The sequence below is a fragment of the Triticum aestivum genome, chromosome 7D (assembly GCF_018294505.1).
Source record: "Triticum aestivum cultivar Chinese Spring chromosome 7D, IWGSC CS RefSeq v2.1, whole genome shotgun sequence".
Taxonomy (NCBI): domain Eukaryota; kingdom Viridiplantae; phylum Streptophyta; class Magnoliopsida; order Poales; family Poaceae; genus Triticum; species Triticum aestivum.
In genome coordinates, this window is record NC_057814.1 from 452,938,010 (window position 1) to 453,010,098 (window position 72,089).

At 46.3% G+C, this 72,089-nt stretch overlaps 2 protein-coding genes and 1 long non-coding RNA gene across 3 annotated transcripts; 2 read left to right on the forward strand and 1 right to left on the reverse strand.

Annotated features, from left to right (window-relative positions):
* Positions 1-20,715: 20,715 nt before the first annotated feature.
* Positions 20,716-22,644, forward strand: LOC123171565 (cytochrome P450 84A1-like). Its single transcript, XM_044589017.1, has 2 exons — positions 20,716-21,703; positions 21,846-22,644. The coding sequence occupies exons 1-2, from the start codon at positions 20,792-20,794 to the stop codon at positions 22,473-22,475; spliced, it is 1,542 nt and encodes a 513-aa protein (XP_044444952.1). The 5' UTR covers positions 20,716-20,791; the 3' UTR covers positions 22,476-22,644.
* Positions 22,645-24,168: 1,524 nt separating this feature from the next.
* Positions 24,169-25,041, forward strand: LOC123171567 (uncharacterized). The gene is made up of 2 exons (XR_006485298.1): positions 24,169-24,657; positions 24,735-25,041. It is a non-coding gene; the product is annotated as an uncharacterized lncRNA (long non-coding RNA).
* Positions 25,042-41,526: 16,485 nt separating this feature from the next.
* On the reverse strand, positions 41,527-44,562 carry LOC123171566 (26S proteasome regulatory subunit 8 homolog A). Its single transcript, XM_044589018.1, has 8 exons — positions 44,214-44,562; positions 43,644-43,741; positions 43,291-43,515; positions 43,155-43,217; positions 42,905-43,068; positions 42,483-42,738; positions 42,286-42,396; positions 41,527-41,885 (listed from the first exon to the last, which is right to left on the reverse strand). The coding sequence occupies exons 1-8, from the start codon at positions 44,425-44,427 to the stop codon at positions 41,745-41,747; spliced, it is 1,272 nt and encodes a 423-aa protein (XP_044444953.1). The 5' UTR covers positions 44,428-44,562; the 3' UTR covers positions 41,527-41,744.
* Between the last annotated feature and the right edge of the window lie 27,527 nt (positions 44,563-72,089).

Genomic DNA, 72,089 nt, shown 5'->3' on the forward strand with positions numbered 1-72,089 from the left:
CCGGTCGCCTGGAGCTGGTCTCCGGCTGGCTTTACTCTGACATGTCTGTTCAAGCGACGCTGAGCCAGGCCGCGGCGACCTCCGAGAAGGAGAGGCAGTCTGCCGCCCAAGCCGCGGCTGCTCGCGAAGTTGCGCTGAAGGATGCCGAGATCGCCCAGGATTGCTGCCGTGCGCTAGAGGCCGAGCTGAAGAATTTGCGCGACCTGCGCGCAGAAGAAGCTCGTGGCCGCCAGACGAAGGAGGAGAAGATGAAGGCCCGGGAGGACGCCATCAAGGATCGCGATGCTGAACTGGGAGAGTTGGCGAAGGTGCAGGCCGCGCAACGCAGCCGGCTGGAGGAGCTCGAGCGGAAGGTGGAGGCGGAGAAGGCCGATCTTGGCGCCAAGGCGAAGGTCCTGACCGAGGACGGCGCAGCCTTCGCGCTCCTCGAGAAAAGGACCCGTGCGGCGCTGAAGGCGCTTTACGAGAAGGGCTTGGAGAGGCCGCTGACCACCGACGAGGATGGTCCCACCTAGCTGCTTCCCTACTTGGTTGACGCGCTCGAGGAGGTCGTGAGCGGCATTGGTCCCATGGCAGAGGAAGAAGCTCGCGTTCTTTCCTCAGTCGCGCTGACGCGTGTCTTCAGCCACCTCCATCTTCGTGATCCCGCTGCCCGCCTTGACGAGCTGCTGGAGCCTGTGGACAACGAGCGTTGTGCGGCCGCTGCTGCTGCCGTGAAGGGCCAAGTGGAGGCCATGCTGAAGAAGTTCTGCGACTTCGCTCTTGCGCCTTCGACCAGCGGTGCTACCGATCATGCGGCTCCGGCTGGCGGTACAGGCGAGGGTGATGCGACCAAGGAAGGAACACCCCTTGCGGGCGTCGGTGGTGCCCAGGGATGATTCGCTTGCGGCTGCTTTCCTGTTTTACTCCTGTAACACGCATCATGCCTCGTGGAGGTGTTTAAACTTGCGTTTGATATTTGGGAGAACAATATGTCTTGTAATATTTGCTTTGAGATTTTGTGGTTCCTATTTGCTTTACGTTCTACGTCGGCAGAGCCCGGCCCCGCGCATACCTTAGCTGGCGTTGGATTGTTTGGAGAACAAGACGAGACCAGGGGTGAGGGGCTACGTGACCAGTTAGGCTCCTGAGTCGCGATGCTCAGGAGTCCCCCTTGACGCGCAAACAGCTTATAGGAAGGGGACGCAGGAGTAGATTTAGTGTTCTACGTCGGCAGGGCCCGGCCCCGCGCATACCTCAACCGCCATTAGGCCGACCGGAGACCAGGACGGAACCAAGGAGTGAGGGGCTACGTGACCAGTTAGGCTCCTGAGTCACGATGCTCAGGAGTCCCCCTTGACGTGCAAACAACCTTCATACCTTTGTCCTCGCCGAGGCTCAGCTCGGGAGGGCGCGCGACGACCAGGTCCGAGGGACCTGGCTGGCCGGCGTATGCCTAGGCGTGACCCAGGCGTAGCCCCTGTGCCCAACCCCCTTGCACGGCTCTCCCGAGGGGAGGCGTTGCGGTGGGGCCGAACACTGAGCTCAAGGGCTCCCTGAAGTTGATATGGCCATGGGACCGCCCTCGGTTGTTTATCACCAGCGCGGAGCATAGTGCTTCCGCACTTGCACGGGCATAGCCGCTCCTCGGCAGTGTCGACGGCCAGCGCGGAGCATGGTGCTTCCACTGGTGCGTGGGAGGGGACTCCCTACTGCGGAGAGCCCCCGGGGCATGTACAGCCCCGCCCTGACACGTGGCTTGCACGGCAGGGCTAGACGAGGTGTGTCTGGGCACTCGTGAGCCAGCGCGGGACTCACGAGGCCCTACCTCAAGGCGGGTTGCGCCTGGTCTTGATTCTTGTTTTATGTGGTGGTCCTGCGAGGTGGTTAGACAACCTGTGCCGAACGAACCTCCTGAGGTTATCGCGTGAGAAGGCCAAGCACCAACAGCCCCAGGAGGTGACGTGAACGGGACCGGCCCGCCAGACAAAGCTCGGCCGTTGGATTTTGTCGACGCTGCGGGGACGGGCCCGAGCACAGACGCCATGCCTAACCTTTCTCACGCGAAGGGTCCTAAATAAAGACGATCGGCGTGCGGCTCCCGTGGTAGGTGACAATCAAGCAGGTGATAGTCATAGATAGATTAAGCATGGAAAGCAAACTGGCTCAAGTAAACGCAAGGGAGATACATGCCACTGGGTCAGGCCCGAGCGGCTTGGGGATGATGCAGCCCGTGGGGCGCCCCTAGCAAGGTAAGCTAAATATGTAAAGGGATGCATGCCACAGGGACGGACCCACGCGGCCCGGGAAGGATGCAGCCCGAGGGGCGCTCCCAGCTAAATGAACTTGGAAAATGTCACCTGGTTCCGTCGTAGAAGGAGTGTTGGGGCAGCTGAAGATGCCTGGTGCAGGGGTTGCTCCTCACGAGCCACCGGGGTCCTGAGCCTCGGGAGGCCCTGGGGGTCCAGGTGGTTCCTTGAGGACCATCTCCATTTCCACCAGGACTGCGTGGTGTCTGGCCTCCTGAGTTGCCAAGATGCTCCGCAGGCTACGCTGGAAGGCGGACGCCACGCTCGGCAGGCCAAAAGGCAAGCGAACGTAGCTGTGAGGTGGGCCCTCGCAGCGCCCCACGCGCGAAGGCCAGAAGAGCTCCTGAGATGCGGCCCTGTTGAGCCCTGGGACGTTGATGCAGACGCGCAGCCCGGCATCCTCGCCTGGATGGGGAGCTGCGCCCGGTGAGCGGCGGTCGCCGCGCATGGCTCTCGCGTCTTACAGTTCCTGAGTGGTCTTGGCAATGAACTTCTGAGCGTTGGGCGCCCCTCGCCCTGTGTCCTCCTGAGGGAGTCGTGCCGCTAAGCACGCCTCCAAGTGGTGCTCGAGCGCCTCCCTCGTGACATTGGCAAGGTCTGAGGCCCTCCAGAAGAGAGCCCCCGAGCCCTGCCCGAGGAGGACGCCGGGCGTGCCTTCCTATGCGAGGGAGGGAGGCGCCCCAGGTGCGGGTGCCGATCCTGATGAGGTACCACTTACGGCGCCGCTCTCCTGAGGTCCAGCACGGAGTAGCTGCTTCTTCTTCTTGGGGACGACCTCGGGGGGGTACTGAGCTACATTCTTGTCGGGGTCTTCGATTGACGCTGCTTGGAAGGCGCGCTCGAGGGAGCACACCGCATCTCTTTCCTCGCAGGGGACTGTGATTATCCCGCCGCTTCCTGGCATCTTGAGGACGTTGTAGCCGTGGTGCGTCACTGCCATGAACTTGGCCAGGGCCGGGTACCCGAGGATGGCATTGTATGGCAGACGGATGTGAGCGACGTCGAAGTCGATGAGCTCGGTGCGGTAGTTGTTGCATTCTCCGAAGGTGACGGGAAGGCGGAACTGCCCCAACGGCGTGGTGGAGCCGTCGGTCACTCCTGAGAAGGGCTTGGTAGGCTGAAGCTGATCGTATGGCACTTGAAGGCTATCGAACGTCTCGAGGGACATGACGTTGAGCCCTGCGCCGCCGTCGATGAGGGTCTTGGTGACTTGTACGTTGTTGATGATGGGTGAACAAAGCATCGGGAGAGCGCCAGCGGTTGCCGCGCACTTGAGCTTATCTGTCGAACTGAAGGTGATGGCGCACTTGGACCACCTGAGCGGGCGCGTTGCCTCGAGCCTGGGGAGGACTGCGTTCACCTCGCGGGCAAACTGCTTGAAGATGCGTTGAGAGGCTGGGGCTTGAGCTCCGCCCAAGATGCAGGCGATCGCGCGCGGCTCTTGGAAGCCCCCAGCCCCCTCGTCTTGATGGTGGTCGTCGTTCCTTCTTGGTGGTGGAGGCAACGGAGGAAGATCGGCGTTGCCCTGAGGGCGGTCCTCGCGAGGCTGATCCCTCCAGGCGCCCTCGCGAGGCTGGTCCTACCAACAGTCCTCACGAGGCCGGTCGCGCCACTCCTGGCGTGGGCCACGGTCGTCCCAGCGTCCTCTGCCGCGTCCTCCTCCTCGGCCATAGCCCCGGTCGTTGCGCTCGGGGCGTCGACCGAAGCATCCGTCGTGAATGGCCCTGAGCTCTTGACAGTCGTTGGTGTTGTGGTTGTGCACGTTGTGGAAGGCGCAGAACAGTCGGCTGCTCTTGGATGACTCGGGCTGGTCTCTGCCGCACTTCGTGTCTGGCTCTGCCGCGAGCACGGCCACTCCCTTGCGCTTCACGTCCTTGGCCTTGGCTCTCTTTTCCTCTGGGTCGGTAGCTGGGAGCTCGAGGAGGGAAAGGCGCCCTTCCTCAGCCCTTGCGCACTTGGTCGCCAGGTTGAACAGCTCCAGGGATGTGCACAACTCCTCATGGATGGCGAACTCCTCCTTCATCTTGACGTCGCGGACGCCATCAGAGAACGCCGAGATGATAGCTTCGTCCGTCACCTTGGGGATCTTGAGGCGAACGTTGTTGAAGCGCTGGATGTACTTCTGGAGGGTCTCTCCTGGTTGCTGCTTGATGCGACGTAGGTCACCCACGGCGGGGGGGCGGTCGTGAGTGCCCTGGAAGTTGGCGACGTAGCGGTCGCGCATCTCGTCCCAGGAGGAGATCGAGCCCGGAGGCAGGTTTAGGAGCCAGGAACGAGCGCCGTCCTTGAGTGCCATGGGGAACCAGTTCGCCATGACTTTCTCGTCGCCGTTGGCCGCCTCGATGCTCAGCTCGTAGAGCTGCAAGAACTCTGCGGGGTCGGGGGTGTCGTCGTAGCGAGGAGGCAGATCCGGCTTGAACTTGCCCGGCCAGGCAATGCTACACAGCTCAGGGGTGAAGGCGCGACAGCCTGCCGTGGTCACCGGGGCCCGCCGTGGAGGTGGAGCCTGATCTTGGTGCCTGCGCGCTGTCACGGCAAGTGGTGCAAGGCCCTGCCATGGCTAGCGATACTGACGTGGCGGTGCGAGGAGCGGTGGAGCGTTCTCTTGCGGTCGAGGGACTTCTCGACAACTTCTTTCTTCACGTGCGGGTGCTTGGCGCGGCCGGTCGCGCCGCGGGGCCGCGTGTCTTGGCGCCAGGGCGCCATCTTGGTGCAGAGGTGGTGGAGGTGCTCCGTGAGCTACGTCGCCCGTAGTTGGCGGTGGACAAGGCAACGAGAGGGACGGTGCAGGGGAGCCCCCTGCGGCGCTGACGAGCTCGGCGATGCGGTCCAGCCAGTCCTCGTAGAGGTCGTCGATGGGGCGGTAACGCAGGAGCTCGTGCGCCATGAGTAGCGCAGCCCGCACGTCCGTGGGAGCGCGACGAGCGTGAGACGACGAACCGGCGGGGGTCAGCGATGGAGTGGCAGTGCGGCCGTCCCGCCGCACCGAGGGGTGCAGCGAGGATGCTTGCTGCTCGTTCCCCGCCGGGCCGGTGGCGGCGTTGGCGGCGGGTGACGGAGAACGACGGGAGGCCCGCCGATAGGAGCCGTCTGGGCGACGTGGGCGGCGAGGGCGGCCCGGCGTTCAGTGCGGGCGCGACGAGCGTCCGACATGGTTGCGACGAAGCGATGGGACGCGGGTCAGCGAAGGAAAAACTCCGGCGCACCCCTACCTGGCGCGTCAAATGTCGGATTTCGGGTTCCAGCAAAACCCTTAAGGTTCGAACACTGGTGGGCGCGCGAAGATCTCCCCCTCACCGATCACGCCCTCACACGCTTCGCTATCTCTAGGCTAGGCACGACGAACTCACAACACACGAGGACACAAGATTTATACTGGTTCGGGCCACCGTTGTGGTGTAATACCCTACTCCAGTGTGGTGGTGGTGGATTGCCTCTTGGGTTGAAGATGAACAGTACAAGGGGAAGAACAGCCTCCTGAGGAGAGGTGTTCTTGGGCTTGGTGTGTTGGTGTGCGGTTGAGGATCCGATCTCTCGTCTCTCTCTCTCTCTCTCTCTCTCTCTCTCTGTCCGTCCCCCCTACTGTGGTGGCTAGTCCTATTTATAGAGGCCCTGGTCCTCTTCCCAAATATTGAGCGGGAAGGGATCCCACAACGGACAAGTTTGAAGGGAGACAGCTAGTACAGCTTATCCTCACAAAAGTAGTCTTCGCCTGCCAAAGGCTCTGGTGGTGACGCCGTCTTGGGCTCCACGATGACCTCCGTCTTGCCGTCCTGCTGGTCTTGGTCTCGTTGCACTGATATGGAAACCTTTGCTTGATGCCTCGGTACTCCTCGCCTGCGCTTGCCTCCTTAGCACCAAAGAGGAAACAAGGACACTGTGCGCGCTGGCGCCCGCCTGGTCTCAATCGTCATGGCTTGCGTCATTGGAACCTCGCGAGGTTTGCCTTGCCTTGATCTCTCCGCCCCTCGCGAGCCAACCTGGCGAGGACGCTCCCGAGGAGGTCTTGTGTCGCCCGCCTTGCGAGACTTGGCCCCTCGCGAGGGTCTTGAGTGCTTGCTGGTGAAGATGGGTCGTACGGGCCCGCTTGTGGAGCCACGCTGCGGGCCGCAGGCAGGCAGGTCTGTGGACCCCCGTTCCCAGAACGCCGACACGCGGCAGCTTTACTTGGGCTACAAGCAAGGCTGACTCATCCAGCTCTGGATAAGATTTGCTCTCATTGTCTTCGCTCGAAGACATAGGATTTTGGTTGAGCATCACATCAGTCACTCTGACTTTGTTCACTTGGACCCCACTTAACAGTACGGTGGTTCCTATGACTCAACAAAGAAGAAAAGGAAACTACGAAACAACTATGTCTTCGCACTCCATAGTCTTCAAGTGAATATCTTCACATGTCATAATCTTCATCGTGAATGTCTTCACGAACCACCATTGTCTTCAATGTCTTCACACATTTTTAGGGGTCATCTCTAGTAGGTAAACCGAATCAATAAGGGACTACTACATGTGTTATCCTGCAATTCTCACAAACACATTAGTCCCTCAACCAAGTTTGTCGTCAATACTCTAAAACCAACTAGGGGTGGCACTACATGCACATACAAGTAGGTAGGTTGAAGTGATAAACACATAAAATACCCCATTTAGATGAGGGTAAATATGGGTGTAAACTCCACTCATCAACCTCCCTCTCTCCTAGGACGACTCCTCCGACGAGCTTGCGGATCTCCTCCTTTGGCTTTACTTTTATTTGAATTGAAGCACATAGATGTATGAAAACTTTCTCACCCGTATTGATAGGGAAATACTTGCATCAGGGGCTTTGGTTCACTCGGCATTAATTGATGAGGAACTAGTGGCGGATGTTCTCTTTGGAGGGGAGGAAGAAGGGCATCACGGTTCGATTCGTCTTGCTACCAAGGTCAGGGAGTAGGGAAGAGCTCAAGGTTGTTAGATGGCCTGTGAAGGCTTATGCCATGCCGAGGCAATGGCAATAAGATCGCCATGTGGTGCTCGACCGGTTGGCTTGATTAGGAGGAGGACAAGGGGAACAAGTTGTTACAATGCCACGGGGATGCAACCGGGGTTGGAGTGCTATCACTTGCGGATGCGACGATGGAGTCGAGTTGGGTCCAAAGGACATTGATGGAGAGCTAAGCATTGCGGCCGGTTTAGGGAGAAGCGGCTAAGGGGTGGGTGCGAAGCGGTACTAGTTCAAGGAGAGGATGGTTTGGCGATGTGGCGCTAGGGGGCTAGGCCGAATCAAGTTGCCTATCCTGCTTCTGATGTAAAGACACCAGAAGCTCACAGTCGTTGAGGACACGAGAACGCTTCTGAGGCCTTTGAGCAATTGTGCTAGCAGTGGCTTCAGTATTTTCACGGTGTGGCACACGCAAGTTTCCAGCCAGAGGATAAGCAGGGGTTGCAGCATTTGGCACATGAATCCCTTCAATTGGTTGTGTGAAGCTTTGGAATTCTACATTTTGAAGGTGGAGTGGCTTCTTTGCTGGCTCGAGGTAGATGGCTTCAATGGACATATCAACATCAGGCAGAAATACAATGTGGTTGCACGCTGAAGGTTGATAGTCGATGGTTGAATGAAGCTTGATCAAGCGCATCACCCATGGAGCATAAAATTTCAGGCCAAACGGATCAATTCCAGAAGCAGCAAGCTGTCGGATGAAGAAATCCTGAGTGTTGAATCTGATTCCATTGATGATATAGAACACCAAAGTCTTCATGGTGCCATCAAGTTTAGCTTCAGAAGAATTTCCTTTGATAGGCCAGAGAGTACGCTTCAGAATATGGTACACTGTGCGCGGCAAGTACTCAAGGTCCTTAACAAAGAATTCCTTGGGATATTCGGCAATGGGGCAATGGCTTCATCATGCTTAACATCTGGCTCATGTTGGGCTCTGGCTTCTGGAAAATGCTTTGCAGTTTGTTTTGATGAAGCGGACAACCAGGTTCGTACAACTCACCTGGAGTGGGAAGAGAAGTAAGCTCAATGATGTCCTGAGCTTTGGCTTTGTGATGAATATCTCCTGTCATCCACTCAAGGATCCAAGTCTTCGGATCCCTGTTGTAGCCTCGAATGTGCAATGTAGCATATAACTGGAGCAGAAGTTCTTCATTTCAGTGCTCCTTATCAGTAACAAACAGCAGCAGCCCAACATCCCGAAAACAATCAAGGGCCTCCTCGAGGCATGGCAGCCCAGCCATAGCATCACAATCCAGACGCTTATGCGGAAAAATTCGGTCCTGGTTGTATAAAATCCGGTCTTTGGCTTCGTGTATGGGTTCTTGGCGCTGTCAAAGAAGGTATTGTGCTCTCTGAAGCTGAGCACACTGAAGGAGCCCTGAGTTGTTGCAGCACTTGGAAGCCTTGGCAGTCTTGGCTTAGGCTTCTGAAGTTGAGGCCTCTGCTCCACATGATAATCATATTGCGGCCCGGGAGCAGTGGGTGGAACCATGATAGGCTATTTGACTGAGACAAGCTTGCCATCATGATTGAATGCATGTTCCATGGTATGAGGCCTTGGGGGAGGAACAACATCATCGGAAGTGATTGGTGGCACAATAGTGTTAGTGGCAGCATTGTCTTCAGGCTCCACATTGTCTTCAGCCATGACAGTGTCATTGGCTTCAGTAGTGTCGTTTGTGGCAGCCTCATTGTTGTCATCTGTTCAACAACAGGAGGGTCGGGCACGATCACATTCTCATCTTGAATGACTGGATCACTGGTGGGGGTGTGGCTTCTCTTTCTTCTCCTTTTTCTTCTTCTTTTTCTTCTTCGGCTGATGCAGCCAGAATGTCTTCAACAGCTTTGGCTGCAGACTCAGAGGCGGACGCAGAAGGGGTGGCTTCAGGGAACACTTGACGTGCTACTGAGCTGTGGTGTTGCACATCCTCTTCTGGAATGCTTGACATGGAGACCTGAGGCCTTTGCGAAGCCTGCGAAATGTTAGCGACGCCTTTGGAGAGGGAGTGGTCTATTCCATGTAGTTGTCATCATCAAGCACCGCAGTGGTGACTTGAGGTAGTGGAGTATGTGGGGTCTCGTCTTGTTGTGGGGTGTCTTGTTGTTGCTTCTCAACCCATGAGTCATCTTGAGCAATTGGCGTCAATGGACGACCAATGCTAATAAGTTCACTGCTCGTGAGAGCAGGCGATGATACCGACTGGGGTTCAAGCTGAGGAAGGACTTCATCATCATGCACATTGTCTTCACGACCAATGTCTTCAGCTGCGTTGGGGTCAACAGCTGGAATCTCTTCACTTTCTGGAGCCTCTGTGGAAGCAGGCTCATGAATCACCAGGCGGCGCTCTTGGTTGGTAGATGCAGGGAGAGCAACAGAGATTGGCTCAACATTGAGGGGCTCTGGGGCTACAGCATGCTCTGTTCTTGAAGACTTTGAAGCCTTTGTCTTCAACTTCTTCTTGGAGGGAGCACCATCATAGGTGTCTTTGAGCTTCCTCTTCCTGGCTTCGGCTTGGGTTGCAGATTCTTGTAAAGAATATCACCCCACGGGCGCTTGATAGCATTCTTTTCAGCATATTCAGGAGTGACGAAGTTGTAATTGAACCACTGTTCAGCCCAATATCTTCGGATCCAATGTATTCTGGTCTTGCGCTGATTGTAACTCTCCTCGGGATCTGACTTGTACAGTTCATAGAGATCCGGAGGCAGATCTAGAGCAGTATTTCCACAGTGCTTCCTGCCACCTTTCCTTGCAGATTTTTCAGTTGCCATAATATTCAGACAGAGAGGCTTCAAAACAGTGAAAGGTCGGCTTTCGTCTGCTTGTCAAACAAGAACTGGCTTCAGGAGAGTCAATATGACGCTGTAAGAATTCTGCAAATGAATGCAGACTGTGAGAACCAAGGGATTCTCCCACGAACATGTACTTGTGACAGCATTAGAGATGCGAGGGAAGGGGAAGAGGTCATATGCATTCTCAGAAGATTTTGAAGATAAATCAGATTGAAGACATTGACCTAATAGTGCGAAGACATTCACTTATTTGAAGTGAGTTAGTTCTAGATTTTTACGAATCCATGAATAAGTACAAGTGAGGAATCTAACTAGTTATGAAGCATAAGTGAATATTCTTTGCAAGATATGAGATTCAGAAAGAGAAAGATCTAGATTTGGAAGTGTGGAAACCACTTTTGGTTGAAGTGGATGGATTGGACAGATCGAAAAAGCTGTAAAAAGTGAGATTTCATTACCACAGAAGAACTGCTAGACGAGGCAGAACGGATGCCGAGCAGTCCAACCTCCCGCGCCCTAACTTGGTGGCGGAAGACACCTACGGCGGTGGCGGAGAAGACAAGGTCCGTGGCCGGCATGAGGACGGCGTCGAAGAGGTCGCGGCAGCTAAACGCTTCGTCTCCGGCGTCGACGCGAGCTAGCGGTGGCGCTAGGGTTTGAGCGAGATGGTGAGGTGTAAGAGGAGATAATGACCGCGCTGGATGTGTATTTATAAGGTAAAGGGCTGCGCAGCACAATTACGCAGGTGCCCCTGGCGGTTCACATCTGATGGACACGTGGCATGCATGCAACTTATTGAGAGTTGTTCCATGTTCCCACGCACGTCTGGTTTGTCGGGTGGTCGTTCCGGCTTCTCCGGTATCCAGGCAAAAGAGATATGGCATTAAAAACAGTTTTAAATGTGTGTCTCTGTATCTTCAGCTGACAAGGACGCAGTGAGGACATTCTATACGTGTCAACAGAATGCAATGACTGAATAGATAGAATTTGAGGAAGAAGCACAGAAGGGGTTAGGGTCCGATCACATTCACTTAGTTCAGAAAATGGCAAGTTTGAAGACATAGCTATAAGTGAATGTTGTAGAGGACAGAACACATATATATGTATATATCATAAAAGATCAAATCAACATTGAGAAGATAAACCTTGAGGACAAATAATTGTTGAAGACAAACCAAATATGACGATAATGCAGACATGATGTCAAATGAAAATCTTCAGGAAAGTTTGGTGGTGGCGTTACCCACCGTATAGGAAGTATTAGACCCAGACACGACGCACAATTATCGTGGCGCTCCGAAGTCAAATTCCACGTTAATGTATTCACACTTAGAGTGTATGTCTTCTTTGATTGAAGATATACGTTACTTCGTGTGTTGCACATCTAAGTCATCAACATGCATAAGCGTTAGGATGTGTGTCCATTCACAGGACATTCGAGGATTCTAAGATATTTAGCTCACACGGCAACTTGCAAAACCTTTTCTCATCCAAGGGCTTTGTGAAGATATCTGCCAATTGCTCTTCAGTGTTGACGTGAATGATATCTATGTCTTCCTTCATGACATGATCTCTGAGAAAGTGATGACGGATCTGAATGTGCTTTGTCTTCGAGTGCTGAACTGGATTGTTGGCAATCTTGATGGCGCTTTCATCGTCGCAGTAGAGTGGCACATGCTTCAGGTGGATGCCATAGTCCTTGAGAGTTTGCTTCATCCATAGAAGCTAAGCGCAGCAAGATCCAGCAGCAATGTATTCGGATTCAGCAGTGGAGAGTGATACACAGTTCTACTTCTTTGAAGACCAACAGACAAGAGATCGTCCAAGAAAGTGACATGTGCCTGATGTGGACTTGCGATCAACCTTGTCACCAGCATAATCAGCATCTGAGAATCCAACTAGATTAAACTCTGAGCCCTTTGGATACCATAATCCTAGTGTTGGGGTGTAAGCCAAATATCGAAGAATTCGCTTCACAGCTAAGTGATGCGATTCCTTTGGTGCCGCTTGGAATCGGGCACACATGCAAACGCTAAGCATTATATCAGGCCTAGATGCACATAAGTAGAGTAAAGAACCAATCATGGAGCGGTATACCTTCTGATCGAACTCTTTACCATTGTCGTCGGGGCCCAATTGGCCTTTGGTTGGCATTGGCGTCGTGTACCCTTTGCAGTCTTGCATTCCAAACTTCTTCAGGCAATCTTTGAGGTATTTTTCTTGTGATATGAAGATGCCATTTCTCTGCTGACGGCTTTGAAGACCAAGGAAGAATTTCAGCTCACCCATCATGGACATCTGATATTTCGCTTGCATCATATGCCCAAATTCATCACTGTATCTCTTGTCAGTGCAGCCGAAGATAATGTCATCCACATATATTTGGCATACAAACAGTTCACCATCATATGTCTTCGTGAAGAGAGTGGGATCTAGGGAACCGGGTTTGAAGCCTTTGCTCTTCAGGAAGTCTTTGAGTGTGTCATACCAAGCGCGAGGTGCTTGTTTGAGGCCATACAGTGCCTTGTTGAGCTTGTATACCATATCATGACGCTTTGGGTTTTCCATGCTAGGTGGTTGTGCAACATACACTTCTTCTTCAATTTTGCCATTGAGAAAGCCACAGGAGCAAAGGTTTCATCGAAGTCAATCCCTTCAACTTGTGTGTAACCTTGAGCAACGAGACGAACCTTGTTTCTGACAACTTGACCATGCTCATCTTGTTTGTTGCGATAGATCCATTTGGTGCCGATGATATTGTGCTTGCGAGGATCTGGACGCTTTACTAGCTCCCATACATTGTTCGGCTCGAACTATTGAAGCTCTTCTTTCATAGCTTGAATCCATTCAGGTTCCATGAAGGCTTCATCAACTTTCTTGGGTTCAGATATAGAGACAAATGCAAAGTGCCCACAGAAATTTGCTAGTTGTGTTGCTCTTGAATGAGTGAGTGGACCAGGTGCATTGATGCTATCAATTATCTTCTCAATCTGGACTTCATTTGCAACACGAGGATGTACTGGACAAAGATTTTGCCCTTGCTGATCATTGTCTTCATCTTCAGCATTGGCTTCAGGCTGAGCAATGTCTTCATGCTGATTAGGTGCAGAAATGATGATCTCCTCTTCAGCCTGTTCCTCTGAAGGTATGATTTCTCCAGTACCCATAAGCTTGATAGATTCACTTGGTGTAGCTTCATCTAGCACATTTGGCAGGTGCTCTCTTTGCGAGCCGTTAGTCTCATCGAACCGCACATCCATAGTTTCAACCACTTTGTAGTGAAAGAGGTTGAAGACTCTGTAGGAGTGCGAATCCTTTCCGTAGCCAAGCATAAAACCTTCATGTGCCTTCGGTGCAGTGTGATGCGGATCCTTGATCCAGCACCTAGCACCAAAGACTCCGAAATAGCTGACATTTGGCTTCTTACCAGTCAAGAGCTCATATGATGTCTTCTTTAGGAACTTGTGAAGATAAACACGGTTGATGATGTGTCATGCAGTATCAATGGCTTCAGGCCAGAATTTCCTTGGAGTCTTGTACTCATCAAGCATCGTTTGTGCCATCTCAATGAAGGTTATGTTCTTGCGCTCCACGATGCCATTTTGCTGAGGTGTGTAAGGAGCAGAGAACTCATGTGTGATGCCCAATGTATCAAGATAAGTGTCGAGGCCGGTGTTCTTGAATTCTGTGTCGTTGTCACTTCTGATGTGCTTGATCTTGATGCCATAATTGGTCATGGCACAATTGGCGAATCGTCTGAAGACATCCCGCACTTCAGTCTTGTAGAGAATTATGTGCACCCATGTATATCTTGAGTAATCATCAACAATGACAAAACCATAGAGGCATGCAGTGGTAGTAAGGGTAGAGTAGTGAGTAGCACCAAATAAGTCCATATGAAGCAGCTCAAAGGGATGTGTCGTCGTCATGATTGTCTTTGAGGGATGCTTGGCCCTTGTCATCTTTTCGGCTTCACAGGCACCACATAGATGATCCTTCTTGAACTTGACGCCCTCGATGCCTATGACATGCTTCTTCTTCGCGAGAGTGTGCAAGTTCCTCATGCCCGCATTCCCAAGCCTCCGATGCCAGAGCCAGGACTCTGAAGCTTTTGCCAGAAGACATACGGCCAGTTGTGGTCCTGCGGAGAAATCCACCATATACATATCGTCTTTTAGATATCCTTCGAAGACTAGAGATTTGTCAGATTCCATAAGCACAAGGCAACGATATTTTACAAATATCACAATCATGTTCAGATCACAAAGCATTGAGACAAACATTAAGTTGAAACCAAGGGATTCAACAAGCATCACTTTATCCATGTGCTGATCCTTTGAGATTGCAACTCTACCTAGGCCCAATACCTTGCTTTTACCAGTGCCAGCAAATGTGATGTGACTTTTGTCAGAGGGACGTAGGGTTGAATCCATAAGAAGACTTCGATCACCAGTCATGTGGTTAGTGCATCCACTGTCCATAATCCACTCAGAAGCCTTCGGTGTCGTACCCTACAGTGCAGTTTGGGGGATAGGCTTCACAAAGAGAAGTGTGAAGCATAAACATTTGTCGAACAAGCATACTATCGAAGTTGAGATCCTTGTTAGGGTAGATGGGATGATTGTTAAGAAATCCTGGGACGAAATACATAGTAAGACCATTTTGGCATTTTATCTTGCGTCCCACAAGATGTTTTAGGTCCCCAGCATAAGCGTCAGAAGCTTTTGATTTCTGGCTGGAGACCATTCCCTGGAAAAGAGAGTTAATATTTCTTAACCACCCACATCTTCAGGGGTGGCTTAGAAGCAATGATTCTAAGTGCAGCATCTGAGAACTTTTTCTTTGGAGCCCTAGCAAATAGCCTTGCAGGTAGTGAATAATACTCATAAGAATAAGCAGAAAAGTTCTTGGTCTTATGAACATAGCAGTTTGAAGAAGCACGCTCATATTCATAAGTCTGAGTATGGTTTCCCTGTAAAACATTGGCGTTAGGGTGACCCCGGTGGGTCCTCTGTCTGTATGAAGCCTTTGGACCATATGAAGCCTTTGGTCTGGGGTTTGTCTTCTTCCCAGGTGGTGTCATGATGACATTCACAGGAAGCTTCTCAAGACAACTTTTGGGCACCCAGATCTTCTTCAAAGGTGGTCCATTCCTGCAGTTAGTACCAATATACCTGGCAAACACTTCATCATTCTGATTTTTAAACAGATTATAATTTGCATCAAAGGATTCATCAATGATAATGGGGTTAGCACAAGTGAAGCCAGATAAGGTAGATGGATCCACTGAAGGTCCCTTTGCAGGAACCCATGTGGTTTTGGGGTACTGCTCAGGATTCCAGTATGAACCATCAACATTCATTTTCCTCTCGAACCCAACACCCTCTTTCCTAGGGTTTCGGTTCAGAATCTGTTTCTTGAGGACATCACATAGTGTCTGATGCCCTTTGAGGCTTTTGTACATCCCTGTTTCAAGCATGTCTTCAAACTAGCATTCTCATCAGCAATAGTAGTGGTATCCTTAGAAGATGGGTTAGTTACCACATCAACAGTTGAAGATATTGCAATAGTAGCAGCAGTAGAACATTCAACAACAGAGACAGCATTATCACGCTCAAGACATTTTAAACATGGTGGCTCAAAGTCATCCTGAGCGGAACTGATCTGTTGAGCGCGAAGTGAATCGTTCTTATTTTGAAGATCTTCATGAGACGCTCTCAGATTCTCAAGTTCTTGCTTCCTTTGAAGATACTCATAGGAAAGCTTCTCATGAGTAGCTGAGAGAGTTTCATGACGAATTTCAAGTTCCTCGTACTTAACATGAAGATTTTTAATGTCTTCAATTAAGGACTGAGTTCAATTCATTTCCGCGTCCAACAGGTCATCGCTTTTGTCTAGCAACTTTTGAATATGTTCCATAGCAGTTTGTTGTTCAGTTGCAATTTTAGCAAGTGTTTTGTAGCTAGGTTTGGATTCACATTCAGAGTCATCTTCACTGGATGTTTGAAAGTAAGCATCGCGTGAGTTTACCTTGGCACCACGTGCCATGAAGCAGTAGGTCGGAGCAGAGTCATCCTCATCATCGGCTTCAGCATCGGTGACATGGCCATTGTCTTCGGTGTTGAAGATGAACTTGGCGACGTAAGCTGAAGCTAGAGCCAAGCTTGCCATGCCTTAACCAGACTCCTCCTCAGACTCCGCCTCCGCCTCCTCAGAAGCAGACTCCTCCTCTAAATCCATCTCCTTGCCAACAAACGCATGAGCCTTGCTGGACGAGCTCTTCTTGTGAGATGAAGACTTTGATGAAGACTTTCAAGAAGACTTTGAGGATTTCTTCTTCTTCTTGTCGTCAGAATCATATTCCTTGCTCTTCTTCTTCTTCTTAGATTCCTTGCCCCATTGAGGACACTCAGAGATGTAGTGACCAGTCTTTTTGAATTTGTGGCATGTTCTCTTCTTGTGGTCACGAGTGGAAGCTTCATCATTTCTTGAGCTGGATCTTGAAGACTTTCCGAAGAGATTCTTCTTGGAGAACTTCTGGAACTTCTTCACGAGCATAGCTAGCTCCTTTCCAATGTCTTCAGGATCCCCAAAATCGCAGTCAGATTCTTCTTCAGATGAGGAAACAACATTTTCCTTCAAAGCACAGGTTCGGCCATAGTTGGGGCCATAGATGTCTCTCTTCTCAGATAACTGGAACTCATGTGTGTTGGGCCTCTCAAGTATGTCAGACGGATTGAGCTCTTTGAAGTCAGGACGTTCTTGTATCATCAGGGCCAAGGTATCGAATGAGCTGTCAAGTGATCTCAGGAGCTTCTTGACGATTTCGTGCTTGGTGATCTCAGTGGCGCCAAGTGCGCGAAGCTCATTTGTGATATCAATGAAACGACCAAATGTGAGCTGGACATTCTCATTGTAGTTTCTCTTGAAGCGGTTGAAGAGGTTGCGAAGAAGATCAATCCTTGAATCTCTCTGAGTTGAGACACCTTCGTTGACCTTGGAGAGCCAGTCCCAGACCAGCTTCGCAGTTTCCAGTGCACTCACACGGTCGTATTGTCCTTTGGTCAGATGACCACAGATGATGTTCTTGGCAGTCGAATCCAGTTGAATGAACCTCTTGACATTAGCAGTCGTGACACCTTCACCGACCATGGGAACGCCATTCTTGACGACATACCAGAGGTTGACATCAATGGCTTCAAGATGCATGCGCATCTTATTCTTCCAGTAGGGGTAATCAGTGTCATCGAAGACCGGACACGCAGCGGAGACCTTCATTATCCCTGCAGTCGACGTAGCTAAAACTCCAGGTGGTTAAACCGAATCACACAGAATAAGGGAGCACCTTGCTCTGATACCAATTGAAAGTGCTAGTTATCGACTAGAGGGGGGTGAATAGGCGATTTTTATGAAAGTCTTCAAAACACGAGGTCTTTGAAGACAAATAGTAGAAATGAACCTATTGATATGCAGCGGAAGATAGACTACACTAGACAAGCCATAGTCAAGTAAACAATGTAGTGAAAGTACGAAGACTATCAGCAGCTAGGTAGTGTGGATCAGGATGGAAGACAGTATGAAGCCAAACAGTAAATAGTCTTCACACAGTGAAGTCAATAAGATCAGACAAGCAAGCGATGACTTCATGAAGACAAACTGAAAGGTAAAGGGAAGTGGGAGATAGAATCAGTTGCTTGGTGAAGACAAGGATTTGATAGACCAGTTCCAGTTGCTGTGACAACTGTACGTCTGGCTAGGGAGGCTGAGATTTAACTCAGAAGACCGTGTCTTCACCTTATTCCCCTTGAGCTAAGGACACCCAGTCCTCGCCCAATCACCCTGGTAAGTCTTCAAGGTAGACTTCCAAACCTTCACAGACTTCGTTCACCGGTGATTCACAATGACTCTTGGATGCTTAGAACGTGATGCCTAACCGGCTGGAGGATTCACAGTCCTCAAGTGTAACAAGTCTTCAGGTCACACAGACAGAAAGACTTCAGTGATGCCTAACACTCTTTGGCTCTGGGTGTTTTGGGCTTTGTCCTCGCAAGGATCTCTCTCTCAAATGCTTCGGGGGTGGGTTGCTCTCAAACGACAAAAGTCGTGCACTAACTCTGAGCGGCCACCAATTTATGGTGTAGGGGGTGGGATATTTATAGCCAGGAGGCAACCCAACCTGATTTGTCCGAAATGACCCTGGGTCACTAAGGAACCAACACGTGTCCAACGGTCGGATTTCAAACACACGCGACAGCTTTACTTGGGCTACAAGCAAGGCTGACTCATCCAGCTCTGGATAAGATTTGCCCTCATTGTCTTCGCTCGAAGACATAGGATTTTGGTTGAGCATCACATCAGTCACTCTGACTTTGTTCACTTGAACCCCACTTAACAGTACGGTGGTTCCTATGACTCAACAAAGAAGAAAAGGAAACTACGAAACAACTATGTCTTCGCACTCCATAGTCTTCAAGTGAATGTCTTCACATGTCATAATCTTCATCATGAATGTCTTCACGAACCACCATTGTCTTCAATGTCTTCACACATTTTTAGGGGTCATCTCTGGTAGGTAAACCGAATCAATAAGGGACTACTACCTGTGCTATCCTGCAATTCTCACAAACACATTAGTCCCTCAACCAAGTTTATCGTCAATACTCCAAAACCAACTAGGGGTGGCACTAGATGCACTTACAAGTAGGTAGGTTGAAGTGATAAACGCATAAAATACCCCATTTAGATGAGGGTAAATATGGGTGTAAACTCCACTCATCAACCTCCCTCTCTCCTAGGACGACTCCTCCGACGAGCTTGCGGATCTCCTCCTTTGGCTTTACATTTATTTGAATTGAAGCACATAGATGTATGAAAACTTTCTACCTGTATTGATAGGGAAATACTTGCATCAGGGGCTTTGGTTCACTCGGCATTAATTGATGAGGAACTAGTGGCGGTTGTTCTCTTTGGAGGGGAGGAAGAAGGGCATCACGGTTCGATTCATCTTGCTACCAAGGTCAAGGAGTAGGGAAGAGCTCAAGGTTGTTAGATGGCATATGAAGGCTTATGCCATGCCGAGGCGATGGCGATAAGATCGCCATGTGGTGCTCGACCGATTGGCTTGATTAGGAGGAGGACAAGGGGAACAAGTTGTTACAATGCCACGGGGATGCAACCGGGGTTGGAGTGCTAGGCGACAGTGTGAATTACTTGCGGATGCGACGATAGAGTCGAGTTGGGTCCAAAGGACATTGATGGAGAGCTAACCATTGCGGCAGGTTTAGGAAGAAGCAGCTAAGGGGTGGATGCGAGGCAGTACTAGTTCAAGGAGAGGATGGTCTGGCGACGTGGCGCTAGGGGGCTGGGCCGACAACACCGATGAGGGCGGGACGGGGTGAGGGCACAGCCTCACATGCCATGAGAACTGCCTATGCACGCAGGGACCACTATTTACGTGTGGTTCCACACGTGCAAAGCCCCATAATGGCATTGCCGCTCGTCTTCCCACCAAATAGGAAGAACAAAGTATAGCTTTGTTGGTCCATTGCCCGGGAGTGCATGCTGCCCACCCGGGTTCGAGTCTGGACTCCTCCATGGTGCTCATGTTGCTTCTCTAAAAAAATACGAGTAAGGGCTATTCCTGGTTGATCTCATGGCCTCCCCTCCCCCCCCCCCTCCCCCCTCTCTCTCCCAGATATGAGTGTTTTAAACCGGTACCCTTTCGCCACCGTACGACAAACAACAATGTCAAGCCTAGGGTTGTACTCCCTCCATCTTATAATATAATAACGTTTTCGACACTAGCATAGTGTCAAAAAGTTTTTATATTATGGGACGTAGGGAGTACTCCCTCCATCCGGTGAAAAGTGTACATATAGAAATTTTAGGACAAATTATGGAGTAGAGTAAAAAATGCATTAGAAAGATGCAAGCCATCATTACTCTCCTCTTTAATTACCCAACCCCCAATGAGCTAAGTGCATGTAGAAATTAAGGAGACTATGTGTAGAATGTTATTGTTCTTGATTACCGTGTGATGAGAGAGAAGCATTTTTTCTACTTTAAAGTGCATTGGAAAGATAAATGTACACTCTTTTGTGCACAAATTTTAAAGCCAAACATACACTTTTCACCGGACGAAGGGAATATCACCGCCATCATACAATGCACAACAGTAATCAAAGCAAACATCCAAAACCCAAATAAAAGTAGAAGTGTTTGATTGCTGGCAGCAGGGATTCCGCTATTCATATGAGGTTAATATATACTTTTACCGATGGTAAAGATGAGGATGATCCAAATTCTGGGGAGATTCGAGATGCGTGTACGTGTATAGAATACAGAAGAAGAAGTGTCCACGGGGGGCACTGGCGCTGTGGGTCAACGAGGACGAGCCGCACCTGCGCGAGCAGTGTAGGTGCATGTGCATGTGCAGGAGGACGCGAGCGACGCCGCTGATTCTGGGCGGTGATGGCGAGGAGAGGTGGACGAGGCAGAGGCCGGGAAACGCCAGTTCGATTCGATTTGATAGTTTTACAGACGCATTTGACAGTTCGGTGATAGCGACCACATACATATGCGTGCAGAAACGCCGAACAAACAATATATTAAAGCCCCATCCTCTCCTCACTGATTAATAGCCAAGCTTCTTCTTCTACTAGTCTGAAGGCAGTAGTTTGCGCTAGTATCACTATCGTGTAACTTCGTACGTTGCCGACTACTTTCAATGGCGGCCTTTGCAAAGATCGCCATGGAGTGCCTGCACGATCCCCTCATCTGGCTACTTCTTGCGTCGGTGGCCTTGGTCATCCTGCAAAGACGGCGGCTGAAACTGAACCCGCCGCCGCTCCCTCCAGGCCCCAAGCCGCTACCGATCATCGGCAACCTGATGATGGCGGACCAGCTGACCCACCGTGGCCTGGCGGCGCTGGCCAAGCAGTACGGCGGGTTGCTGCACCTCCGCCTGGGCTCGCTCCGCGTCTTCGCGGTGTCCACCCCGGAGTACGCGCGCGAGGTGCTCCAGGCGCAGGACAGCGACTTCTGGTACCGCCCAGCCTCCATCGCCGTCCGCTACCTCACCTACGGCTGCTCCGACATGGCGTTCGCGCGCGACGGGCCCTACTGGCGCCAGATGCGCAAGCTGTGCGTCACCAAGCTCTTCAGCCGCCGGCGCGCCGAGACCTGGCTGGCCGTGCGCGACGGGTACGGGGAGCTCGCCCGGGCCGTCGGCAGGTCCAGCGGCGAGGCCGTGAACCTCGGCGAGCTCATCTTCAAGCACACCGTTAGCATCATCTTCCGGGCCGCCTTCGGCGTGCGCGACGTCCAAGGACTGGACGAGTTCATCCCCATGTTCAAGGAGTTCTCCAAGCTCTTAGAGGCGTTCCACGTCGGTGACTTCTTCCCTTGGCTAAGCTGGATGGGCCGGCGGGGCTTCGACCGGCGCCTTCGCACCGTGCGCGGCGCTCTAGGAACGTTTGTGGACAAGATCATTGACGAGCACGTGAGGAGGGGCAAGAACCCCGACGACGCCGACGCTGACATGGTAGACGGCCTACTCGCGCTCCTCGCTGATGCCAACCAAGCCAGCGGGGAGGACGACCTCCGCTTCACCCGCGACAACGTTAGGGCCATGATGATGGTAAGAGCTCAAACTTTCGCTGCAGTGTTTGTTAGTACTACAGTTCATACATACTACGATTCAAACTTTCCCAGGAATCCAAAGGTCATATGTATGTTACTGACGACGTGGTTTGCCTGCACAATGTTGTTGGTGAATGCAGGACATGTTGTTTGGCGGGCCGGACACGGTGGGGTTCACCATTGAGTGGGCGATGGCAGAGATGATGCATTGCCCTGACATCCTTCTGCGGCTGCAGCAGGAGCTCGTCGACATTGTGGGGCTTGATCGGACTGTTGACGAATCGGACCTTGGCAAGCTCCCCTTCCTCAAGTGTGTCATCAAGGAGACGCTCCGAATGCACCCACCGATCCCGATTCACCTCCACGGGAACACCAAAGATTGCGTCCTCGGTGGCTACTCCGTGCCCAGGGGCTCCCGTGTCTTTATCAACGCGTGGGCGATCAACCGCGACGGCGAGGCGTGGAAGGACCCTAACGCGTTCCGGCCATCGAGGTTCATGCCAGATGGGGAAGCCACCGGGCTGGATCTCAAGGGCGGCTGCTACGAGCTATTGTCGTTCGGTTCGGGGCGGCGCTCGTGCCCAGCACAGGGGCTTGGCCAGCACGCCGTGGAGTTTGCCATCGCGCAGCTTGTGCATGGGTTCAACTGGAAGCTACCCGGTGACATGAAACCAACGGAGCTCGACATGAGCGACATGAACGGTGTCACTGTGTCCCGCGCCACACGACTCTATGCAGTTCCCACACCCCGGCTCAATTGTCCTTTGTAATATTAATTAGAACATCGAGCTCTTTGTTGTGACGTATTGTAGGTGGAACTACTTGCCATAAGATTGCGTGTCAGGCTTTAGATACAAACACGTGGTACACAACTACACACCATGGAATATGGAGTGTGCAACCGCCTTCCTCCATTTGCTCATCGTTCCATTTAAGTGCTTCAACATCCACTGGTAATGGCAACAACGTCGCATGCAAGGTAAGTTACATAATACTTTTTCCCTTGTTGAAATACCTAGGATTTGTCTCCTCCCCTGGCGGAGGCAACAACCGAGATTTCGCTGACCCTGATCTCTCGCGTTCCCTTCCTCTCCGCTGACTTGCGTGATTCCCAGAGGCGTTCCGAAGGAAGACTGATAGGCCATGGCAGATGTAGGTGAGTCGTGTCACATGTGATTGGAGAAGGAAGATGTAGAGGACTACAAATGCTCGACCTGCATGAGTATAAAGGCGATCGATTTGCCTGAACATTTCCACACAATTACACAGAAATTGCTTTTTTTAATAATATGCAAGAATAAGTATACAATAGTGTAATTTTCACAAAGATGTAAGTTTCCTAAAAAGGAATGAATCAGTGACATTAGTATTATACTTAAACAGGAAAGAAAAATAGAATAAAAATAATGAAGTTTGGGTAATGTATTACCTTTTAAGAAGAATGAAAATAAAATAAAAAATTACAACAAAATCAAAATGATGAAGTTTTCTAGGAAAGAGTGAATTAGTGATAATGTTATTACCCTTTAAGAAGAAATAAAATGAAATGAAAGCTAAAATAAAATCAAAATAATGAAGTTTTCTAGGAAAAAATGAATTAGTGATAATCTTACTACCCTTTAAGAAAAAAAGAAAATAAACTGAAAACTAAAATAAAAACAAAATAATAAAGTTTTATATGGAAAAATGAATAGCGGTATTGGCATTGCCCTTTAAAAAATATAATGACGAAATTGGAAAATAATTTACACAGAAATTACGTCATTTTCTAATATCCAAGAATAAGCATATAATAGCGGAAAAAAATTGCAATTAGGAGTGCCCTAAGAATGAATTAGTTAGTGGGGTTGGTATTACCCATTACGAAGAAGGAAAATGAATAAAAACTAAAACAAAATCAAAATAATAAAATTATCTAACAAAGAATGAATTAGTGGCAATGGTATTATCCTTTAAGAAGAAACAAAATAAAAACTAAACATTATGACAAGATTTGCACACAATTTACAAAGAAATTGTGCTTTTGTATAACATGCAAGAACAATCATAGAATAGTGGATCTTTTATGAGAAGGAAGTTTCATTAGAAGAAAATGAATTAGTGGAGTTGGTGTTACCCATGAAGAACAAAGAAAATAAAATAAAATCAAAATAATGTTATTTTCTAAGTAAGAATGAAATAGTGACATCGGTATTTCTCTTTAAGAAGAAAGAAAATATAAATATAAAATATAAAAGTTGCACTAAAATTGCACTTTTTATAATATAGAAATAGTGATCTAAAAAGTCTTACATTTCTTTACAGAGTACAATTTTAACACTCTAATGTAGTTACACACTTATTGTTTCAGGCGGAACTACAGAAAGGCCCAATGGGCCGTGGCCCTTCAAACAACAACCCACATGTTATTTTCTAAGAAGTATAGTTTTCACTCTCAAATCCTGTCCAATGTCTCCATAGCCCCCCAAAGTCGATTTTGGTCTGATTTAGACCCCAAAAATATCAATACCGGTTTAATCTGCCCCTGAGCTGTTTAGTGTCACATCAAAAATGGTTTTGCATGTGATTTTCGTTTATTTGATGATCACTTGGCGCTGATGTGGCAAATGGTCACTCTTTTCCCGGCCAGTGTTTACAGCTCATAAATTCCCCAAATGGGCGCTTGAACCCTAAATTCCCCATTGACGCTCGCTCGCTCGATCCAAGACCTCACGCTCGAATTCAGGCCTCACTCTTGAATCGGCTGCAGTCCATGGCGTCATCCACGAGCTTCTCGGCTAGCTCCTCCACGGGACGCAGGTCCTATTCTAGTGGTACGGCGGCAGCGACACTGTCGCCGGTGCCATATCATGAGGGTCCGTTGCAGTACAAGTTAGTGTTGTGCGGATGCGGAGTGAAAGCCCGTCGGCAGAAGCCTGTTGAATCCAGGGCGAAGGTACCAGGAAATCAAAGGTGTGTTCTTGCTGTTCTTTGTGTGAGCCTATTTTCTTGGAGAAGTCCATTGTTAGCTGATTGCAATGCAATTTCAGGGTCTGGACTGTTGGTGAATCGTGGCATGATGTTGCTGAATCGTCTGAAAAAAGAGAAGATGTAATTGAAGAATCTCGCTCTAGGCTGAAGCTTGCATGGCGAAGGTAGTTGACTGGAGATGGGCATGAGGTTGTTTGTGAATGAGATGCAATTCAAGCACGCAGCAGTAGTAGAATTAGGTCCTTAAGTAGAAGACTTGCAGATAAAATTAACAAGATTTAGATCGTGAGTAGTGCCTGTTGTAATTCACATGAGTAGTGCTTCATGCTGAGAATTTATAAGAAAATGTCTGTAGGATGTTCAGAAGATTGGATTTTTCAGAAAAAAAATTCCTCAGCGTAAGCACACAATTCTGCATAACTGAGCATAAACGCCTCTGCCTCTAGTTCTCCTGTGTAGTCAGCCTGTCCATTTTTCCTCTCAAATGAGCCGGCTTAATGATATCTGGCCAACAAGTAATCAAGTGGATCTCGCGGATCCATACGAGCTGCAAAATGAATGAATTTCTTATCAGTTATACTTACAGAGTAAACAAATGCAATCATAATTCAGTCCATATTCTGTCCAAATGCACTAGTTTATTTGGGCAAACTAAAACCCTCATTATATTCCCAGATTAGTGGGGATAAACCCCGAAAGTACATCACGTTACAATAGATGGCACCAAGAAAATAAAAATGTACAACCATGCCACCAAGCATGTGTACACGTACATGAAGATAAATGACATGTACAGAACATGAAGCTGCAGTCAAAACTACTAAAACTACTGAAAATACAGTCAAAACTACTAAAACTGCAGTCAAATGCAAATGCACTATTGAAACTGCAGTCAAAACTGTACTCAAAACTACTAAAACTACTCTGAATTCAGTCCAAATTCAGACTAGTTATACTGCAGTACTAAAATTACAGTAAAAGTTCTGTACAAATGCTGTCAAAATTCAGAGTATTTATACTGTACTACTAAAACAGCAGTCAAAATTCAGAGTTAACACTCTTCAGCAATCAAATTCGGTCAAAAACGTCACGTTCTGTTTCTATAAGACAATTATCACTACAAGCACAGTGCAAATTCATCTACTTTATTTCTGAAATTAACAGGCCGGTCATCTGCAAATTAGCCCCTTTTAATATCAAAACAACAGAGCTATCACGAACACATGATGCGATCAAGCCTCGCCCTTAACACTGTTAGCAACCCAGAGATATATTGCTCGATCTAGTAACTCTTCTCACGAATTCAGGTAGCAATTTAGGTTACAACTTGGGGATACACGAATTGGGAAAGGGGAAGGGGAAGAGAGCCGCCGCCGGGTTCGCCGTGATCCACTGGATGAGCAGAGCGTTGCCTTCTCCCTCGTACTTGTAGTCTGCGGCGCTCGATGGTCTCCCGATGGGCCAGGCCCATGTACCGGTACAGGGGCAAGCCCATGTACCAGCCAGGGGAGGGCTCCTGACATCCCTCCCTTCTTGACTTCGGCTTGACCCCAAGCCGACACCATCTAGACCCGCCTGGATCCCATTTGCACTTGATGATGCTTGACTTGGTTGTCGTCATGATCGAAGCCAGAGTGGACTTCAACAAAGTAGGAACAACAGTTGCGGTCGATGGGAGCCCCGCTGAAGAAGGTGTCCAGGAAGTAGTCAGTTTCAGCACAGTCATGGTCGAAGCTGAGAAAGTAGTACTCATGGTCGACAGAGCCTTGCGCGAAGACGACAGCAATGGTGATGGTACCCCTCCCTTCTTGAAAATGCCCTTGATTGTAGGAGGTAGAAGGCACTAGGTCCCTCACGGCCAACGTTGTTGTATAAGACTTGAAAGACTCACACCACCATGATCTCGTGAAACTTGTTGTACCTTGAGTCGATTGGAATCCAGGCAGTTGATGAAGTGAAATATCGCTGGCGTGGATGAGGTAGTGGACCACCAAGATGATGACACACACCGCTCCTGAGAAGACCACTCGGTGAGCCAATTCCATTGACAACCGCAATGCCAGTCCTCCAGGATCCCAAGAACAGCCCCGCTGGTACAGGCCCAAGTCAGATTTCATCATACAAATGTTACAGGTGAGTTGAGAAACTGAACAAAGCCAAAACAGGAAGCACATATTGTTGTAGGCATCAAGCTGCGTGTTGGAAATGTCCAGCGGACAGGTCAGGAATAGTAGAAGCTCATATGACACATGCCGTATTGGAAGTTCACTCGTCAGACAACCATTGGCGCTAGATAGTTGATAATGAATCTCTGCTGCAAATTGTATAGCCTGAATCGCAAATAGTTTGAGAGTGTCGACATACCAGCCATGATTGACCTTACTTAATATTTGTTCAGAAAGGGAACGAGGCAACATAAAAATATGTTGTGAATTTTTGTCCCACCATTGATGCTCGTCCCACTGCCATTGCATCGTGATACCAGCTGGAGCAAAATACAATAATGGCCAAAATTGCACGAACTGCAGACAGACACTATTCGGAAGTGTTGTACTTAGAGCACCCAATCGCTGCTTGTTGTGAAGGAGCTTGTCATGGCCACTGAAATCTGAATCATTTTTGTCCTGTTTCAAAAACCACGAGCATGAGAGCTGCACTGGAAGTATCCTTATGCAATTCCCAAGGAGATTGGAGCACCGTTCCCATGCATTGTTAGTGTGGAAGTTGATTGAAGCACGACGACTGCCTTTAAATTCTTCTTGACTCAAAACAACCCAGCGCACTGACATACGCATAATAATGAATTATTCCCTTAGGCAGTTCTGAACGCACTTGCACTGCTCGGCAATCGCAAGAACCAGATGGCCATGGAAGCTTCAGGTGGACATTTGTTTGACCAAATCTAGACTTCAGATGCAGATTTGGAAAATACCTTGAGAAAGCGATACGAGAATTCAGATTATGGAAGAACTGGTTATAGCGCTCAGGTGATATAAGTTGCTGCGTACTAGCTTTCTCATGTTTCACAGGAGGTTGAGCAAATGGTAAGAGAAGAACCAGCAGCGATAGGGGCACTGTATGGATCCAGCAAACAACCTTCTTAGAGGAATATGTTTTCAGGTGCACAATTACTAGATACCTCCAGCTCCAGGATGCTCTCAGACAATTCAGATCACCAAATAAATTCTTCTTCACATAAATAACTTGTGGTGGCAGCCCTGCATGATTCAGAGTCATACCTTCATGAGAGCAAGCACACAACAGCCACCTCAGGGGTCGTACCTTATTTCCATCAGCGAGGTCCATCCAAAATGAGGCACCAGTAGGTGGTAGCCAAGATAATAGCAGCAGTGCCCTATGAAGATACAACAATGACTCACCGAATGTAGACAACAGAGACGAACGACACTCAATCCCAGTCCCCGAAGTTGATATGTGTAAACTAAAAACTGAATACTTATATCCATGTGCTAGCTCGCCTGTGTACAATTTGCTGAACTGCTCGAAATGGAAAGAATCATATCATGCAAGCACCCAGTGATATCACATGAGCTGAGTATGATAGTGCAGCAGAACATCCATCCTGGATCCCAAGTTCGCCAATAAAGACATATCTTATGGTACTCCGGAAACAGCCATCCTCTAGGCCAAAACTGGAGTTAATTGCACGTTGGTACCACACTTGCGCACCTACTCACGAATCAGTACCATTAGTCACTTTTTTTGCCATGCAGTGCCAACTCTAAGCCTAAGTGTTGCAAAACAGTCTGACAGCCGTATAAGCGCGTATTGACGGTGTATCTGACCGCTGGAACCCGTGCGTCAGGGCTGACGTGGCATGCTCTTTTACAAAAACAACCCTTACTTTTTATTTAATCACGCGCGGGTGCCGTAGAGGAACGGCAGGTCGCCGGCCCAGCGCGCGGCGACGGCGGGGCCGAGCGCGGCGGGGTGGCGCGCGAGCCAGGCGCCGAGCAGCTCGCCGCCGGGGAGCACGGCGGAGGGCGCGGCCGGGTGCCTGCCCATCCAGAGCTCCGCGTAGGGGCGGGCCCGGTCGCAGTCCTCCCGCACCTACCCGGCGTCGGATCCGCGCGACCCCGTCGCCACCAACCACCGGGCCATTACCCACTTCCTTCTTCTCCCCCTCAGGCCGCCGTACCTCCATGGGCCTCCCACTGCTCCCTCCCATGCCTTGCCGGAGACCGTCCATCCTCTCTGCGTCTTGCTAGTGTCCTGGCCTTCCTCCCCGTCATGGTAGCAGGCCAATAGACGATGGGAGTCCTGAGCCAGCGAGCCACCGCCGTGCGGAGGGCCCTTCCCAGCGCACCTCCCGGCGTCCGATCCAGTGCGGCCCAGGCTTGACCGTGACGAGTCCTTCCTCCAACACAAGCCCCGACAACGGATCCGGCCGTGGCACGCCTCCTCTGCTCTACTTGCCGCCGGAATCAGGCTGCCCCCTGCCACCTGCGGCCAAAGTTGAGAGCAAAGGGGACGGTGCAGCGGGCGTGTGCGCACGCGATGGCCGGGCGGAGATGCAGTCAACACCCGTGCGGCGGCTGAGAGGCGCGCGACGAGGGAGGCGGCGCCGCGCCGGCCCCACGCGTACTACTGCACGCCGCCGCACAGCCGCAGCGGCGGCGGCAGCTCCGGCGAGGAGTCCTCGGGCGGCGTCTCGTCGTTCGGCGGGGAGGCCTCGGGCGACGCCGGCGGGGAGGGGGAGGGCGCGGTGGAGGGAGCGCCCATTCTCTGTCATGCGGGGCGGAGCAGGGTGGGAGCAGGAAGAGGGGCCCAGAGCTCCGGCGAGCCAGCGACGGGGCTCCGTCGAGGGGAGGCCGGCGAGGTCGAGGCGACGGGGCTCCGGCGAGCCAGCGACGAGGCTCCGGCAAGGTCGCGGCTTTGAGCGATTAAATTTATAACAAAGGGGTTTTCTGCAAAAAAAAATATGCCAAGTTGGCTGTTGACATGCGGGCCCCGCTGGTCAGATACATCGTCAATACGTGTTTATACGTGGCTTAGTCTGTTTTGCAACACTTAGGCTTAGAATTGGCACTGCATGGCAAAAAAAGTGACTAATGGTACTGATTCGTGAGTAGGTGCGCAAGTGTGGTACCAACATGCAATTAACTCCCAAAACTGACTGTTGGCAACAAGTGGTTTTCCAGACTGGACCAAGTTCAGTATCACATAATCCGTGCTTGAAAGAGTTGCATCCCGGAGGTCAACAGACTTGGACAGTTGCATGCCTTCTATTGACCCGTCATGTAGCATCATTGATTGATTGCCAAAGAGAACTGTACAGAATACACAAATAGCAGCAGATGGCCCTGACAGCTTCAGGTGAATATTGTCTTGACTGAACCTGAACAGTGGTCGTGCCTTTGTTTGGAGCTCACGGTCCACGCCCGGTATGTCATGACCTTGTAGCTCAGTTGAAATAGATAAACTCCATTCCTGCTCAGACTGACATGGTTTCCGCTGTACAATTTGCAAATACCTCCAGGATTCCCTCGGGGGCTTTAGATCACCAGAAAAATTCTTCTCGTTTCCCTCTACAGACTCCATCCAAAACGATGGCCACGGCATCGGCCGTAGCAGCAGCCCCTGATGCCTTGTGCGCGGTAAGACGTCCAGCTCATGGTCCAGGAATGGCTGCATCGCAGCTACAGCGTTGGTAGCAGGATGAACGAGGTCGGCGACGAGCGCACATGTGGCTTTTGGGAGTAGTGATGCCGTCGTGAGTGGAGGCGGAAGCGACTTGGCTCCGACTTGGTTCGAACATTCTGTCGAACAGGTCCTGGGCGAGATGACGATGCAGTCAGGAGACCAGTCACAGAGGACCTCAACGACCTTGTGCTTCATTGCAGCTGGTGAATAGGTGTCGGGGAGGACTGCAGGCGCGGTGATGGTCGTCGCAGGGGTGGCGGAGCCGACGAACTTATCGTCACCACCAGAGAAGATCGCGTCGGTGGTCGATGATGGGGTCAGCGCCATGGCTGCGAGGCGGCTATGGGGCGCGACGGGAGTATCCAGTGGGGTTGGGGTAGTGGATGAAGAAGCCGAATCGAGTCCTTCCTCACCGAGCGGCGCCGAAGAGGGGGCGCGCTCCTGCTGCAGAGCAGTGACATTCATGCCGTCAAGCTTGGCGTTGTTGGACCTGATGGCGTCCGTGCTGTTGCGAAGCTCGACTCGGATTTCCTCCATGCGGGAGAGGATTTTCTCAAAATAATCCTTGATAGATGGATCCATGGCTTCAAGTTGATGTAGACCTTGCCGCAAGCTTCACGTCCGCGCCAGATCGAGCGAGGGGAAGGGTGGTGTCTGGCCTCTGATACCAAATGTAGCAACCCAGAGATATATTGCTCGATCTAGTAACTCTTCTCACGAATTCAGGTAGCAATTTAGGTTACAACTTGGGATGCACGAATTGGGAAAGGGGAAGGGGAAGAGAGCCGCCGTCGGGTTCGCCGTGATCCACTGAATGAGCAGAGCGTTGCCTTCTCCCTCGTACTTGTAGTCTGCGGCGCTCGATGGTCTCCCGATGGGCCAGGCCCATGTACCGGTACAGGGGCAAGCCCATGTACCAGCCAGGGGAGGGCTCCTGACAAACACGAACATTACTGATCCCATGTGCGGTAAGCATATCTGAAGCCATCGCTTGATTCCGACGAAGACGGGCTCGCGACGATCGACGGCAGCGTACCCTAACCGCGGAATACGACAGACCGAGCGCTTCCTCTATCCCATGCCAAGGCGACGTCAAGTGAGAGAGACGGTGGCCGCTGCCGGCGACGACGGCGGCAACGCAATTCCAGTAGGCGTGGACGGCGGTGCTGCGGCCTTTCCGATTTCCTGTCTGCACTAGGAAGGCGAAACAGGACGAAGACGAACGCCCACTTATTTCAGCGACCAGCTGCCACATAAGCACGCCACGTCAGTGACAAATCAGTGCCTAATCACAAAATCAAATGCAAAACCACTCTTTTTTTTCGATGAAAATGCAAAACCACTCTTGATGTGACACTAAACCACTCAGGGGGAGATTAAAACCGGTATTGACATTTTTGGGGTCTAAATCAGACCAAAATCGACTTTGAAGGGTTATAGAGACATTGGACAGGATTTGAGGATGAAAACTATACTTATATTTTCTTTAATTTGGCCCGGCCAGCTTTGGGCTGCAAGCTCCATCACTGCTTATTGTATAGCACTTGCATGAATACATTTACACTCGCCCAACATCCCAAAAAAACTCATAGGAAAAAATACTGAAAACAATAAAGGCAAAGGAGAGAGGAATGGTTGCGAATTCACTACTAATTAAGGAGTTCTCATTGAAAGGTCACTCCTGCATGTGCGCCACATGTCGTAACTGGGGAGTTTTTCTTTTTTTCGTAGATTTGGTAATTCAAAATATTTTATCTCTTAAACCGTGCGTCTAAATTCCGAATCGTTTTCATCTTTGGATTCCTTGCGTCGAGATATTTGAAACTAAATCCCATGTTGATAGGTTTCAACAAACTTGTTTTCTCACGAAAAGAATCAGACAAAAAAATTCCCAACCAGAAGCACAGTTTTTTTTCCTTTTCCGAAGAGGTGCCTCTCGCAAAAGCAAATCAGTGCCTCCACAAGAAACAAATATGTGCCTCTCAAGGAAAAAGAAAAAGAAAACACATTTCTTTTTCTTTTTTGAGCGTGGAAGCAAATCTGTGCGTCCACGAGAAGTAAATTTGTGCCTCTCACGAAATATTTTTTTTGGAAAACGTGTCATTTTACTTTTTCGAGAGGCACAATTGTGCCTTCACAAGAAGTAAATATGTGTCTCTTACAAAAAAAACTCATTTTTTCTTTTCCAAGAGGCACACCTCACGAAAGCAAATATGTGCCTTGCGGAAGCAAAATAAAATGAGCTTTTTTTTCTTTCCGAGAGGCACATCTATGGCTCCCGCGGAAAAAAAAACAAAACACATTTTTTCTCATTTCCGAGAGGCACGGCTGTGCCTCTCGCAGGAGTAAATCTGTGCCTCCACGAGAACTAAATCCGTGCCTCAGCGAAAGAAAAAAAAAGGAAACAAGTTTTTTCACACAAAAAAATGTTTTTTGTCCAAAAACCTAGGGAAACCAACCAAAAAGCCAGAAAAAGGAAAAAAATCATCTTAACCCAAAAAACGCGTACAGAAAAAATAAATAAAGGAAATTCTGGGAGAGTGCCTAGCACGTGATATGTGACGGTGGCTACCAAAGGTGACCCTTGCGGGAGCCCCACAACGAGTACTTCTCAGCTAGTTGCTTCCGGATAGCTGGGTTTTCAGATGGGCTAGATATGGCTAGCTTGGTTGCCCAGTCAATGGGCCTCAGCCAATGTAGAGATAGCAGATTCATCCAATGTAGAGATACACCTAAAAAATATCCAACATAGAAATTAGTCACAAATTCTCAGCCTAAAACAGGTCACCATACAACATGAAAATAAGATAGCAGATTCTGAAAGAAAGAGAAAAAATAGCACAAGTCTTAGAGGAGCAATCAACTGGCAGAAAAACCGACTGACCCAATTCAATTTTCAGGCAACTTACATATAGCTAAATTATATATACACTCAGCTCAACTTGTACGTGCATGTTTTAGAGCAAATATATAACTACACCGGTGGCAACACCTCATCGGACGACTGAGGCGCCTCTTCCGGCTCGGAGGCTTTCGCTGTCATCGGCGGTGGCGGCGGCGAGATCACACACCGGCACATTGGGCACGTCCTGTGCGAGTCCAGCCACATGTCTATGCACTCCACGTGGAACAGGTGCCTGCACGCCGGCAGCTGCCGCACCATTTCGCCGCCGTGGATATCCTCCAGGCAGACCGGACACATCGCGCAGCTTGGGGCCGCCAGCTCGCCGTCGCTGTCGTCTACCTCCAGAGGGCACACGTACGCGAACGCCGGCGGCGCGTCCACGACGTGCGCGCGCGCACACCGGCCGGGTGCTCGGGGCCGCCCGCCTGACCTAGCCGTGAGAGCAAGCACGGGACTCACCGGCCTCCCCGTCCGCCGGCCAACCCATGATGTCCTGGGCGCGAAGCAGCCGAGGACGACCAGCAGCGACGCGACCGCTGCCGCGAAGGCGCCGGCCTTCCAGGGGCCGACGGTGGCGGCGAGCACGCAGAAGAGGAGGATGGCCACGCAGGCGACGGCGATGCCGTAGAAGGCCCGGTACCTGAAGACGTCGTCGTTTCCGTCGTCGTCGGCGTCGGCGTCGCTGTAGCGGGAGCTCGCCGAGAGCCTCGGGTAAAGGCTGAGCATGATGAGCTGAGTTGAGCGTAGAGACCAGAGTGTGTAATCAGTTGTACTGTACGTGCTTGCTGCAAGATGATTAAACTTTGACCAGGAAGGAATGAGCTGAGGATGCAGTGCTGCCACCAACGTTTTCGCGGCAATTTGTAGTGCTCGGTCGGCTTAAGGATTTAGCGCAAGGTTTCGGCGTGTCGCTGCTGCTGCCGCAGCAATTTGATTAAGCTTTTTTCAAGTAGAAACTGATGGACTAATGGTCTCCATTTCTTACTTGGTTACTGGCTACCTCACGTACGGCAGCATAGAAAATTACGGTGTTGTATTGACGTGTTGACTCTGGTGTCCAGATGACGGGCCAATTAGCTCAAAAAAATATTTGAAATGCGCACGGCGGCGCAGAATTGGCACGGCCCTCATACATGTTTTTCAAGTTGGACCCTGATTACTTGATAAGAACCACACGTGTGCTACGAATATATGACAACTCCAAACATTTTTATGACAAGTTTAGTGAAGTGAGGATGACAATTTTAGTTGTCAAGCATAACAACTTTGTTTTTGAATGGCAAGTTTCAGTGTTTTGGGGGGTTTGTTTTCTCTTTTCAAATGGCAACTTTAGTTGTAAAAAACATTAATGACGGAGTGCTTCGTGCTACACGTATGACACTTATCATTTGGGTTCAAATTTCAGTCCATTCCCTGTGGCATCCAATATGTATGAAAACTTTCGTGTTTTCGCAAAGCAAGATATTTGTTTTGAAACAACTATCTAATTTTTCAATGAAGTAAGATGGGTTTTGTTTTGAAACAGCTATCTAATTTTCAATCAAGTAAGATGGAATTTGTTCTGAAACAGCTATCTATTTTTTCAATCAAGTAAGATGGAATAAACACATATGCTTCGGCGCGCTAGCAATATAGCACCACAACATGAATGGAGGGATGAAAAGAAACAACGACGTCAACGTTTTAAATGTTATTTCTGATAAAACTTCAAAATGATTTATCTCTCGATACGTCATTTGGGTTTATGAACTTTTTTTGAAAAGTTTGGGTTTATGACTTGTCTCTATAGTTAGCTTTGTTCCCATAAGATTTCCGAAAACAGAGTATTTAACAACAACAAAAACTACCACATTATGACCAAGCTTGACAGAAAACTACCACTTTAATAAAAAAATCCCAAAACTATCACTTTTGGACTATTTTTGGCAACAACAAAAAAACAAGCCAGAAAAGTGTCTGATTTGGCTCGTTTAAACCCGTTTATGACAGTCTGGGCCCACTCGTCAAGCCTGAAAAAGTCAACTCTATTAACTTTGACGATTAACATGTGGGGCCCACATGTCAGTTTCATCTCTTACCCACTGAAAAAAATAGCGCGCTATAGCGCCGCTAATAGCACGCTATAGCATATAGAGATTGTCTCGCTAAATAAATCCATGTACAATGTCTCGCTAATAGCACACTATAGCGTGCTATAGCACGCTAGGCCACGCTATTTTCTGTAGCGCGCTATTTTTTTCATTGCTCTTACCTCTAAATTCCCGTGGAGGGTCTAGATCAGGGTTCCCGTTAACTTTGACCGTTAACAGACATATGAATATATGAAAACTCTCCTATGGACTAGTGAAGTGTGCATCTAAGTTGCTTGCTTATGAAGACCTAGAGCATCTAAGAAGTTCCTATTTCTATCAACATAATAATTCAAATAATATTATTTCGGACACACATAATAATTCAAAGAGGCGGGTGGGCGGCTGGTGCAAAGAGGCGGGCGGAGGGGAGTGCGGCAGGGCGAGGTGAGCGGGGCGGCGAGGCGATGTAGGCAGGGTGGCGCGGCGAGGTGGGGGGCTGCAGGGCGAGCCAAGCCGGGACGCGTGGGGCCACCATAGCATTCAAATTTCACAAGATGAAAATGCAAAGGGACAACCATAGCATTCAAATTCACACCAGCAAAGTGAGCGGGCCATGCTAATACTAGCATGTAAAACTTTCAGACATCAACAAATCATGAATCGCAATTGTTTTTTAAAAGCACTTCCAAAATAAAAAATGAGTTAAGCTTTGTGAAAAATCGCATACAGGCTTGTCTACCTTAATAACTGTGACTTCTCAGAAATAACCCTTGCAGCATAACATTACGATTCAAGTGGATGATAAAAACAATCAAATTTATGAAACTCATCTTGTTACAAAATAAGGGATCCACAACTAGCACCTGACCTATGGCCATGATTTAGTCTGCTGATCAGTGATAACTGCACACTCGAATTAAACACTAAACGCCTTGTTTTTGTTGAGAGCATGCACCCATGCCTATTATAAAAACAATATTCAGGTGGCACTCATAAATCAGACATGCACTTGCATTTATATCTGGCCATCCGGCGGGCCGGGCCGGACCTAACAAAGCCCGAAACAAAAAAACCTACGCCCGGGCACCGGGCCTAGAATCTAGGCCCAAGCTTGGCCCATCAATGAAAAAGCCCGTCAGGCCTTGGGCCAGGCCTCTTCAGTAAATCTCAAATATGGCAGGCCCGGCCCGGCCTGACATTCAGGCTCAAAACCTAGGCCCAAACCCGACCCACGGGCAAGACCTGGTCGGGTTGGTCGGGCTAGGTATCCCATGGTCAGGTATACTTGCAGTCTTGACACCAGCACAATATATGTGTACAGAATAGCATGTTCTCCGTTAATATTCTTCATTTAAATAGTAAGAGAGATCATCCTGTAATTTTGCTGGTAGCACCACCGGCATCTTTTTTTTTTAGGAAATGTCATCATGGCTAGTTTTATTTCATCTCAAATAACGACAAATCATCCAAAATAAGGCTACGGATAAAAGAGGGAGGATTGTCCGTCCACACACCCGGAGGATCAACCCTAGCCCTTCTAGCCAGCTCATGAGCCACGCGATTCGAATCACGCGCACAGTGCTCAAAACTAACATGGCCAAAATTATTACAAATCTCAAAGCAATCATTAAGAATAGGGGCCGCTACTGAATTAACTGCTCCTTGATTAATCTCCTTGACCAATTCTGCACAATCTGTGTGAACTAGCAGTTTATGAATACCCAGAGAATCTGCAAGTTGCAGACCCTTCTTCATAGCCATAGCTTCGGCTGTATATGCATCAATTGTTTTACCCATATAGGAGACCTCAGCTCCAATAAAATCGCCAGCATCATCTCTCAAGATCGTGCCAATGGAAGCAGTACTCCCTTCATACTCAAATGATGCATCTATATTCAGCTTGACTGTACCCTGCGGTGGTTTAGCCCACATTATCTCTCTTGCCGGAAGTTGAACAGTGCCCGCCCGACAAAAGTTAAGAGCAAGAGCTTGTATTGATAAGGCAGAACGTTCAGGTTCAGGTATCTTTTCTCCTTTTACACACTGTCTCCTTTCCCACCATAGGAACCAACTGGCCACCGCAATCAAACATGATACAGGGATTTGAGCAAGATATAGTGGGTCATCAATCGAAGTACAAATCAGCTCCTCCAGTACAGCTGAACCGGCCCTATCAACATTCAGAGTTCTTTCAACTTTTTCCAATAAACCCAAATTTTCCCAAACCATCTACGCTCGGGCACATTCAAATAAAGCATGCCGAATGTCTTCAGTATACACCTGACACACAGGACATGCAGTATGAATTTTCATATGCTTGTTAGCAAGAATAGATTTACATGGAATAGCACCATGTAGCGTTCGCCACACATGAACCTTGACTTTCCCTGGGATTTTCAATTTCCATATTATTCTCCAAATTGGGTTAGCAGCCGAACCACCTTGTATGTTACTTCCTTCAAACTTTCTGCCATACCTACGGTTCCACTCAATGTAGTAGGCTGATTGTACAGTAAAATTATGTGACTTTGTATATTGCCAAGCAACGAAATCTTCCATATCTACGTTTGACAATGGGATTTCAAGGATTCTATCTGCATCCACTCCCCAAAAAATATCTCTAATTAATGTCTCGTCCCAATATCCAGTAGCCGGATCAATAAGCTCATGTACCATTGTGAGGAGAGAGGAACCTCGCATGGTAACTATCTTCCTGGAGCTACTAGTAGGGATCCATGGATCATCCCAAATATTTACTGTTAAACCATTCCCAATTCTCCAAATACATCCTTGATTAATAGTTTCAATACCTGAGTATATGCTTTGCCAATAAGAAGATCCCTTCTTCAACTGAACTGATAAGATATTACCGTCCGGATAATATTTGGCCCTGAGAATTCTTGCACATAAAGATTCAGTATTTTCAATCAATCACCAAACTTGTTTAGCTAGGAGTGCTTTATTAAAGCAACACAAGTCTCTAAATCCCATCCTCCTATATCCTTAGGAACACACATTTTCCATCATGCTAGCCAGTGCATTCTTCTCTGGTTCTCATCATCACCCCACCAATACTGCGCCATCGCGTCGGTAATTCCCTTGCAAATTTTATTTGGGAGCCTAAAGACGGACATTGCATATGTTGGGATTGCCTGAGCAACCGCTTTCAGAAGCACTTCCTTGCCCCCAAGGGACAATGTCTTCTCTTTCCATCCATTCACCATTTGACAAACTCGATCAATAAGATGCATAAAACAATCTGACCTGTCGAGGCCCACCATCAAGGGTAAACCAAGATACTTATCTGATAGCGACTCAGTGAGAATATTCAATATTTGACAAATTTCGTCCTTAGTTGAAACTTCAGTATTTGGACTAAAGTAAATAGAGGATTTAGCTTCACTTACTAATTGGCCGGAAGCTGCACAGTACCTATTTAGAATATCGCGAAGGGCTATTGCATTCTGCGAGTCTGCCTTCATAAGGATTAATGAATCATCAGCAAATAACAGATTTGAGACCGACAGGGAATCTCGACATACCTGCACTCCTATCAACTCATTCTTCCTTTCAGCCTCATTAATAAGTGCTGTCAATCCCTCAGTACAAAGGAGAAATAGGTATGGGGAGAGGGGATCCCCCTGCCGAAGTCCTCTTGTTGGTATGATCTCCTCCGTCTCAAAATTATTAAACCTGACATGATATCTTACTGTGCTTACACACTGCATTATCATCTCAACCCATGCCAGTGAGAATCCCATTCTAAGAAGAATGGCTCTCAGGAAACTCCATTCAACACGATCATATGCCTTGTGCATATCTAACTTTACCGCACACAAGCCAATTTTTCCTTTCTTTTTCTTCATTGTGTGGAGACACTCATAAGCCACTATAACATTATCTGTAATGACACGTCCTGGAACAAATGCACTTTGAGTGTCACTAATCAGCTCTGGGAGGAACACTTTCAGCCTGGCTGCCATCATTTTGGAAATTACCTTGTAAACAACATTACATAAGCTGATGGGGCGATACTGTGTGATGTTCTCTGGATTATCTGTTTTTGGAATGAGCACAATTGTGGTATTATTCCATCCCTCCGGTATTGTACCAGAGTTAATAGCTTCCAGAACAGCCAAGACCAACTCATTCCCTAGTAACGGCCAAAACTTTTTATAAAAGACCGCGTGAAGTCCATCGGACCAGGGGCTTTGAGATCTCCTATACTAAACAGAGCTTTTTTGACTTCTTCTGCGGTGTATGGAGCTGTTAATGACTCATTCATATACCTTGTAACCCTCGGATTCACTTTATTGATAACCTCCATATCTGGATCAGACACATCCACACTGAACAAATTAGTAAAATAAGAGGAAATGAGCCTCCCCAATTCATCATTACCTTCACGCCAGTTACCATCATCCCCCTTTAACCTTTTAATAAAGTCTCGTTTCTTCCTGGCCGAAGCAAAATTCTGAAAGAAATTAGTATTACGGTCTCCATTCTTAAGCCACTTTGCACGGCAGCGTTGCAACCAATATACTTCCTCCTGTTCTAGTATATTTTCAATTTCCATCAATATTTCTCGTAACCGAGCTGAGTTCTCATCTGTTGGTTGCTCCCTACGGGTCGCCTCAAGCCGTGCCTTCAGGTCATCCAACCTCTTCTTTGGGGCCTTCAGAATTTCTTTGTCCCACTTATGAAGCGCGGCATGCACAAGAGCTGTGCGTGTAGCGAAATTTGGCTCCCCTGCTGCATTCTCCCATGCGTTGGCGACGGTCTCCTGAACTGAATTTTCTTGTAACCACCGAGCTTCGAATTTCTTGCAACCACCTGACCGAGGGATAGGAATATCATTTGGCTCAAGATCAATTATAAGCGGACGATGGTCTGATTTACTATGTTCTCCATTTGTTACAGTAGCTGCAGGAAATAGACATTGCCACAATCCGTTCCCTACAGCACGATCAAGACGCTCCTTGATACGACCTCTGCGCCAAGTGAATAAATCTCCAGAATAACCAAGATCCTCTAAACCACAATCAGCGAGTACCTCCCTAAAGTCCTCCATCATTTTAACCGGTCTCAGGTTACCACCCTCCTTTTCATGAGAGAACAAGATCTCGTTAAAATCACCAACAACAAGCCAAGGGATAGAAGATTGATGGTGTAGATCTCTAAGAGTTCTCCATGATAGGTGCCTCCTCTCCCATTTTGGTTCTCCGTAAAAGCACGTAAATCTCCAAAAGATTCCATCATTGTTTTCTATCCGCACATCTATAAAACCGGGTTGCGTGAACTGCGGAAGAATTTTGAACGAATTCTTCTACATTAACAGCAAACCTCCGGCCAATCCATCACTTTCTGAGCATTCGAACGAATCCAAGCCCAAACGTTTTGTGAGCTTTTCTGCCTTGACTTTATTCAGGTGTGATTCTGACAGAAAATCACATCTGGCCACACTTGCTTCTGAATATCCAGGAGCGATCTCTTTGCCGCGGCACTGGCCATGCCGCGACAATTCCACCGGCATCTTCTTTGCATGTACTTTCACTTTTCCTGACTTATTTCATCATTTCACATGTCGAGCAAATTCGAATTGCTCCATTTCACACGTTCAAAATCAAATTGCTCCCACAGAAGTCCTAATCCAAGATGACAGTTTGGATCGCTGACGACTATGCCAGTTTGCACCACAAATCCAGTAGAGGTTGCAGATATAATAGTTTAGGGAGCTCAGTAAATGATACGCTGCAATCGGATCCTATCAAATTTGCAAATACACCGCCAGGAGATGATGTGAAATTGGATATTACAAAATCACAAATTGAAGCCTCACTTGGCCCCGTTTTAGCTGGCCCGGTGGTGTAATTCTAAGAGCATGTAATTCACCGTGCACTTGTATCACTAAGAGCATGTAATTCACCGTGCTTCTAGTATATTTTTTGACAATTGACACTACGATAAAGGCATCAAGAGCTGCTCCCCTTATGGTCCAGCCGTGGTGAGGAGCTGTCAGTTCCATAACTCATTATTATTGCATTTCACTCATTTGAGTTCCCTTTTCTTATTTCCCTTCGGATGGACAAAAGAGAACAAATAGCTAAGGACTGAAGAAGAGTTTCCCTAGAAATAACATTTGCCACATTCAAGTAAAACAGCACACCATTGCGGTCACCCTTCTCAGCACAGCGAGGCTACCAATCTACGTAGTCGGTAAAGCAACATTACATTACAAGCAAGCGAACGGTTCCCAACTCCCGTCTCATAATATAACCCAATAAAGAAATTTAACCCTGATAAGGCAGCTGCAGGTTACAGTTGTCGACACGGTTCAAAGAAACCCGCAGCTCATCTGGCAAATGTGCCGCTATAAGCTTAAACCACCGATACATGCCGGCGAAAGCTGAGATGCTAAAACGAGGGCCTCACTTCCATAGCTTCCGCAGCGACATGTTCTTCTCGGTATCCTTCTTCATCACCTTGGCCACGGCCATCTCGAAATCCTCCTGGGTGACGTGCACCCTTCTCTCGCGGAGGGCAAACATTCCAGCTTCTGTGCAGACCGCCTGATGATAGATCAAAGTGAGTTAGACTCATGATGTGTGGTTTGATGCACACTACTTGAAACAGAATACTGGCCAATACATTTGTGAAATCAAGACCTCAATGGGAAAAACTTAATACTTGCTACCAGGACCAGGTTCTGAGTTGGTAAAATTTTACATGTAGTATTCTAGCATGGGTAAAACTTTACATGGAGTAGTAGCATGGGTAACAATGGTAGCTGGGCCTGGATATCTACATAAGTTAAATGGGACATTATCTGCAGCAGATTATAGTTATTTTGTAGGATGTGCTTGCCTACATGCGAACTTATTAGCATTGTGAAGTTCAGAATATTTTTTCAGTTTATCAAGACAAATATATTAAAAATTGAAACTCGCCTATGATGGACACAATACATACCTTTAGCTCTGCTCCTGATGCTCCGTTCATCTTCTCGGCAATTTTTTTCAGATCAATGCCACGCATCAAGTTCATTTTCCTCGAGTGAATCTTCAAAATATCACCACGGGACTGAAAGAATAGATAATTCAGAGTCAGCACCGATATGAGCAAGCAATATTAACTTATAAGTATATGGTGAGTACTGCATCACTTACATCTGCATTAGGATTTGGAAATTCGATCTTCCTATCGATACGACCAGGCCTCAGAAGAGCTTGATCCAATATGTCTATCCTATTAGTTGCCATAAGAACCTTAATTTTGTTCGATGCTTCAAAACCATCAAGTTGGTTCAGAAGCTCAAGCATAGTACGCTGAACCTCGCTATCACCGTTGCCGGAGCCCGACTCCATTCTAGCAGATCCAATAGAGTCTATTTCATCCATAAATATAATGGATGGTGCATGCTCCCTGTCAAATTCAGACCAAATGTGTTAGCCTCTGGTACGAGTATATTATATAATGCAAAGACCTTTTACAGGGAATAATTTCAAAATCTGACAAATGATTTCCCGAAAAAGAAATCTGACAGGTAAATAGTAATAATTAGAATGCAACACAGACGGATAATGTTTACCTAGCCATCACAAAGAGTTCACGAACCATCCTGGACCCCTCTCCAATATACTTTTGAACCAACTCAGAACCTGAGACCCTGATGAAGGTGCAGTCGGTGTGATGAGCAACTGCACGAGCAAGTAATGTTTTCCCTGTACCTGGAGGCCCGTAAAGGAGCACACCCTGAAAAAGCAAGGATAATTATTTAGCACTGAATAACTGGCTGAATCAATGCCAAATAAAATGCAAATTGGTACACAAACTCAAACCTTTGGTTGGGCAATTCCGAGACTCTCAAACAGCTCAGGATGCTTAATGGGAAGCTCAATCACCTGAAAATCAAGTTGTTAAGCCAGAGTGCTAATGATACAACAAATGTACTGCGCATTGAATATATTTACGAACCTCCTTGATCTCTTTAATTTGCTGATCAAGACCACCAATCATATCATAGGTAGAGTCAGGAACCTTCTCCACCTTCATAAGATTAACCAGTGGATCGACCTTGCTGGGCAGGATAAGGTGAAGCATGTAGCTGTCGTTCCGAAGAGCAACTCTTGTTGAAGGGGTTATCTTTGTAATATCAATACTTTTATCAAGATCTACAACATATTTGCCTTCTGGATGAACCTGAGAGATTGCACTTAACCATTTAATGACAGTAAAGAAGGATGACTGGAACTCAGAGCTCCCACTTAAAGCAAAACATGATGTACACAAGCATAGCATGAAAGAAGTAACAGTGAAACAAGATGTACCTTGACTAGAACCTTTGACTTGCCCATAACCTTCACAACCTCGCCAACATATGAGCCCGGTTCTTGAAGGAGCTGCAACTCTTCCCGGAGCATTCTAACTGCAATACCAAAATTGTGGTGAGCATTTAAGTCGTCAGTATAAGAGAGATTACACATTATAATCAAAAAAAAATCAATGTCTCGGAAGCATTCCATATTCTGATTGAACAAAATTCAATACCCCAAAAACTGTTGAATTTCAATTAACAAAATACATATGAGCAGAGTTAGGACTATGCACACTAAAAAAACTGAATTTTCACCAATCACGAACATTACGCATAAGTGGGACGCGTGCACATCACCAAAACAAACCTAAAATCGGAGACACTATCTACACGCTATCGGATCAAGCATAGTTGAAGCTCGGAACTAGAGGTCCAGGCACAATTGGATCAAGCAAATCGCAATCAAACAATATGAAGCAGCAGCGGATCGTCTTTCTGGCATAACACACACACGCATGGAGGGAGCTAGGGTTGCGCGGACTAGAAACAGCGGACGGAGATTGGGGATCGGGGCGGTGCGTACCTCGCGAGTTGAGGTCGTTGCGCTGGGCCTCGAGGCGGTTGAGGTTGTGCGTCTTGGTCCGGATCTGGAGCTGCAGGTCGTGGATGTGCTGCAGGTAGTACTGGCGCAGGCCCTCCCCGCCGCCGGCCCTGCCCTTGGCCGACGCCGCCGACGGGTCGTCGACGCTCGCCGGCAGCGCCGAGGGCTTCGCGATGTCCATCGCCACCGCCGCCATCGGGATTCCCCCTCGTCTGCTCCGCCGCTCTGGGGTTGGCTCGAGTCTGCTCGGGTTCGAGGGTGAGCTTCTTTTCCGGCACGTTTGGTTCGCTTCTCGCTTCTGGTTCTCAGGGCTGGACGGGCGTGCCGTATATGACGAGTCGATCGATCGCCCACGGTCCGGTTCGGAGTAGTAGGTGCGAGAAGGGGACGGACGCGGCCACACAGATCGGAGCAGGCACGGGTTGACCCCTTCTTTCGTCTGTCCGAAAATGCCTAACCTCGAAAAAACTTCCCCGCATGTTATCCCCTTTCTCGGTATCGTATAGCATTGCGTTAGAACACCCCTAGCACCGCATATCGTCATGTCATGCACTTGTTTGTTTATCTTTACTGTTTCTTCCCCCTCTTCTCCCCGGTAGACCTCGAGACCGCTGCTGATGCCGTGGTGATCGACTACGGCGACGACGACCTCTTCTTCGCTTTCAGCGGAGCTTCCCGGCAAGCCCCCCTTTGATCATCCCGATATCATCCATTCCATTCTCTCATGCTTGCATTAGATTTTGCTATTGTTATTGTTTGCTCATATTCTGATGCATAGCTTGCTTTTGTAACTTGCTCATTGTACCTTACCTGCTTATCCTAAACTGCTTAGTATAGGTTGGTTAGTGATCCATCAGTGACCCCCACCTTGTCCTTGTTGCCCCTGCTTCATCATCGACAACTTGAGCAACGTGATCGACGACCAGAGCCCGACACCTCACATCACATCACGCCACTTTTGTTGCTCGACTCTGCAGAGTTATCATCGAGTGCCGAGGATGGTACCTCATACATCACTCCTGATGAGATCTCTGTAGTGTAGCTACTCGGTCGTGGTCATCGAGGGTGATTCCTCCTTAACCACTTTCGTACGACTTTGGCATGCAACCCCTCTAAGTGTGAACCTCGAGGGTGCTTCCTCTTACGTTCACCTTGATGATTACATCGAGTGGAATCCACCGAGGGTGATTCCTCGGGTTTTCCCCTTGATGTTTGGACACACAGTTACCTTGACTTTACTTGAGACCTTTGGGAAAGTTGGGCGGGCCCGGAGAGCACCCGCAAGATGATTACGTGGCACGGCCGGGCATTCTGGGCCCTTGCCGTAAGTCCATGAGACGGGGCGACGGGGTCACATTATCGTGAGTCTCTGCTCGTCTCCGCAAGCTAATAATACACTATGGTTTGGGTATTTGTTCTGAGTTGGCCTTTGGCCTTTACGCACTAACCACCACGCGAGAATAGTTATGGGCCTCGACGACGTAGTATCAGCCGAAGCTTTGCCAGACGTCCAGTTCAGCATTGCGGCACGGCTGGGCCGGCACCATCCTGTAGTGGTGGAGCCTGGATCTGCCCTGCTCGCAATGACCCGGAGTGCAACGGGCGATGGGCCCAGACCCCGGAGTGCTTAGGATGTAGACCGGCGGGGACCTCTCTGCTGAGCCTAGGTAGGGCTACGACGTGTTGATCTTCCGAGCCGGGCATTGACCCAGAAAAGTGTGTTCGGCCAGAGTAATCAAGCGTGTTGGAAAATGTGGTGCACCCCTGCAGGGAAGATTATCTATTAATAGTCGTGTCCACGGTAACGGACGTTCAGACTTATATCCTGATCTTTTACAACTAGAAATGGATACTTGAGATATGTGGCTCCGGGATTGCTTTCTCGCAGGGAGTCAAGGAAGGATCTCTGGGCATTAATGCTACAACATGCTTATTAATTATAAACTGCTATTCTTTACTCTTCTATATGCTGCAAGATGCTTGAAGCTGCTTGAAGATGCTAGTCTTCGATAGGCTAGGCATTCCCCTCTATTCTGGCATTCTGCAGTTCGATCCACAGATACAACCTTTCCATTTGATACCAATGCATACTTTAGTATAGATCTGATGCTTGCGAGTACTTTGGATGAGTACTCGCGGTTGCTTTGCTACCCCTTTTCCCCCTTCTTTCTTCTTTTCGGTTGGTGCAACCAGTTGGTGGAGCCCAAGAGCCAGATGCCACCGCCGACGGATGCTACTACGTGGAGACCGCTGACGACCAGGAGTAGTTAGGAGGCCCCAGGCAGGAGGCCTTGCATGTTCGATCGTTGTTGCTTTTGTGTTTGCCTTCTTAAGGCAGTCTTGTTTAACTTATGTCTGTACTCAGATATTGTTGCTTCCGCTAACTCTGGTGTATCGAGCTTGTATTCGAGCCCTCGAGGCCCCTGGCTTGTAATATTAAACTTGTATTACTTTATTTGTGTCTAGAGTTGTGTTGTGATATCTTCCCGTGAGTTCTTGATCTTGGTCGTACACATTTTGCGTGCATGATTAGTGTACGGTCGAATCGGGGGCGTTACAAGTTGGTATCAGAGCCGACTGCCTGTAGGAACCCCCTTTCCAACTCCTTGGCCAAAGTTGAGTCTAATCTTAAAAAAAACTGTTTTACTGACATGGCTATGTGGCTTACGGGCCCACGTCGCCAAATGGGTGGTGTTAGGATCTTTTATTCCTCGTCTATACTCTGGGAAATCTAATCTCCCTTCTATTCGGGTTAAATGATTTTGCTAACTCTAACTCTAGGTTCTCATAAATACTTTCTCCCGGAGAGCCACTCACTCCAGATGATTGCTTGGTGCACCAGAAGATTCTAACGATACTCTCTGATATTTTTCCGAGACCCTTGTACCCTTCGCCGTTATGATCCCTACCACCGATAAATCCTTATGGGTAACTACCTACATTGTCGTTCATACCTTCATCCCCAGTTGCTCTTGTTATTACAAGATGTCCTGAAATACTCTCTGATGTTCCGTGAATCCTTTATGCTTACTGCCCTGTAGTTCCTTGCCACATGAATACCCCTATGAATAATTCCTCACATTTTTCGAGGATTTGTTCGTTCCTAGTTGATCAAGTGATTCACAAGATACTTTGAACTACTATCCGATCTTCCGATAATCCTCTCCAACTATTGCTCTGCAATTACTTATTGCTTGCATTATGGTTACTTCCATATGTCTAGCAATACTCATTAGCATCCTTTGTCATCGTAATTTCGAGCATTTGATTCGATTTGTTTGTGGATGCTCGCGATCATCAGTCTAATTAGAATTCTTCCTTTCGGCTCAGATGTCACCCCGGACATGAGCTGGCGTTCGACAAATCAAACCTTGATTGATTATCGATCTATGTCTATTCTACTTAATTTTCTTTGATCAGTGCCTCTTCTTCTGATCCCCCGTTTTGAAAATCATAATTCCTTTTGCATTCGAGCTTTGAATTAGTCAGTTGTTTCTATAATCTGATATCCTTGCATTCTTTTTTCTTCTTCTGGTTGAGTACCGATGCTCACATCAGATCCCTTGTGAACCACCAGATCCTTTGTTGAGTTTTATCCGACGTGTCCTTCATATTCAATCACCTTGTGAGCCTTTCCTCGGATACATAATGCCTTTGGTAAATTGTATCCTCTGCTTCCTCAACCATGCTCTACCTCCGAGCTTGAGTTATTTACTCGTGAAGTTTGACTCTACAACTTCGTCGAATACGAGAAGTGAATGGAAGGTTATACATTGATGAAGTGGGAGTCGACCTTGAGCCTTTGTGTTCATGCCCATGGACCCGATGTGGAACTTATCGTGGAAGCTTCTGGTAATAATAATAATCCCCTTGTGATAAGTTCATCTTGTATCTATGCTTGGTCCTTTGCAACCGTGGTTCCGGCAATATTGTTCTTCTTTGATCCCCTTTCTCGGACATGTTAAAGTACTTGTCTTCTACAGATCTTTTCACCTGTCCAACCTCTATTCTACTCTACCCTTGAGTATTACCCTCTAGTATCTCGAGAATATCACGGAACTACATAACTTATTATGAGTTCTTCATCAACTATTATTTCTCGCCGATTCCAATTGTCCACGGATTCTGAGTTGCTGGACACTCGAGAACACCGATAACTGATTCGAGTCTACACTTTCCCTTCCATTGTATTGTTTAACCTTTGTTGTAACCTATCATATATGAGCAGTGATAATTCCCTCCTTATGTATACACCTCGGTGTACAAGCTCTGTAGTAAGACCTTGTTACTATTGTTGATGACATTCTGGTAGCCACCGATGGACGAGAACTTTGCCTATTGGTCTGCCTCGCCTTGCGAGCAGGAAAATGGTTCTCTTCGTCCCTCGCCCTTGGTACCAACGTTGTTGCCAACATAAATGACAGGCTAGCTTCTGACCTGCTGATACGTCTCCAACGTATCTATAATTTTTGATTGTTCCATGCTATTATATTATCCATCTTGGATGTTTTATATGCATTTATATGTTGTTTTATATGATTTTTGGGCCTAACCTATTAACCTAGAGCCCAGTGCCAGTTTATGTTTTTTCCTTGTTTTTGAGTTTTACAGAAAAGGAATACCAAACATAGTCCAATTGACGTGCCAATTTTTCATGATTTTTTATGGACCAAAAGAAGCCCCCGAAGTAAAAGAGTTGGGCCAGAAGAGTTCCGAGCCATCCACGAGGGTGGAGGCGCGCCCCCTATCTCGTGGATGACTCGGAGACCCCCCTTGACGTGAGACCGACGCCAAAAATTCCTATAAATAGCTCTGTTGGAAAAGGCGGTGCCTAGGAGGCGCTTAGGCACGCCTAGGCGCTAGGCAATGGCCCAACGCCTCGCCTAGGGCATAAGCAGGAGTCTAGGCACAGCAAGTAAGAAATTGTCTACCCAAGCGAGAAATCATGCCATATTGCACTGATATGCCAAAAGGGCCATATTCCAATCATAGTACCTGGTCGTTTACATACTTATATGCCCTAAATTAATAGAATACACATATAATAACCACATATACAACCCCAATAGTAAAAATTATATAATCGCCTAGGCTACGCCTAGGGCGCTTAAGCAATGCCTAGGCACTAGGCGAAGGCCAACCGCCTCGCTTACGCCTACCGCTTTTTCCAACCTCATAAACCCCCGAAAAGAAACCTAGATCGGGAGTTTCGCCCCCGCAAGCCTCTGTAGCCACCAAAAACCAATCGGGACCCTGTTCTGGCACCCTGCCGGAGGGGGGATCCCTCACCGGTGGCCATCTTCATCATCCCGGCGCTCTCCATGACGAGGAGGGAGTAGTTCACCCTCGGGGCTGAGGGTATGTACCAGTAGCTATGTGTTTGATCTCTCTCTCTCTCTCGTGTTCTTGATTCGACATGATCTTGATGTATCGTGAGCTTTGCTATTATAGTTGGATCTTATGATGTTTCTCTCCCTCTACTCTCTTGTAATGGATTGAGTTTTCCCTTTGAAGTTATCTTATCGGATTGAGTCTTTAAGGATCTGAGAACACTTGATGTATGTCTTGCATGTGCTTATCTGTGGTGACAATGGGATATTTACGTGATCTACTTGATGTATGTTTTGGTGATCAACTTGCGGGTTCAGTGACCTTGTGAACTTATGCATAGGGGTTGGCACATGTTTTCGTCTTGACTCTCCGGTAGAAACTTTGGGGCACTCTTTGAAGTTCTTTGTGTTGGTTGAATAGATGAATCTGAGATTGTGTGATGCATATCGTATAATCATACCCACGGATACTTGAGGTGACATTGGAGTATCTAGGTGACATTAGGGTTTTGGTTGATTTGTGTCTTAAGGTGTTATTCTATTACGAACTCTAGGATAGATCGAACGAAAAGAATAGCTTCGTGTTATTTTACTACGGACTCTTGAATAGATCGATCAGAAAGGATAACTTTGAGGTGGTTTCGTACCCTACAATAATCTTTTCGCTTTGTTCTTTGCTATTAGTGACTTTGGAGTGACTCTTTGTTGCATGTTGAGGGATTGCTATATGATCCAATTATGTTACTATTGTTGAGAGAACTTGCACTAGTGAAAGTATGAACCCTAGGCCTTGTTTCAAAGCATTGCAATACCGTTTGTGCTCACTTTTATTATTAGTTACCTTGCTGTTTTTATATTTTTAGATTACAAAAGCCTATATCTACCATCCATATTGCACTTGTATCACCATCTCTTAGCCGAACTAGTGCACCTATACAATTTACCATTGTATTGGGTGTGTTGGGGACACAAGAGAATCTTTGTTATTTGGTTGTAGGGTTGTTTGAGAGAGACCATCTTCATCCTACGCCTCCCACGGATTGATAAACCTAAGGTCATCCACTTGAGGGAAATTTGCTACTGTCCTACAAACCTTTGCACTTGGAGGCCCAACAACGTCTACAAGAAGAAGGTTGTGTAGTAGACATCAAGCTCTTTTCTGGCGCCGTTACCGGGGAGGCTAGGTAAGCGGCACTGATAACCCACAAGTATAGGGGATCGCAACAGTTTTCAAGGGTAGAGTATTCAACCCAAATTTATTGATTCGATACAAGGGGAGCCAAAGAATATTCTCAAGTATTAGCAACTGAGTTGTCAATTCAGCCACACCTGGATAACTTAATATCTGCAGCAAAGTATTTAGTAGCAAAGTAATATGATAGTAACGGTAACGGTAGCAAAAGCAATATTTTTGGGTTTTGTAGTGATTGTAACAATAGCAGCGGAAAAGTAAATAAGCGAAGAACAATATGTGAAAAGCTCGTAGGCATTGGATCGGTGATGGAGAATTATGTCGGATGCGGTTCATCATGTAACAATCATAACATAGGGTGACACAGAACTAGCTCCAATTCACCAATGTAATGTAGGCATGTATTCCGAATATAGTCATACGTGCTTATGGAAAAGAACTTGCATGACATCTTTTGTCCTACCCTCCCGTGGCAGCTGTGACGCCCCCGATTCAATCGTACACTAATCGTACACGCAAACGTGTACGATCAAGATCAGGGACTCACGGGAAGATATCACAACACAAGTCTAAAAATAAAATAAGTCATACAAGCATCATAATACAAGCCAGAGGCCTCGAGGGCTCGAATACAAGTGCTCGATCATAGATGAGTCAGCGGAAGCATCAATATCTGAGTACAGACATAAGTTAAACAAATTTGCCTTAAGAAGGCTAGCACAAACTGGGATACAGATCGAAAGAGGCGCAGGCCTCCTGCCTGGGATCCTCCTAAACTACTCATGGTCGTCGTCTGCAGCCTGCACATAGTAGTAGGCACCTCCGGTGTAGTAGGAGTCGTCGTCAACGGTGGCGTCTGGCTCCTGGGCTCCAGCATCTGGTTGCAACAACCAGGTAGAAGGGAAAGGGGGAAAAGAGGGAGAAAGCAACCGTGAGTACTCATCCAAAGTACTCGCAAGCAAGGATCTACACTACATATGCATGGGTATATGTGTAAAGAGGCAATATCGATGGACTGAACTACAAAATGCTAGAATAAGAGGGGGATAGCTAGTCCTGTCGAAGACTACGCTTCTGGCAGCCTCCATCTTGTAGCATGTAGAAGAGAGTAGATGGTAAGTTCACCAAGTATCATCGCATAGCATAATCCTACCCGGCGATCCTCCCCTCGTCGCCCTGTGTGAGAGCGATCACCGGGTTATATCTGGCACTTGGAAGGGTGTGTTTTATTAAGTATCCGGTTCTAGTTGTCATAAGGTCAAGGTACAACTCCGGGTCGTCCTGTTACCGAAGATCACGGCTATTCGAATAGATAAACTTCCCTGCAGGGGTGCACCACATAACCCAACACGCTCGATCCCATTTGGCCGGACACACTTTCCTGGGTCATGCCCGGCCTCGGAAGATCAACACGTCGCAGCCCTACCTAGGCACAACAGAGAGGTCAGCACACCGGTCTAAATCCAATGGTGCAGGGGTCTGGGCGCATCGCCCATTGCACACCTGCACGTTGCGAACGCGGCCGGAAGTAGACCTAGCCCCCTTAATACAAGCGCGAGCTTACGGTCCAATGCGGCGCGCGCCGCTCAGTCGCTGATGTCACGAAGGCTTCGGCTGATACCACGACGTCGAGTGCCCATAATTGTTCCTGCGTAGTTGGTTAGTGCGTATAGGCCAGTGGCCAGACTCAGATCAAATACCAAGAACTCGTTAAGCGTGTTAATTGAAGTATCCGCGAACGTCGACCAGGGCCAGGCCCACCTCTCTCCTAGGTGGTCTCAACCTGCCTTGTCGTTCCGCCACAAAGTAACAGTCGGGGGCCATCGGGAACCCAGGCCCACCTCTACCGGGATGGAGCCACCTGCCCCTTCAGCCCCCATCTCCGAACAGTATCATAAGTAATGTAACAGTATAAAGTATATAGCATATGCCCGTGATCACCTCCCGAAGTGATCACGACCCAGTAGTATAGCATGGCAGACGGACAAGAGTGTAGGGCCACTGATGGAACACTAGCATCCTATTCTAAGCATTAGGATAGCAGGTAAAGGTATCAACAATTATAGCAACAATGACAGGCTATGCAGCAGAATAGGATTAACCGAAAGCAGTAACATGCTATACTACTCTAATGCAAGCAGTAGAGAGAAGGAATAGGCGATATCTGGTGATCAAGGGGGGGGGCTTGCCTGATTGCTCTGACAAGAAGGAGGGGTCGTCAACACCGTAGTCGTACTGGGTAGCAGCGGCGTCGGTCTCGGTGTCTAGCGAGAGAAGAGGGGGAAGAAACAATAAATACAATGCAAACAAATGCATGACGATGCATGACATGACAAAGCGTGATGCTAGGTGTGCCCAATCGTGGTAGTAGGTGATACCGGCGAAGGGGGGAAACATCCGGGAAAGTATTCCCGGTGTTTCGCGTTTTCAGACAGATGAACCGGAGGGGGAAAGTTCCATGTTCTCTATGCTAGGGATGTGCGGCGGACGAACGGGCCGCGCATCCGGATTCGTCTCGTCGTTCTGAGCAACTTTCATGTACAAAGTTTTTCCATTCGAGCTACGGTTTATTTTCTATCAATTTTTAAAGTTTTAAATCATTTTTTACATTAACAGAATTAGTTTAAATCAAAAATACGTTTACTGCATCAGCATGATGTCAGCGGTCAACATTGACCGTTCACGGGGTCAACTGACGCGTGGGGTCCGTTAGTCATTGACTGTTATCCTAATTAACAGTTTTAATTAGTTTAGTTAGCTAATTAGATTAACTAACACAGGCTAATTAAGTTAATTGTTTAATTATTATTTCAGACTTCATTTTTTTTGTTCCTGGGGCTGGGGCCCAATTGTCATTGGCCTATAGGCCATAGTGGGCAAGTGGGCATGCGGGTGCGGGCGAAGCCGCAGCCCGCCTGGTAGCAAGGCGAGGCCGGAGCGGGGCCTGCTCGGCGCGGCCGAGCCATGGTCAGCGGCAGGAGGCAGGTGGAGGCCAGTGCGGGGGGGCGAGGCAACGGCGGGTCGGCGGCGTGAGGCGCGCAACGGCGCCGGCAAATGACGGGACGGCGAGCGGCACGGCCGCAGCTCGAGGAGCCAGCGGGGCGCGGGCGGAGGGTGCGACGCGGCAGGGCTAGGTGGGGCAGCGCGGTGGAGCACACGCGCGGGACGAGCGGGCGGCAGAGGAGCAGCATCAGGGGCGCCGGGGCGCGACGGCGGGTGCGGGCAAGCGCGGCCTCGCGGGGAGGAGGCCGCAGCCGTGTGCGCGAGCGGGGGGGGGGAGGAGAGGGAGGCCGTGGCCTCACCGTGCGGAGCAGGGGTCGGGGCAATGGGCTTGACGGAGGTCGGGGACGACGGCGACGTTGGGGAGGAAGTCCGGCGAGGCGGCGTTCCGGGCGGCGAGGGCGCGGTCGGTGGCGAAGCTGTGGCCAGCACGGGGCCATTAGAGGCAGCGGCGCGGGGCACGGACGGGGCGCCGAGGCCCAGGATGACGACGTCGAGGTGGCGGGGTGCCGGTTCGATGTCGGGGGGGCGTCGGTCGTTGGCGAGCGTCGGGGCGGCGGCGGGATTTGCTGCCCCAATCCAGAAGGGGATCGAGGGAAGAGGAGGGGCGAGAGAGAGACGTGGGGAGTGGGGGGAGGGTGCGGTCGTGGGAGGGTTAGGGTTTCGGTCGCCCAGGGGTTATGGGGAGTGGGGGGGGGGCGGCCTAGTGGTCTGGATGGCCAGTTGGGCCATTCGGCCCAGGGAGAGGGGGGAGGGGGTCTTTTCTTCTTTCTTTTAATTTTGTTTTATTTTCTGTTTTGCCTTTATCCTTTTATTTATATTACCTTTTCTGTTTTAGTTTTGTTCCCTACTAATTTTAGTTTTAGTAAAATATACTCGTAGCATCTAAATTAGTATTTCAACTTAGTCCATAGCCACAAATAGTCTAGTCCTCAAATAATTTAGTTTGACATTTTATTAATTACAAAAGGTATTTAATTAATTGTTTTTATTGCTATTTTATTCATCTTATAGTATTTAAGAATTTTATAAAGGTGTGGTTTCTCCACCATAATTACCTATGCAATATTTGGTTCACTCCGAACATTTTAGTTTTAATATTTGAAAACTTTTATTGTTTGCTTTTATTTAAATTTTGAATTTGTTTCGGTTCTGAACTATCAAGAGTTTATCAACAGTAACCGTGGTGACATGGCATCATTAGCGGGGGATCACTGTAGCTTAATTATCCGGGCGTCACAGCAGCGGGGTCCTAGCGGAAACTAAGGGATATTAAGGCCTCCTTTTAATAGAGTACCGGACCAAAGCATTAACACATAGTGAATACATGAACTCCTCAAACTACGGTCATCACCGGGAGTGGTCCCGATTATTGTCACTTCGGGGTTGCCGGATCATAACGCATAGTAGGTGACTATAGACTTGCAAGATAGGATCAAGAACTCACATATATTCATGAAAACATAATAGGTTCAGATCTGAAATCATGGCACTCGGGCCCTAGTGACAAGCATAGCAAAGTCATAGCAACATCAATCTCAGAACATAGTGGATACTAGGGATCAAACCCTAACAAAACTAACTCGATTACATGATAAATCTCATCGAACCCATCACCGTCCAGCAAGCCTACGATGGAATTACTCACGCACGGCGGTGAGCATCATGAAATTGGTGATGGAGGATGGTTGATGATGACGATGGCGATGGATTCCCCTCTCCGGAGCCCGAACGGACTCCAGAGCAGCCCTCCCGAGAGATTTTAGGGCTTGGCGGCGGCTCCGTATCGTAAAACGCGATGAATCTTTCTCTCTGATTTTTTTTCTCTCCGAACACGAATATATGGAGTTGGAGTTGAGGTCGGTGGAGCACTAGGGGGCCCACAAGGCAAGGGGACGCGCCCATGGGGGGCAAGCGCGCCCCCCACCCTCGTGGCAAGGGTGTGGGCCCCCTGGCCTTGATTCTTTCGCCAGTATTTTTTATTATTTCCAAAAATAATCTCCGTGGAGTTTCAGGTCATTCCGAGAACTTTTGTTTCTGCACATAAATAACACCATGGCAATTCTGCTGAAAACAGCGTCAGTCCGGGTTAGTTCCATTCAAATCATGCAAGTTAGAGTCCAAAACAAGGGCAAAAGTGTTTGGAAAAATAGATACGACGGAGACGTATCAACTCCCCCAAGCTTAAACCTTTGCTTGTCCTCAAACAATTTAGTTGATAAACTGAAAGTGATAAAGAAAAACTTTTACAAACTCTGTTTGCTCTTGTTGTTGTAAATATGTAAAGCCAGCATTCAAGTTTTCAGCAAAGATTATGACTAACCACATTCACAATAACATTTAGGTCTCATGTTTACTCATATCAATGGCATAATCAACTAGCGAGCAATAATAATAAATCTCGGATGACAACACTTTCTCAAAACAATCATGATATGATATAACAAGATGGTATCTCGCTAGCCCTTTATGAGACCGCAAAACATAAATGCAGAGCACCTTTAAAGATCAAGGACTGACTAAACATTGTAATTCATGGTAAAAGAGATCCAGCCATAGTCATACCCAATATAAATTAATAGTAATGGATGCAAATGACAGCAGTGCTCTCCAGCTGGTGCTTTTTAATAAGAGGGTGATGACTCAACATAAAAGTAAATATATAGGCCCTTCGCAGAGGGAAGCAGGGATTTGTAGAGGTGCCAGAGCTCGATTTTAAAGTAGAGATAAATAATATTTTGAGCGGCATACTTTCATTGTCAACATAACAACCAAGAGATGGTGATATCTTCCATGCTACACACATTATAGGCGGTTCCAAATAGAATGGTAAAGTTTATACTCCCCCTCCACTAACAAGCATCAATCCATGGCTTGCTCGAAACAACGAGTGCCTCCAACTAACAACAGTCCTGGGGGAGTTTTGTTTGCAATTATTTTGATTTGATTTTCATAAAGCATGGGACTGGGCATCCTGGTGACCAGCCATTTTCTCGTGAGTGAGGAGTGGAGTCCACTCCTCTTGAGAATAACCCGCCTAACATGGAAGATACGGACAACCCTAGTTGATACATGAGCTATTCGAGCATACAAAACAGAATTTCATTTGAAGGTTTAGAGTTTGGCACATACAAATTTACTTGGAACGGCAGGTAGATACCGCATATAGGAAGGTATAGTGGACTCATATGGCATAACTTTGGGGTTTAAGGGATTGGATGCACAAGCAGTATTCCCGCTTAGTACAAGTGAAGGCTAGAAAAAGACTGGGAAGCGACCAACTAGAGAGCGACAACAGTCATGAACATGCATTAAAATTAATAAATATTAAGTGCAAGCATGAGTAGGATATAATCCACCATGAACATAAATATCGTGAAGGCTATGTTGGTTTGTTTCAACTGCATGTGTGAACATGTGCCAAGTCAAGTCACTCGAATCATTCAAAGGAGGATACCACCCTATCATACCACATCACAACCATTTTAATAGCATGTTGGCACGCAAGGTAAACCATTATAAACTCCTAGCTAATTAAGCATGGCATAAGCAACTATAATCTCTAATTGTCATTGCAAACATGTTTATTCATAACAGGCTGAATCAGGAACGATGAACTAATCATATTTACAAAAACAAGAGAGGTCGAGTTCATACCAGCTTCTCTCATCTCAATCAGTCCATCATATATCGTCATAATTGCCTTTCACTTGCACGACCGAACGATGTGAATAATAATAATAGTGCACGTGCATTGGACTAAGCTGGAATCTGCGAGCATTCAATAAACAGGAGAAGACAAGTCAATATGGGCTCTTGGTTAAATCAACAATAATGCATATAAGAGCCACTCCAACAATTTAATCATGGTCTTCACCTATCGACCCCCAAAGAAAAGAAAAGAAAAGAAATAAAACTATTTACATGGGAAAGCTCCCAACAAGCAAAAGAAGAACAGGAAATATTTTTGGGTTTTCTTTTAATTAATACTACTACAGCAAGAAAGGTAAACTAGCTAAACGCTACAACTATTTTTTTGGTTTTCTTAAGATTTGTCAAACACACAAGAAGAAAGCGAGAAAAAGAAAGTAAACTAGCATGGATATTACAATGAAAGAGTATGAGCACCGACATCTAGCAATGAGTGTGTGAACATGAATGTAATGTGGGTGAGAAATATGTACTCCCCCAAGCTTAGGCTTTTGGCCTAAGTTGGTTTATTGCCACGGATGGCCTGGCGGGTATCCAAAGTTGTAGCTGGGGTCGTACTGAGATGCAGCAGTCATTGCATCATGGGCTGCAGCTTGGAGGCGAGCTATCTCAGCTCTCCTCTTATACTCTTCCGCCTCCTCTCTGGTTATAAAATATCTCCATTTTGCCTGAAAGTCAAAGAAAGTAGAAGCAGGGAGAGCGACTGATAGGTGCGTCGTCTGTCAAAGATTAGTCGGTACTGGAGGAACTGATCGTTCCTCTCAACAAAATGATGACAAACCATAGCCTCATAATCCAAATAAGCAGGAGGCAACTCAATATCATCCTCATGTATGGTTACACCAAAAAAATTAGCTATACGGGTTGTATAAATTCCACCAAAGAAATCTCCATTAAATCTATTATGATGCAACCTACGTGCAACAATGGCTCCCAAATTATAATGTTTATCTCCTAACACAACACTCATGAGAACACTGAGGTCAGGGACACACATGTGACATGCTTCATCCTTACCATTTATGTACCTACGTATGAAGAGAGCAAAATAATGTATAGCAGGAAAATGAATGCTCCCTATGGTAGCTTGTGCTATATCTCTAGATTCCCCCACAGTTATACTAGCAAGAAAATCTCTAAATTCTGATTTGCGAGGTTCGCTAGTACTACCCCATTGTGGAAGTTTGCAAGTAGTGGTAAAATCCTCTAAGTCCATAGTATAAGAATTTTCATAAAGATCAAACAGGACAGTTTGAGAATTGCGTGGAGATGAAAATTTAAACCTCCTCACAAAGGAACTAGTGAGATAGTGGTACTGACGGCACTTTTCTGCCTCGAAGCTCACAAGATCAGCGTTACGCAAATATGCGTTAAATTCTTCCTTAATTCCCGCCTTATCCATGAAGTCCTCTGAAGGCCATTCACAAGGCCGCACTGGAGCGTCCCTTGGTGGTTCATCATCAGCATAACGCATTGCAAGCCTGGGTCCTTGCTTCCTTGAAGGACCACCTTGGTACATTTTCCTAAACATATTTCTTCCTCTGCAAAATTTCTGAAATTTTTAATAACTTCAAATAAAAGTGAACCAAGCTCAACAAAATTGATAGCAACTACTCCTACAAGTGCCTAGAGCCTATATCATGCATTAGAACTACTTGGAACCATATAAATTTGACATGCAAGCTCAAGAACATGGTCACCTAGGCAACACAAATTTGCAATGAATAAAGCACTAGAACAAAAACTAATTGGACCAATGGAGGAGTCACATACCAAGGAACAATCCCCCAAAGCAGTTTTGTGAGAGGTGCTTTGAGCAAGGAGATCGAAAATCGCAGCAAAATGAGCTAGAACTCGTGCTTGAGCTGGATGGTGATTTTTTTGGGAGGAAGAAGAAGTGTGTGGGTGCAGGAATAAGTGGAGGGGAGACACCATGGGCCCATGAGGCAGGGGCGCGCGCCCTGGACCCTCGTGGCCAGGTGCTTGCCCCCCTGCTGTGTTCTCAGTGCTAGATATTCTCAAATATTCCAAAAAAAATCATATTAAATTGGCAGGGCATTTGGAGAACTTTTATTTTCGGGGTATTTTTATATTGCATGGATAATTCAGAAAACTGACAGAAAAAATACTATTTTTACTTTATTTCAACTAAATAACAGAAAGTAAAAGGAGGGTACAGAAGGTTGTGCTTTCTAACTTCATCCATCTCATGCTCATCAAAAGGAATCCACTAACAAGGTTGATCAAGTCTTGTTAACAAACTCATTCCGAATAACATGGAACCGGGGAAATTTCGAATAACACTAAGTTACCTCAACGGGGATATGCACGTCCCCAATAATAATAATATCATATTTCTTCTTGACAGTAGGAAGAGGAAATTCAAAACCTCCAAAAATAATCGATGGAATTTTTCCAATAGAATTGATACTGTGGACTTGAGGTTGTTTCCTCGGAAAGTGTAGCGTATGCTCATTACCATTAACATGAAAAGTTACATTGCCTTTATTGCAACCAATAACAGCCCCTACAGTATTCAAAAAGGGTCTTCCAAGAATAATAGACATATTATCGTCCTCGGGAATATCAAGAATAACAAAGTCCATTAAAATAGTAACGTTCGCAACCACAACAGGCACATCCTCACAAATACCGACAGGTATAGCAGTTGATTTATCAGCCATTTGCAAAGATATTTCAGTAGGTGTCAACTTATTCAAATCAAGTCTACGATATAAAGAGAGAGGCATAACACTAACACCGGCTCCAAGATCACATAAAGCAGTTTTAACATAATTTCTTTTAATGGAGCATGGTATAGTTGGTACTCCTGGATCTCCAAGTTTCTTTGGTATTCCACCCTTAAAAGTATAATTAGTAAGCATGGTGGAAATTTCAGCTTCCGGTATCTTTCTTTTATTAGTAACAATTTCTTTCATATACTTAGCATAATGATTCATTTTGAGCATATCAGTTAATCGCATACGCAAAAAGATAGGTCTAATCATTTCAGCAAAGCGCTCAAAATCCTCATCATCCTTTTTCTTGGACAGTTTCGGAGGAAAAGGCATGGGTTTCTGAACCCATGGTTCCCTTTCTTTACCGTGTTTCCTAGCAACAAAGTCTCTCTTATCATAACGTTGATTCTTTGATTGTGGGTTATCAAGATCAACAGCAGGTTCAGTTTCTGTATCATTATCATTACTAGGTTGAGCATCATCATGAACATCATCATTAACATTATCACTAGGTTCATGTTCATAACCAGATTGTGTTTCAGCATCAAAAATGGAAATACCATTGGGATTCTCAAGTGTGTCTACAACAGGTTCACTAGAAGCATGCAAAGTCCTATCATTTTTCTTTTTCTTCTTTTTAGAAGGACTAGGTGCATCTATGTTATTTCTCTGAGAATCTTGCTCAATTCTCTTAGGATGGCCTTCAGGATACAAAGGTTCCTGAGTCATTTTACCAGTTCTAGTAGCCACTCTAACAGCAAAATTATTATTCTTACTATTCAATTCATTGAGCAAATCATTTTGAGCTTTAAGTACTTGTTCTACTTGAGTGGTAACCATAGAAGCATGTTTACTAATGAGTTTAAGTTCACATTTGACTCTAGACATATAATCACCCAAGTGTTCAATCATATAAGCATTTTGTTTTAATTGTCTACCAAAATAAGCATTAAAATCTTCTTGCTTAACCATAAAGTTATCAAACTCATCTAAGCATTGGCTAGCAAACTTAGTAGGAGGGATTTCAGCTTTATCATATTTATAGAGAGAATTTACCTTTACTACCTGTGTCGGGTTATCAAGACCATGAGTTTCTTCAATAGGTGATGAATTAAGATCATATATTTCTTCCACAGGCGGTAAATTAAGACCATGTATTTCTTCAATAGGAGGTAAATTCTTAACATCTTCAGCTTTAATACCCTTTTCTTTCATAGATTTCTTTGCCTCTTGCATATCTTCAGGACTGAGAAATAGAACACCCCTCTTCTTCGGAGTTGGCTCAGGAAGTGTCCAATTATTTTCATTAGTCAACATATTATTCAATAAAATTTCAGCCTCATCTGGTGTTCTTTCCCTAAAAACAGAACCAGCACAACTATCCAGGTGGTCTCTGGAAGCATCGGTTAGTCCATTATAGAAGATATCAAGTATTTCATTTTTCTTAAGAGGATGATCAGGCAAAGCATTAAGTAATTGGAGAAGCCCCCCCCCCCCAAGCTTGTGGGAGACTCTCTTCTTCAATTTGCACAAAATTATATATTTCCCTTAAAGCAGCTTGTTTCTTATGAGCGGGGAAATATTTAGCAGAGAAGTAATAAATCATATCCTGGGGACTACGCACACAACCAGGATCAAGAGAATTAAACCATATCTTAGCATCACCCTTTAATGAGAACGGAAATATTTTAAGGATATAAAAGTAGCGAGTTCTCTCATCATTAGTGAACAGGGTGGCTATATCATTTAATTTAGTAAGATGTGCCACAATAGTTTCAGATTCATAGCCATAAAAAGGATCAGATTCAACCAAAGTAATTATATCAGGATCAACAGAGAATTCATAGTCCTTATCAGTAACAAAGATAGGTGAAGTAGCATAAGCAGGATCATATTTCATTCTAGCATTCAGAGTTTTTTGTTTAAGCTTAGCTAATAATTTCTTAAGATCACTCCTATCATTGCAAGCAAGAAAGTCTCTAGCAGTTTCTTCATCCATAACATAGCCCTCAGGCACAACAGGTAATTCATATTTATTGGGAGAGCCTTCATCATCACTTTCATCAATATTATCAGTTTCAATAATTTCATTTTCTCTAGCCCTAGCAAGTTGTCCATCAAGAAATTCACCAAGTGGCACAGTAGTATCAAGCATAGAAGTAGTTTCATCATAAGTATCATGCATAGCAGAAGTGGCATCATCAATAACATGCGACATATCAGAATTAATAGCAGAAGCAGATTTAGGTGTCGCAAGCTTACTCAAAACAGAAGGTGAATCAAGTGCAGAGCTAGATGGCAGTTCCTTACCTCCCCTCGTAGTTGAGGGATAAATTTTTGTTTTCTCGTCTTTCAAGTTCCTCATAGTGACCAGCAGATATAAATCCCAAGTGACTCAAAGAATAGAGCTATGCTCCCCGGCAACGGCGCCAGAAAATAGTCTTGATAACCCACAAGTATAGGGGATCGCAACAGTTTTCGAGGGTAGAGTATTCAACCCAAATTTATTGATTCGACACAAGGGGAGCCAAAGAATATTCTCAAGTATTAGCAACTGAGTTGTCAATTCAACCACACCTGGATAAATTAATATCTGCAGCAAAGTATTTAGTAGCAAAGTAATATGATAGTAACGGTAACGGTAGCAAAAGTAATATTTTTGGGTCTTGTAGTGATTGTAACAATAGCAGCGGAAAAGTAAATAAGCGAAGAACAATATGTGAAAAGCTCGTAGGCATTGGATCGGTGATGGAGAATTATGTCGGATGCGGTTCATCATGTAACAATCATAACATAGGGTGACACAGAACTAGCTCCAATTCATCAATGTAATGTAGGCATGTATTCCGAATATAGTCATACGTGCTTATGGAAAAGAACTTGCATGACATCTTTTGTCCTACCCTCCCGTGACAGCGGGGTCCTAGCGGAAACTAAGGGATATTAAGGCCTCCTTTTAATAGAGTACCGGACCAAAGCATTAACACATAGTGAATACATGAACTCCTCAAACTACGGTCATCACCGGGAGTGGTCCCGATTATTGTCACTTCGGGGTTGCCGGATCATAACGCATAGTAGGTGACTATAGACTTGCAAGATAGGACAATAACTCACATGTATTCATGAAAACATAATAGGTTCAGATCTGAAATCATGGCACTCGGGCCCTAGTGACAAGCATAGCAAAGTCATAGCAACATCAATCTCAGAACATAGTGGATACTAGGGATCAAACCCTAACAAAACTAACTCGATTACATGATAAATCTCATCCAACCCATCACCGTCCAGCAAGCCTACGATGGAATTACTCACGCACGGCGGTGAGCATCATGAAATTGGTGATGGAGGATGGTTGATGATGACGATGGCGACGGATTCCCCTCTCCGGAGCCTCGAACGGACTCTAGATCAGCCCTCCCGAGAGAGTTTAGGGCTTGGCGGTGGCTCCGTATCGTAAAACGCGATGAATCTTTCTCTCTGATTTTTTCTCTCCGAACACGAATATATGGAGTTGGAGTTGAGGTCGGTGGAGCACCAGGGGGCCCACGAGGCAGGGGGCGCGCCCAGGGGGTCAGGCGCGCCCCCACCCTCGTGGCAAGGGTGTGGGCCCCCTGGCCTTGATTCTTTCGCCAGTATTTTTTATTATTTCCAAAAATAATCTCCGTGGAGTTTCAGGTCATTCCGAGAACTTTTGTTTCTGCACATAAATAACACCATGGCAATTCTGCTGAAAACAGCGTCAGTCCGGGTTAGTTCCATTCAAATCATGCAAGTTAGAGTCCAAAACAAGGTCAAAAGTGTTTGGAAAATTAGATACGACGGAGACGTATCAGGCACTCACACCCCGTCAACTAAGCTCTTTTCTGGCGCCGTTGCCGGGGAGGTTAGTGCTTGAAGGTATATCTTTAGATCTTGCAATTGAATCTTTTAGTTTCTTGTTTTATCACTAGTTTAGTCTATAAAAGAAAACTACAAAAAAATTGGAATTGAGGTTGCCTCATATGCTTCATGTTTTTAATATCTTTCGTGAAAATGATGGAAAGGAAAATTGTGCCCAAGTGCTAGAAGAAGAATGCATTAAAATGTTTGGCACTAAATCTTTCAATGATGAGCATGATTGCAATGTTGTTAGTATGAAATCTTTGAATATCCATAGTACTAATGATGCTTGCACTAGTCATGATGAAAATGTCTCTTATAAGCATGTCAACTTTTGTGGAGTACATTGAGTTTGCAAGTACACACCAAATAGGGAAGATAGATTTTGCAAGAGGCATAAGTATTTAGAAACTAAATGGTTGCAGGAAAGGCTAGATGTTTGTGCTGAAAATTTAAATTCTCTTAGCCATCCCTGTGAACTTTGCAATGAACGTGGTGATTTAAATATCCAATGCAAATTGTTTCATGATCGAATCGTGTCCAAAAATTGTGATGACTTGATTTCCCTTGCGCATCATAATGAACTTAGTTTGCTTCTGGGTTATGAAGAAATGAAACGTATAACTAAGGATATTCCATAATTTTCCCTTGAGACAGTTCTTGATTTTGATCTAGAGGAAATTTATATGTATTGTGCGGTGAATTGCATTGAAAATCCTTATATTGCCAATTACATAAAGACAAGAAAACAAATAGAAGATGAAGAGAATACTAATGAAAGCGAAGAGACTTCCCAATATCCTCCTATTATTTCTTATGATGAATCAGGTAACGAGGAGGAGCCTTCTATTCAACCAATCTCATTAATAAGGAGCTCCGAAAAGAGGATTAAACCCACACATGATCCGAAGAAGAAAAAGAAAAGACGGAGAAGCAAAGGTAAAAAGGCATCCCTCCCAAATGATGTTGCTCCTACTACTCATTGTGATGATAATAGTTGCTATACTATTGGTGCTATCCATACTATTAATGATGAGAGTGATTATGCTTATGATATGAAAAGGCCCAAGCTTGGGGATGCTATGTTTGATGAGAATGACATGTTTGAGAATTTATTTGCTGCAATTAATGTTTGTCCCAAGCTTGGGGATGCTATGTTTAATGAAGATGATATTTTTAGTTCCCCAAGTTTTGATATGCAAATTTATTATGATGATAGCATGCCTCCTACTTATGATGATTATATTGATGAAAGTGGGTTTGGAAGAGTGTCAACTTTAGGAAGTAATGATCCCACTATTTTGGAGGGTGTTGAATCTTATTGTGACAATTATGAAAGTGGATTTGGAGAGGTCATGACTTTATTTAGTAATGATTCCACTATCTTGGAAGAGGTTTCAATTAAGTATGATGAGAACAAAGTTGCTACTTATGATGATTATTGTGATGATACTTATGTTATAAAAAGTAGTGATGATTATATTTACAAAAATTGTCATGATTATGATTACCCTTTTTCTGAACATTATTCTTTTAATGTGGAAACAATTTATAGTATTCGAGTTTTTTATGATATTCCCACTATTCCGAATGAGAAGAAATTTGCTTATGTGGAGAGTAATAAAAATTATATGCTTGTGCATCATGTAAAGAATGCTTTATGTGATGGTTATATTGTTGAATTCATTCATGATGCTACTGAAAATTATTATGAGGGAGGAACATATGCTTGTAGGAATTGCAATAATATCAAGTTTCCTCTCTATGTGTTGAAAATCTTGAAGTTATGCTTGTTTTGCCTTCCTATCCTAGTTGATTATTGTTCCCATAAGTTGTTTGCTCACAAAAACCCTATGCATAGGAAGTGGGTTAGACTTAAATGTGTTAGTCATATGCTTCGTGATGCTCTCTTTGTGTTTCAATTCTTATCTTTCGTGTGAGCATCATTGAAATCATCATGCCTAGCTAAAAAGGCAGTAAAGAAGTGGGAGACAACCCAATATTTACCCCTACTGTTTTTGTGTGTTAACATGATTAAGCTACTGTAGTAATCATGTTTTATAGCTTTTGTTTAAATAAAGTGCCAAGTAAGACCTTTAGGATAGCTTACGGTGATAGTTGTGTTGATCCTGCTGAAAATCAGAAACTTTTGCGCCAAGTAAATTAGTTTTGATAATTCACAGAAACGTGATTTTGATATGATTATTTTTTCTCTGGATTGGTACACAAATTGCTCAGGTTTTCCTAATTTATCAGGATTTGTGGAGTTACAGAAGTATTCAAGAGTTACAGATTACTACAGACTGTTCTGTTTTTGACAGATTCTGTTTTCTATGTGTTGTTTGCTTATTTTGATGAATCTATGAGTAGTATCGGAGGGTATGAACCATAGAGAAGTTGGAATACAGTAGATATTACACCAATATGAATTTAGAATGAGTTCACAACAGTACCTAAGTGGTGATTTATTTTCTTATACTAACGGAGCTTACGAGTTTTCTGTTAAGTTTTGTGTTGTGAAGTTTTCAAGTTTTGGGTAAAGATTCGATGGACTATGGAATAAGGAGTGGCAAGAGCCTAAGCTTGGGGATGCCCAAGGCAACCCAAGGTAATATTCAAGGACAACCAAGAGCCTAAGCTTGGGTATGCCCCAGAAGGCATCCCCTCTTGTGTCTTCATTCATCGGTAACTTTACTTGGAGCTATATTTTTATTCACCACATGATATGTGTGTTGCTTGGAGCATCATTTTATTTTATTTTGTTTTGCTTGCTGTTTGAATAAAATATTAAGATCTGAAATTCTTAAATGTTAGAGAGTCTTAACATAGTTGCATAATTATTCGACTACTCATTGATCTTCACTTATATCTTTTGGAGTAGTTTGTCGTTTGCTCTAGTGCTTCACTTAATCTTTTTAGAGCACGGCGATGGTTTTATTTTGAAGAAATTGATGAACTCTCATGCTTCACTTATATTATTTTGAGAGTCTTAAATAGCATTGTAATTTGCTTTGGTTATGAATTTAGTCCTAATATGTTGGGCATCCAAGAGGGATATAATAAAAACTTTCATATAAAGTGCATTGAATACTATGTGAAGTTTGATTCCTTACGATTGTTTTGAGATATGAAGATGGTGATATTAGAGTCATGCTAGTTGAGTAGTTGTGAATTTGAGAGATACTTGTGTTAAAGTTTTTGATTCCCGTAGCATGCACGTATGGTGAACCTTTATGTGATGAAGTCGGAGCATGATTTATTTTTTGATTGTCTTCCTTATGTGTGGCAGTCGGGGACGAGCGATGGTCTTTTCCTACCAATCTATCCCCCTAGGAGCATGCGCATAGTACTTCGTTTCGATAACTAATAGATTTTTGCAATAAGTATGTGAGTTCTTTATGACTAATGTTGAGTCCATGGATTATACGCACTCTCACCCTTCCACCATTGCTAGCCTCTTTTGTGCCGCGCAAATTTCACCGGTACCATACACCCACCATATACCTTCCTCAAAACAGCCACCATACCTACCTATTATGGCATTTCCATAGCCATTCCGAGATGTATTGCCATGCAACTTTCCACCATTCCGTTTATTATGACACGCTTCATCATTGTCATATTGCTTTGCATGATCATGTAGTTTACATCGTATTGTGACAAAGCCACCTTCATAATTCTTTCATACATGTCACTCTTGAATCATTACACATCCCGGTATACCGCCGGAGGCATTCACATAGACTCATATTTTTGTTCTAATTCTTGAGTTGTAAGTAAATAAAAGTGTGACAATCTTCATTATTAGAGCATTGTCCCAGTGAGGAAAGGATGATGGAGACTATGATTCCCCCACAAGTCGGGATGAGACTCCGGACGAAAAATTAAAAAATAGAAAAAAAGAGGCCATAAAAAATGAGAAAGGCCCAAATAAAAAAATGAGAGAAAAAGAGAGAAGGGGCAATGCTACTATCCTTTTACCACACTTGTGCTTCAAAGTAGCACCATGATCTTCATGATAGAGAGTCTCCTATGTTGTCACTTTCATATACTACTGGGATTTTTTCATTATAGAACTTGGCTTGTATATTCCAATGACGGGCTTCCTCAAAATGCCCTAGGTCTTCATGAGCAAGCGAGTTGGATGCACACCCACTTAGTTTCTTTTTGAGATTTCATACACTTATAGCTCTAGTGCACCCGTTGCATGGCAATCCCTACTCACTCACATTGATATCTATTGATGGGCAACTTAATAGCCCGTTGATACGCCTAGTTGATGTGAGACTATCTTCTCCCTTTTTGTCATCTCCACAACCACCATTCTATTCCACCTATAGTGCTATGTCCATGGCCCATGCTCATGTATTGCGTGAAGATTGAAAAAGTTTGAGAACATAAAAGGTATGAAACAAGTGCTTGGCTTGTCATCGGGGTTGTGCATGATTTAAACATTTTGTGTGATGAAGATAGAGCATAGCCAGACTATATGATTTGTTTAGGGATAGCTTGCTTTGGCCATGTTATTTTGAGAAGAAATGATTGCTTTGTTAGTATGCTTGAAGTATTATTGTTTTCATGTCAATATTAAACTTTTGTTTTGAATCTTATGGATCTGAATATTCTTGCCACCATAAAGAAGATTACATTGATAAATATGTTAGGTAGCATTCCACATCAAAAATTCTGTTTTTATCATTTACCTACTCAAGGACGAGCAGGAATTAAGCTTGGGGATGCTTGATACGTCTCCAATGTATCTACAATTTTTGATTGTTCCATGCTATTATATATCCATCTTGGATGTTTTATATGCATTTATATGCTGTTTTATATGATTTTTGGGACTAACCTATTAACCTAGAGCCCAGTGCCAGTTTCTGTTTTTCCTTGTTTTTGAGTTTTATAGAAAAGGAATACCAAACGGAGTCCAATTGAAGTGCCAATTTTTGATGATTTTTTATGGACCAAAATAAGCCCCCGAAGTAAAAGAGTTGGGCCAGAAGAGTCCTGGGCCATCCACGAGGGTGGAGGGCGCGCCCTACCCCCTGGGCGCGCCACCCTATCTCGTGGATGACTCAGAGACCCCCCTGACGTGAGATCGACGCCAAAAATTCCTATAAATACAGGAAACCCCCGAAAAGAAACCTAGATCGGGAGTTCTGCCGTCGCAAGCCTCTGTAGCCACCAAACACCAATCGGGACCCTGTTCCGGCACCCTGCCGGAGGGGGGATCCCTCACCGGTGGCCATCTTCATCATCCCGGCGCTCTCCATGACGAGGAGGGAGTAGTTCACCCTCGGGGCTAAGGGTATGTACCAGTAGCTATGTGTTTGATCTCTCTCTCCCTCTCTCATGTTCTTGATTCGGCACGATCTTGATGTATCGCGAGCTTTGCCATTATAGTTGGATCTTATGATGTTTCTCTTCCACTGTATTGTTTAACCTTTGTTGTAACCTATCATATCTAAGCAGTGATAATTCCCTCCTTATGTATACACCTCGATGTACAAGCTCTGTAGTAAGACCTTGTTACTATTGTTGATGACATTCTGGTAGCCACCGATGGACGAGAACTTTGCCTATTGGTCCGCCTCGCCTTGCGAGCAGGAAAATGGTTCTCTTCGTCCCTCGCCCTTGGTACCAACGTTGTTGCCAACATAAATGGCAGGCTAGCTTCTGACTTGCTGATACGTCTCCAACGTATCTATAATTTTTGATTGTTCCATGCTATTATATTATCCATCTTGGATGTTTTATATGCATTTTTATGTTGTTTTATATGATTTTTGGGACTAACCTATTAACCTAGAGCCCAGTGCCAGTTTCTGTTTTTTTTCCTTGTTTTTGAGTTTTACAGAAAAGGAATACCAAACAGAGTCCAATTGACGTGCCAATTTTTCATGATTTTTTATGGACCAAAAGAAGCCCCGAAGTAAAAGAGTTGGGCTAGAAGAGTTCCGAGCCATCCACGAGGGTGGAGGCGCGCCCTACCCCCTGGGCGCGCCCCCTATCTCGTGGATGACTCGGAGACCCCCCTGACGTGAGACCGACGCCAAAAATTCCTATAAATACATAAACCCCCGAAAAGAAACCTAGATCGGGAGTTTCGCCCCCACAAGCCTCTGTAGCCACCAAAAACCAATCGGGACCCTGTTCTGGCACCCTGCCGGAGGGAGGATCCCTCACCGGTGGCCATCTTCATCATCCCGGCGCTCTCCATGACGAGGAGGGAGTAGTTCACCCTCGGGGCTGAGGGTATGTACCAGTAGCTATGTGTTTGATCTCTCTCTCTCTCTCTCTCTCTCTCTCTCTCTCTCGTGTTCTTGATTCGACACGATCTTGATGTATCGTGAGCTTTGCTATTATAGTTGGATCTTATGATGTTTCTCCCCCTCTACTCTCTTGTAATGGATTGAGTTTTCCCTTTGAAGTTATCTTATCTGATTGAGTCTTTAAGGATTTGAGAACACTTGATGTATGTCTTGCATGTGCTTATCTGTGGTGACAATGGGATATTCACGTGATCTACTTGATGTATGTTCTGGTGATCAACTTGCGGGTTCAGTGACCTTGTGAACTTATGCATAGGGGTTGGCACATGTTTTCATCTTCACTCTCCGGTAGAAACTTTGGGGCACTCTTTTAAGTTCTTTGTGTTGGTTGAATAGATGAATCTGAGATTGTGTGATGCATATCGTATAATCATACCCACAGATACTTGAGGTGACATTGGAGTATCTAGGTGACATTAGGGTTTTGGTTTATTTGTGTCTTAAGGTGTTATTCTATTACGAACTCTAGGATAGATCGAACGGAAAGAATAGCTTCGTGTTATTTTACTACGGACTCTTGAATAGATCGATCAGAAAGGATAACTTTGAGGTGGTTTCGTACCCTACAATAATCTCTTCGTTTGTTCTCCGCTATTAGTGACTTTGGAGTGACTCTTTGTTGCATGTTGAGGGATTGTTATATGATCCAATTATGTTATTATTATTGAGAGAACTTGCACTAGTGAAAGTATGAACCCTAGGCCTTGTTTCGAAGCATTGCAATAGCATTTGTGCTCACTTTTATCATTAGTTACCTTGCTGTTTTTATATTTTTCAGATTACAAAAACCTATATCTACCATCCATATTGCACTTGTATCACCATCTCTTCGCGGAAACTAGTGCACCTATACAATTTACCATTGTATTGGGTGTGTTGGGGACACAAGAGACTCTTTGTTATTTGGTTGCAGGGTTGTTTGAGAGAGACCATCTTCATCCTACGCCTCCCACGGATTGATAAACCTTAGGTCATCCACTAGAGGGAAATTTGCTACTGTCCTATAAACCTCTGCACTTGGAGGCCCAAGAATGTCTACAAGAAGAAGGTTGTGTAGTAGACATCACCTGCCTTGCTATCATGACCGTGCAAAATGCTAGCGCCCTTCCTGCTTTTAACCCACGGGGTGGGCCCATAACCCACAGTTCCACATGATCAAAACCTGACTCATGTACATCCCTGTTTTCCAAAGTTGTCCCTCGCGCTTGCCTTCGTATGTAAATCAAGAGCGACCTACCTAGTGATCTATTCTGGTATCACATGCAATACTTATTCCCATTGCTCTGAACCCCTTTCACCCTCTGTTTCAGGCAACGAACAATTGCCTATCCGGTTGAAGCTTCTTATTGCACCTTCTTACCTTGCTCTCGATAACTTTCTTAAATTTCAACTCGAGATATGCCTCTATTCCACGTTCACTTAAATAGTCCCTAGGTACCTATCTTATGTTGAGCTCCGTCCTTACCGAGTCTTTCCCCTTACTCCACCCCTTAAATCTCGGGACGAGATTTCTTGTAGTGGAGGAGAATTGTGGCGCCCGGATAATTAAGCTACAGTAATCCTCTGCTAATGATGCAAGGTCATCACTCTTACTGTTGCTAATCCTCATTTGATCCGAAGCAAAATTCCAATTCAAATTCAAATCAAAGTCCAAATTCAATTTTCTC

What these genes read in the sequence shown, in the direction of transcription:
- LOC123171566 (XM_044589018.1), bottom strand. Translation starts at nt 44,427, where the DNA reads ATGGCGGCGGTGGCGATGGACATCGCGAAGCCCTCGGCGCTGCCGGCG. An exon ending in CAACGACCTCAACTCGCGAG is followed by an intron (nt 43,742 to 44,213) that starts GTACGCACCGCC and finishes TTGGTATTGCAG; the next exon opens with TTAGAATGCTCCGGGAAGAG. An exon ending in CATCAGGAGCAGAGCTAAAG is followed by an intron (nt 41,886 to 42,285) that starts GTATGTATTGTG and finishes ATCTATCATCAG; the next exon opens with GCGGTCTGCACAGAAGCTGG.
- LOC123171565 (XM_044589017.1), top strand. Translation starts at nt 20,792, where the DNA reads ATGGCGGCCTTTGCAAAGATCGCCATGGAGTGCCTGCACGATCCCCTC. An exon ending in ACGTTAGGGCCATGATGATG is followed by an intron (nt 21,704 to 21,845) that starts GTAAGAGCTCAA and finishes TGGTGAATGCAG; the next exon opens with GACATGTTGTTTGGCGGGCC.